The 72089-nt window shown below is 40.8% G+C and overlaps 1 protein-coding gene across 1 annotated transcript; it reads left to right on the forward strand.

Moving 5' to 3' along the window:
- Positions 1-26112: 26112 nt before the first annotated feature.
- On the forward strand, positions 26113-44391 carry WNT1 (Wnt family member 1; the record flags this gene model as incomplete). The annotated part of the gene is made up of 4 exons (XM_083356891.1): positions 26113-26213; positions 32558-32811; positions 40131-40396; positions 43903-44391. The coding sequence occupies 4 exons, from the start codon at positions 26113-26115 to the stop codon at positions 44389-44391; spliced, it is 1110 nt and encodes a 369-aa protein (XP_083213017.1).
- Positions 44392-72089: the final 27698 nt, after the last annotated feature.

Raw genomic sequence — 72089 nt, forward strand, 5'->3', positions numbered from 1 at the left:
CAGTCACCAGAAGTCAGGACTGACTTACTTCCCCCACCCTCCCCGTTTCCTGAGTGAATGAAATGGGTTACGAGAATTTCATAAAAGCTCTGGTACAATGAAAAGCAGAATTGGGCTAAATACCTGCCTATCCTATTAGCCTATCTTTCAGGGAATGCAATAGAAATCTGGGAAAGGTTTAACCAAATTTAGCCTGTCAACAAAGGAATGTATGTATGTGTGTATGTATGTGTGTATGTATGTGTATATGTATATGTATATGTATATGTATGTGTGTATTTCCTTTTCAAGAAAAGAGAAAATTCTTTGAGTATAAAAATGGCAGTAGCCACAGAAGAAATATTTGTCCAGCTACAGAAGTGGAAGAACCTCTTTCCAGCTCCAGACTCAAATAAGGTTGAGATTTACAGTGCTGGATTTTAGATTTTTCTCCTGAACATATGGGCAGTTTCCATCCATTGGTTAGTTTCCATCCATTGCTACTTGCCTTCAGGTGCTTTGGAGAATAGCTTGACTCCCTCTTTTTTGTGGCAGCCCCTGAGATATTGGAACACTGTTATCCTGTCACCCCTCGTCCTTCTCTCCATTAAACTAAACATGCCCAGTTCCAGCAACCATTCTTTATATGTTTTAGCCTCCAGTCCCCTAATCATCTTTGTTGCCTTTCCCTGTAGTTTTTCTATTTTTTTATATAAATTTTTATTGCTTTTATATAAACATATATTTAAACAAAAAATATATATACATATAAAAAAAACAAGACATAACATAAACAATACAATCAACAAAAATACAACAAAAATACTTAGCTTCCGTTATTCCTAATCTTTCTAATCATTTTCGGGTGACTTCCTCGAGTCCCCCCTATCTGCGTTTCTTCATTAATCATCATTAGCAATTTCTATTTCATAATTTTAAATCGTATTTGATATCTATCTATATTTAATTTCTTATCATTTAACAATCATCATTTCATATTGTCCTTAATATTAAACATTAAACTCTAAAACTACAACTAATAAACACTTCCAAGTCCATTTCAAACTAGTTGATATAACGATATTTCTTCAAATAGTCCTTGAATTTCTTCCAGTCTTCTTCTGGTCACGGATTCTCCCTGTCAGTTCAGCGAGTTCCATATAGTCCATCATTTTCATCTGCCAGTCTACCACCGTTGGTATTTCTTGTGTCTTCCAATTCTTAGCTATCAAAATTCTCGCCGCTGTTGTGGCATACAGAAAGAAAGTAACATCTTTTTGGGGAATTTCTTTTCCGACTATACCCAATAAGAAGGCTTCGGGTTTCTTAATAAATGTATTTTTCAAAACTTTCTTTAATTCATTATAAATCTTTTCCCAGAAGTCTTTTACTGTGGGGCAAGTCCACCACATGTGGTAAAAGGTTCCTTCTACAGCTTTACATTTCCAGCATTTGTTATCATACGTATGATAATTTTTTGCAAGCTTAACCGGTGTTAAATACCACCTATACATCATCTTCATCATATTTTCTTTCAAAACATTGCATGCTGTAAACTTAATACCCTTTTTCCACATCCTCTCCCAGTCCTCAATCATAATGTTATGCCCCACATCATTAGCCCAATCGATCATCACTGATTTCACTTGTTCATCTTCCGTGTGCTACTCCAGCAATAAATTATACATCTTGGAAAGGTTCTTTAATTTTGTATCTAACAGTAACATTTCCAATTTGGATTTCTCTATTTGAAAACCTCTTTTTTTATCCATTTTATACACTTCATTCATTTGGTAATATTGAAACCAATCATCAACCTTATCTTTCAGCTGCTCGTATGTTTTTATCTTAAATTGGTCTCCTTCTTGTATCAATATATCCTTATATTTCAGCCACTTGGTTTCCATATTTGACCTTTTCTGGGTCTTAGCCTCTAGTGGCGAAATCCACCTGGGTGTTTTACTTTCTAACAGGTCTTTATATCTCATCCACACATTAATCAATGACTTTCTAATTATATGATTTTTAAAGCCTTTGTGGACCTTTGTCTTATCATACCATAAATATGCATGCCATCCAAATACATTGTCAAAACCTTCCAAGTCTAATACATCTGTATTCTCTAACACAAACCAATCTCTCAACCAGCAAAAAGCAGCAGCTTCAAAATAAAGTTTCAAATCTGGCAGGGAGAAGCCCCCTCTATCTTTTGAATCTGTTAATAGCTTGAACTTAATTCTAGGTTTATTCCCCTGCCAGATGAATTTCGATAATACCTTTTGCCATTCTTTAAAACAATTCAACTTTTCAATAATTGGAAGTACTTGAAATAGAAACAACATTTTTGGCAATACATTCATCTTAACAACTGAGATTCGGCCCATCAAAGACAATTTCAAATTTGTCCAAATATCAAAATCTCTCTTAATTTCATTCCACATTTTATCATAATTATCTTTATACAAATTCAAATTTTTTGCTGTCATATTTACACCCAGATACTTCACCTTTTTTACAAACATCAAACCAGTGGCTTCCTGTAACTTACTTTTTTCCTCTAATGACAGATTTTTCCCTAAAACTTTGGTTTTATTCTTATTCAATTTAAAACCTGCAACATGTCCGAACTCTTGTATTATTTCCAGTGCTTTAATTGCACTGGTCTCTGGGTCTTGTAATGCAAGATTACAAGGTCTCTGTAGTTTTTCTAGTCTCAACATCTTTTTTACATTGTGGTGAGCAGGGCTTTTTTTCTAAAAAAAAAAAAAAGAAGGTGCCAGAACTCTCATCTTGGCGAGCGCAGGAGGCGGGGTGGTGGTGGGGTGGCGCTGCTGCAGTCACGGGTGCGAGGGGTGTTGGTGGCGGGCTTTCCCCCGGGGCTGGAGCCGGCACGGCTGGTGCTGTGGGAGCAGCATGGCCTGCTCTATATGGTGGGGCTGCTCGGGGCGTGCGGCAGAGGCGGTGCGGGCCAGAAAATGCAGGGCGGCCACTTAGGCGTGCAGGGCGAGGCGATGGTGGTGCAGATCCAGCACCGGGTAGGCCACCAGCCTGGCTGTCACAGGTGAGCACAAGGAAGGAGTGCACATGGACTCCACAGAATCCACCTCCCACTCCTTGTCCTCTCTTACTTACCTAGTTGAGATGGTGTAGTTGGGCAGCAGGGAGGGATGCAAAGTTCCTTCCAACTCACCTTCGCTGCAGACAACTTGCCGGTGCAACGTTTGCCAGCCAGGTCTTTTGGCATGCTCAGCAGCAATTCCTATTGGTTTTCGAAAGCCAATAGGCTTTCGAAAGCCAATAGAGGGAGTAGCATAACTTGTGCAAAAGCTTTTTTGTGTGTGTGCAAAAAAAGGGTGCCAGAACGCCATTCTGAGCGTTCTATGAAAAAAAAGCCCTGCTTTTATGTTTTAATCTTCTGATTTTAAAAATATATTTTGTTCTATTGTAAGTTGGCCCAAACCTCGCATGTGGATTGCATACAAATATTATATAATCGGTAAATAAAGGTAGAACATATGTTAAATATACATCAAATGCTAATATGCTTCCCTACAAAGTCAATTCTTGCTCAATGACAGACCAAGGAGTTAACTCGGAAAGGCAAGAGGAAAATCTAGAAGAGATCTGTGCAACTTGTAGAAGGGAAAGGCCCACACTGATAAATTAAAAATCTTTGTGGTCTACAAAAGAATGCTGGTGGGCTAATCAATGATTTGGTGACTAGAGGAGCATCTACAGTGTTGGAGCTCGTGGTCATGGTAAGCTATGGAGGCACTAGGCAACATGACTTTCAGGGCAGTGGTGGTGATTTTATTATTATTATTTTTTTAAAAAGTCTGTGCTCTGTCCAAGGGTGCTTGGTAGGCTGCATGTACAGGCCTGGTCTAGAATTTATTTTGGAGCATTCAGCTATCTAGAGCAGGCATGTCAAACTCATTTTGTTTGAGGCAATTTCTTATAAAAGAATTGCCATCAATTTGTTTTAATAAAACAATTTAAGTCAATTTTTCACTTGATTTCAAATTAAATGAATTATATTGGTTGACAATGAGATATTTTTAGTACAATTGCCAAATGCAATAAACTGGTTTTAGGTATATGTTATTGGAAGGAAAAAGCAATCCCTGCTGCGTCACTGATCCCAGAGAAGCATTTACATGTATGCAGGTATCCTTAGGGTGCCATAGTTATGGATAAGAAATATTGGTTGCAAAGTTGGCATTTCTGGATGTAATACAGGTATTTTGGACTTATTTTTGTTTCTTTTCATGTTTGATATTTTTAAAAAGGACCCAGATTGTTGGGGGCAATTAAGCTGACTTTGTAATAATACCGCTTGGGGTGTGTGTGAAAGCCCTAATAAGCAGGCATATACATAGAATGAAGGCTACTGCTAAGCTTGTAAGCCGCCCTGAGTCTTCGGAGAAGGGCGGGATATAAATGGAATTAAAATTAAAAAAAAATAAAAAAAATATGCTACTGACCATGCATATGCACATATGTAACATTTTTTGCTAGGATACATGACTACTGCTTGCCCAGAATGTGAAAAGTGAAAGATTGTGAATAAACAAAATTTTAATGTACAGATAATACCACCAGAACTTATTTTAGCCTTTTTAATAAATGTTGTTATTGATGTTAAGCTCACCATGGAAAACATCATATATTGTTATGTATATACTAGGTTAATTATTTAGACTGAAGTGCAACATAACTAGATTCTAAATAATCTATTTTTCAAAACACACAACAGTCCAAACAGTAGCATCAGCTAAATTAGACATATTACATTGAGAAAAATGTTTCTCATTTCTTTCCTAATTGATTTATTGATTTCATTGAAGAGATGTTAACATAGGAAATAGATTATTTTGTTATCTAATTTTACCTTCCAAAAGACAGAAGCAGATGAAAAATGTGAGGTTCTTTTCTGTTGGCTTTTTTGAATTACCTGTATTAGATTCTAAAAGTTTAGTTCCTAAAGAAGTAACCTTGTAAATAATTTTAATGTCGTCTAGTGCAGGGTAGGCAAACCTGGCTCTTTTATGACTCAAGGACTTCAACTCCCAGAATTCCTGAGCCAGCATGGCTCAGCTTGGAAACCTCTCTCTTTCCCCTCAGCGTGGCTGGCTCAGGATTTCTGGGAGTTGAAGTCCATGAGTCATAAAATAGAGCCAAGACTGCAATAGGCTTTCCAAAGCCAATAGAGGCAGCTTGGTTTAAAAAAAAACAACAAAAGTACCGGAACGCTGTTCTGAGCGTTCTATGAGCAAAAAAGCCCTGGTGGTGACCAAAAGTGGAGGCAGTATTCCAAGTGTGGCCTTATCAAGGCATTGTAAAGTGGCATTAACACTTCACATGATCTTATCCCTCTGTTAATGCAGCCTAGCATTGTGTTGGCTTTTTTGGCAGCTGCACCACACTGCTGGCTTGTATTTAAGTGATTCTCCACTAGGACTCTGAGATCCCTCTCACAGTTACTACTATTGAGCAAGGTACCACCTCCTCTACTGTACTTGTGCATTTGGTTTTTCTTGCCTAAATGTATAACCTTACTTCTTTTCACCATTGAATTTCATTTTGTTAGATAGAGCCCAGTGTTCAAGTCTGTCCAGATCCTCCTGTATCTTAAGCCTGCCTTCTGGAGTATTGGCTATTCCTGCCAGCTTGGTGTCGTCTGCAAATTTGATGAGTTCCACATCTATGCCCTCATCCAAATAATTGATGAAGATGTTGAAGAGCACTGGGCCCAGAACAGAGCCCTGGGGCACCCCACTATACACTTCCCTCCGTGTAGATGCGGTTCCGTTGAGGACCACATGCTGAGTACGGCCGGTCAGCCAGCTACGAATCCATCTGGTGGTGAGGCTGTGTAAACCACATTTTTCTATCTTATCAAGTAGTAGGTTGTGGTTTAATTTATCAAATGCCTTACTAAAGTCCAAGTAAATTATATCCACAGCATTCCTCTGGTCCACTAATTTTGTCACCTGGTCAAAGAATGCAATAAGATTTGTCTGGCATGATTTGTTTTTGACAAACCCATGTTGGCTTTTAGTAATGATTTTGTTTGCCTCTAGGTGTTCGCTGATTCGTTGCTTGATTATCTTTTCCAGAATCTTCCCAGGTATTGAGGTCAGGCTGATAGGTCCATAGTTTCCTGGATCCATTTTCCCCCCTTTTTTAAAGAAACATGTTTTGTTTACATGCTCTTTTCTGTACCTTTTATGTAACTTCTTTAAATTGTGCCTAATGGTGATTAATCAGATAAAAAGTTCACTGTCTTGAGAGAAAGCAGAAGATGTAAGGCATTTTCTTGTCTTTTCCATCCTGCTATAAGGTTCAGGGAATTTTTGTTAGAATAATAATCAGAACCTTGGGGTAGCTTGTATATCAAAGCCTCTTTTGCACTTCAGTCAGTAATGTTTTCTTGCCACGAGGGACATTCCTGTCTTGCATTATCATTTTCTTTCTGTACTTCTGAACCACACCTTCTCTCCTCTGTTGGTTAACCATGACTTATTGAAACAAATGGGCTAAAAAAAAAGATGGCCCGGGTCTGTCTAATGTAGATATGTGTGTGTCTATCTATGTATCCCCCCTGTCTCACATACACACACACACACATACACACACACACACACAAATGGAAATGAATTGAAATTATTGTTTGCTTGGGCTGCAAAATAAGAAAGGAAGGAAGGGAGGAAATATTAGGCAAGGCAATAGAAGAGGTTGTGAATCTAGCTTCAAAGGCTGATGCAGGCCATTCATTGATCATGCATGCATAATCAATGCATTCATTAAATAAGAACAATAGGGGTGAATGTGGGACCCCCCCCCAAGTCAGTAAACAATAGCAGGTGTAACTAAAGTGATATTTAGGATGCACAATACAATAAGCTAGGAGCCATTATAAAAACAGATGAATTGCACATAACAATTGTCCAAGAATTAGAAACAAGCTACTTGTTCAAAGTCCCAGAGAAAGAAGCACGTTAGAATTAACTAAGCCGGATCAAAGACAAGGCTATTTTTACCTTAAATTGATATGGTTTATGACTCATACAGTAAGTAGGAAGATGACGTATTTAACCAGTTTGATAAAAGTGTTTGTTTGCAAATCAATTTTGTCTTTCCTTTGAGAGAGCACCCTGTGGCTGCAGAAAATAAAAACTTCAAAGCACTTTTCAGCTATTGGTAGTGTTACCTTGAGATCAAGAGAGAAAGCTTTCCCTACTGCATCTTACATTCAAAGTTTATTTGTTTCAGGAATAATATGAATAATATGAAAAATAAGGGAATTGTGCACCAAGATACACATACAGTGTGTATAGTTGCTTTTTCTCTTAAAAGCTGCTTTAGAGTTTAATGTTTTCGAGAAATGTCATCCCGGTTTTCCACAGGAATCATTTTTTTTTTCTCTGTGATAATGTGAGAGTCCTTTTTTTGTGGTGTCACCCAAGCCAATGAATTCCAGTCAGGGTAATGTCCTTCTACCATCAATCAAACATGGTTTTACTTAGGCAAATATGATCACCACCTAACTTAGCTGACCTTGAAAAACCAAACTGAATTGAACAGTGCTGATACTTGGATGAAAAACCAAGAAACCCCAGGGTTGTCTGCTATTAGTGTGTGTGTGTGTGTATGTGTGTGTGTCTGTGTGTGTGTGTGTCTGTGTGTGTGTGGCAGAAGGCAGTGCCAAATTATTGACAAGAAAATGATACAGATGTGTCCATAAATTCACAAGGAATCAAGTTCAACTCTAACTTACTCTGCACGTGTACATTTTTGCAGCAAGTGGGATGTGGGGTAGTGGTTGGTTGTGCTTATGTTTATAAAGTCTTTCTGTTTAAAAATGACCTGTTTCATTGTATTTGTAATTATATTTTTTGGAATGGATGGGCAGAGGTACAATAAATCAAGAGAAGGAAGAGAAAGGGTAGTATTTGCGGAACATGCTGTGGCTCCAAAAGTTTCATCTTCATCTCAAGGGTTGCTAAAGTTCTGGGATAAGCAGAGGAAAAAACATTTGCCTCTTTTCACTCGTAGCTACTGCTAATTCCTCTCTAAGAACTATGGAGTGGTGTTTGGGAGAGAATCCTTTGGAAGAGAACAATGGACTCAAGAAATGGAATGACATTTGGGGAAAATGTTGAGTCTGGAGGGCAGAACTGGAGATACTGCCTCTCTCAATGGTCTTCATCCCCCAAAGATCCTTTCATGCAAAGGGACAACTGACTGTTCAGAGGAACAATTCCAAAATGCAGCATGAGGTTTTGTCAAACGTGTGTGTGTGTGTGTGTGTGTGTGTGTGTCCATGGCGTTGGATGACGATGGTGATGAGATAGAAGAGAATGACAATAATAATTATTATTTTCAGACTTCCTGTTTGGCAGCCATCGGGACAACTGGGAAAAGCCGGTGCTCGGCTTTTCAGCTTAGTTTTTCTTTGTCTTGCTGTTGTTGTTAGCTGCAAAGTCATGTCCGACCCATCATGACCCTATGGACAACGTTCCTCCAGGCCTTCCTGTCCTCTACCATCTTCTGGAGTCCATTTAAGCTCACACCTGCTGCTTCAGTGACTCCATCCAGCCACCTCATTCTCTGTCGTCCCCTTCTTCTCTTGCCCTCAATCTTTCCCAGCATTAGGCTCTTCTCCAGTGAGTCCTTCCTTCTCATTAGGTGGCCAAAGTATTTGAGTTTTAGCTTCAGAATCTGGCCTTCTAAAGAGCAGTCAGGGTTGATCTCCTCTAGGACTGACCGGTTTGATCGCCTAGCAGTCCAAGGGACTCACAGGAGTCTTCTCCAGCACCAGAGTTCAAAGGCCTCAATTCTTTGGCGCTCAGCCTTTTTTATGGTCCAGCTTTCACAGCCATACATTGCAACTGGGAAGACCATAGCCCTGACTATACGGACTTTTGTTGACAGGGTGATATCTCTGCTTTTTAGTGTGCTGTCTAGATTTGCCATGGCTTTCCTCCCGAGGAGCGAGCGTCTTTTAATTTCTTGGCTACAGTCCCCATCTGCAGTGATCTTGGAGCCCAGGAAAAGAAAATCTGTCACTACCTCCATTTCTTCCCCATCTATTTGCCAGGAATTGAGAGGGCCAGATGCCATGATCTTGGTTTTCTTAATGTTAAGTTTCAACCCAAGTTTTGCACTTTCCTTCTTCACCCGCAACAAGAGGCTCTTTAGTTCCTCTTCACTTTCTGCCATTAGAGTGGTATCATCTGCATATCTTAGGTTGTTGATATTTCTTCCGGCAATCTTAATTCCAACTTTTGATTCATCAAGCCCTGCCTTTCTCATGATGTGCTCTGCATATAAGTTAAATAGGCAGGGTGACAGTATACAGCCTTGCCAGACTCCTTTCCCAATTTTGAACCAATCAGTGATTCTGTGTCCAGTTCTCACTGTTGCTTCTTGTCCCACATATAGGTTTCTCAAGAGACAAATAAGATGGTCTAGTATGCCCATCTCTTTAAGAACTTGCCACAGTTTGTTATGATCCACACAATCAAAGGCTTTAGCGTAGTCAATGAAGCAGAAGTAGATGTTTTTCTGGAACTCCCTAGCTTTCTCCATGATCCAGCGTATGTTGGTAATTTGATCTCTAGTTCCTCTGCCTCTTCAAAATCCTGCCTGTACTTCTGGTAGTTCTCGATCCACATACTGCTGGAGTCTAGCTTGTAGGATTTTAAGCATAACTTTACTAGCATGAAAAATGAGTGCAATGGTGCGATAGTTTGAACATTCTTTGGCACTGCCTTTCTTTGGAATTGGAATGTAAACTGATCTTTTCCAATCCTGTGGCCACTGTTGAGTTTTCCAAATTTGCTGGCAAATTGAGTGTAGCACTTTTACTGCATCGTCTTTTAAGATTTTGAATAGCTCAGGTGGAATACTGCCACCTCCACTAGCTTTGTTGCTCAGCTTTTCTAAGGCCCACTTCACTTCACATTCTAGGATGTCTGGCTCGAGGTCAGTGACCACCTCATTGTGATTATCAGGGATGTTAAGCTCATTCTTGTATAGTTCTTCTGTGTAATTTTGCCACCTCTTCTTAATCTCTTCTGCCTCTGTTAGGTCCCTGCCATTTTGGTCCTTTATCATGCCCATTTTTGCATTAAACATTCCCTTCATCTCTCCAATTTTCTTGAAAAGATCTCTGGTCCTCCCTATTCTATTGTTTTCTTCTATTTCTTTGCACTGTTCATTTAAGAAGGCATTCTTATCTCTTCTAGCTATTCTCTGGAATTCTGCATTCAATTGGGCATATCTTTCTTTTTCTCCCTTGCCTTTCGCTTCCCTCCTTTCCTCAGCTATTTGCAAAGCTTCCTCAGACAGCCATTTTGCTTTCTTGCATTTCTTTTTCTTTGGGATGGTTTTGGATGCTACCTGTTCTACAGTGTTGCAAACCTCTGTCCATAGTTCTTCAGCACTCTGTCTATCAGATCTAATTCCTTAAATCTATTTGTCACCTCTACTGTATATTCAACAGGGATATGATTTAATTCATACCTGAGTGGCCTAGTGCTTTTCCCTACTTTCTTCAGTTTAAGCCTAAACTTTGCAATGAGAAGCTCATGGTCTGAGCCACAGTCAGCTCCTGGTCTTGTTTTTACTGACTGTATAGAGCTTCTCCATCTTTGGCTGCAGAGCATATAGTCAATCTGATTTCTGTGTTGACCGTCTGGTGATGTCCATGTGTAGAGCCGTCTCTTGGGTTGTTGGAAAAGAGTGTTTGCTATGACCATCGTATTCTCGTGACAAAATTCTATCAGCCTGTGCCCTGCTTCATTTTGTACTCCAAGGCCAAACTTGCCTGTTATTCTGGTTATCTTTTGGCTTCCTACTTTAGCATTCCAATCCCCCATGATGATAAGGACATCATTTTTTGGTGTTAGTTCTATAAGTTGCTGTAGGGCTTCATAGAACTGGTCAATTTCATCCTCTTCAGCACTGGTGGTTGAGGCATAGACTTGGACTACTGTGATATTGAATGGTTTGCCTTGTATTCGAACTGAGATCATTCTGTCATTTTGAGGATTGTATCCCAGTATTGCTTTTTCTATTCTTTTATTGACTATGAAGGCTACTCCATTTCTTCTGAGGGATTCTTGCCCGCAGTAGTATACCTGATGGTCATCTGAATTAAATTCACCCATTCCTGTCCATTTTAGTTTGCTGATACCTAAGATGTTGATGTTCAGTCTTGTCATCTCTTGTTTGACCACATCCAGCTTTCCTTGATTCATGGATCTTACATTCCAGGTTCCTATGGAGAAAAAATCTTTATAGCATCGGACTTTCCTTTCACCACCAGACACATCCACAGCTGAGTGTCCTTTCAGCTTTGGCCCAGTCGCTTCATTCTTTCTGGTGCTACTAGTACTAGCTCTTTGCTCTTCCCCAGTAGCATATTGGATGCCTTCCAACCTGAAGGGCTCATCTTCCAGTGTCATATCATTTTGCCTTTTGGTACTGTCCATAGGGTTTTCATGGCAAAGATACTGGAGTGGGTTGCCATTTCCTTCTCCAGTGGATCATGTTTTGTCAGAACTCTCTGCTATGACCTTTCCGTCTTGGGGGGCCCTGCATGGCATAGCTCATAGCTTCATTGAATTACACAAGCCCCTTCACCACGACAAGGCAGTAATCCATGAAGGGGTTTCTTCATCTAACAACCCTTAAAGGGTCGGAAAGTTGCCCTGGAGGGGCAATGAAGGAGGAGGAATACTTCAGGAGCTCAGATCAGGGGGCACCCGATTGTAGCGGACTGTAGGACCCTCTGAAAAAACGAAGAAAAAGGCTGCCGGGACAGCCACAGCAGCCCTAGTTGTCTCCAGCAGGAAGAGAAGGAATATAAATCAACATAAATTCTCAACTGCGTGCTGAAGCTGGGTGAGCCAGAATTTTTCTTTCCTTCTCCTTGAGGATTATAAATGTTATGCCCCTGATGGGAAAGGGATGAAAAGTAAAGACCCCCAGAAGGATTAAAGTTAAAAGTGGCGAGCAATTACAAGAAGGGGAAATACTCTTTGTTAAGAATATTGGACATTGATAAATAAGCCAAGGAGGACATCTAGTGGCGAAAGAACAAAATTTCTGATATATTGTGAGAATTGAAAAAAATGTTGTTGTTGATTGAAGTGACCTTGACAGAGGACAGCTGCAAAGGATAAGAGTGCCTTGTTGTGAGATTGTGAGGGAAAAGACTCTTCAAAGTTACTTTTATTGAATTTGGCTAAATCTAAACAGATGTTGTTTTGGCTTTAGACTGTAAGCTGTAAAATGACTTCATTGAATATTACCAGACTTATGAAGAAAACCTCTTCTGCACCCTCAGTAGGACAGTCTAGTCCAACAACACAGGGATCTATTGAAGCAATGTTGCAAGGTGCAAAGATAAACACTGCTCAAAGTGAAACACAGACTTCATTAAAACTGCTTCAAGAACTGATGTTACATAATCAAGAGGCATTGGAAAGAAACCACCTGGAAATACAGGAAAATCATAAAGAAATACAAAGTAAACTTGAGAAAGTAAGTGAAGAAATCTTGGATATAAAGGGAAAATTTGAAGCTCAGAATCAAACAATAATTAAAAACCAACAGAAAATACACAAAATTGAAGAAAAAACAGAAGAGAACAATAAAAAGATAGAAATGTTATTACAAGAAAATGAAAAACTAGAGAATGCAATTAAGACTTTAGACAAGGAAAAAGCAGAACATTATTTAAGATTTCAAAATATCCCTGAGGATAGAGAAGAAAACATAGCAGAGGTGATTATTGACATCCTGGAGGAGGCTTTAAAGGCAGACCGAGGAGAAATCCAGCTAGAGGTCGATGAAATATTTCGCATCAATTCAAGCTACGCAAGAAAAAATAAACTGCCAAGAGAAGTACATGTACAGTTTACAAAAAAGACAACAAGAGATGAAGTACTATGGAAAGTTAGAGATGAGCCAATACAATACAAAAATAAAGAAATTGTGGTTTTAAAGCAGATACCTAAGAGAGTTAGAGATACATGAAGACATTATCACTTTCTGACTACGAAGCTGATTGCCAATGGTATAAACTTCAGATGGCTGATGCCGGAAGGCATCTTAATAAACTGGAACAATACAAGATATAGATTGGACTCAATCTGGAAGGCGGAATAGCGCAATTTTAGATGAAGGAGTGAAACAAAGACATGGTGAGAGTAAGGAGCAGAAGCAAACAGAAGAGAGGACCCAAGGAGCAACCGCACAAACAGAAGAACAGATGACCAAAAGGGTGAAGATGAAGGACCTGCCAGAGAACAAAGGACTACTAGATCTACTAGACCTAAAAATAAATAAATGGAAATGGAGAAAGAAAATGGAATCTTCTGAGTAAACATAAATGGACTAAATTCCCCAATTAAAAGAAATAAGATTTTTAGGAAGTTACAGAAATTGAATTTAGATATAGTCTGTTTGCAAGAAACACATATAAAAGAACAACATCATAAATTATTGGAATATCCAAAAATTGGGAAACTTTATTATGCATCAGCGTAACAGAAAAAAAGAGGAGTTGCTATATATATTAAACAGACAGTAGATTCTAAAATGGTATATTCAGATAAAGAAGGAAGAATTTTAATGGTAGAAATTTATCTGCATCAAAAGCAAATATTATTAGTGGTAATTTATGCACCAAACAATAATCAAGAAAATTTTTACAAAAACCTACATAGAAAAATAATAGAAATGGAGTACCAAAACATTTGCTTACTAGGAGATTTCAATGCAATAATAAATGGAAAAATTGATTATAAAAGTAAAAAAACAGGAAAAAGTGGAAGAGGAAGATTACCTAAGACATTTTTTGATATGGCAGAGGAAATTGGAATTCAAGATGTCTGGAGGGAAGTTAATCCACAAAAATTGCAATATACTTTCTATTCAAATAGCTAAAAATCCTGGTCAAGGATTGATATGATTTGGATGACTGCTGACGTGAGAATGAATGTACAGGACATTGAAATAGAAACAGGCATATGGGCAGATCATAATCCTTTGAAAATGACCTGGAAAGGAATACAAAAAAGGCCAAGATGGACTTTAAGTCGTTCCATATTAAAAGAAAAAGATTTTATAGAGTTAGCGAAAAAAGAAATGGAATTCTTCTTCAAAGAAAATAAAAAAGAAGACACAACAGTACAAAATGTATGGGATACAGCTAAAGCGTACTTTAGAGGCATAGCTATAATTTATATGGCAAGGAAAAATAAACAGAGAAAACAGCAATATGTATTATTAAAAGAAGAATTTGGAAAGTTAGAATTAGAACTGCAAAAAAATCCACAAAAAAGACTTTGAAAAGAGAAATGGACATAATAAAACATAAATTAAATCTGTTAGACTCAGAAAAAGTGGCAGAACAGATAAAAAGAGCGAAACAGAATTTTTTCGAAAATGCCAATAAGCCGGGAAGATGGTTAGCTTATTAACTTAAAAAACAGAAAGAAAGAAAGATGATACATAACTTACTCGATGGGAAAGGTTATTTACAATATAAAAATGAAGAAATAAAAAAGATAGTCAAAGAATACTATAAGGAATTGTATGACAAGGAGGAGACTTCAAGAGAGGAAACCTGTAAAATATCTGGAAGAAAGTAATCTTCCAAAGATTTCAGAGACATTTAAAATTATGTTAGATGGAGGGGTTACAATGATGGAAATATCAGAGGCCATAAAAAGACAAAAAAATGGGAAAACACCAGGTCCAGATGGGCTTCCAGCGGAGTTATATAAGAATTTACAAGAGATACTAAGCAAACCGCTGAAAGACGTTTGTAATGGACTTTTATTAGAAGCTAGACTTCCAACGACGTGGATTGAAGCAAATATCACTTTAATACCAAAAGAAGATTCGGATTTGACCCAGATTAAGAACTATAGACCGATCTCATTGCTCAATGTGGACTATAAAATTTTTACTTCAATAATGCCAGAGAGATTGAAAAAAATATTTAGTTGAATTTATATACTCAGAACAAAATGGCTTTTTACCAAAGAGACAACTTAAAAATAATCTAAGAGTGATAATAGATGTATTAGAATACTATGAGCTACATCCAGGGAAACAAATGGCACTAATATTCTTAGACGCTCAAAAGGCATTTGATAATCTTTCATGGCAATTTATGATTCATCAATTACAAATAATGGACTTTGGACAGCATTTTATAAATGGGTAAAAACAATATATAATAAACAAACAGCCAAAGTGATTGTGAACGGAGATTGTACTGAGAGCTTTGAAATAAGAAAAGGCACAAGGCAAGGATGCCCATTGTCCCCTCTGTTATTCATTTTCACTTTGAAAGTTTTAAATCAAAGTATCAGACAAGATACAGAAATTAAAGGGTTGGGGATAAAGGGTGAAACTTATAAATTACAAGCATTTGCTGATGATTTAGTATTTATTTTGGAAGAACCCCTGGAGATGATCCCTAAATTGTGGGGAAAGATAGAACAGTATGGAGAAATAGTGGGATTAAAAATAAATAAAGAAAAAACTAAGATAATAGTTAAGAATATTACGGATAAGCAAAAAAGCCGATTGTCAGAATTAATAGAGGTACAGATAGTGAAAAAGGTTAAATATTTGGGTATACATTTATCAGCCAAATGCTCAACAATAAAAGAAGACAATTATATAAGGCTATTGAAACAAATAAAGCTAGATTTGGAAAAGTGGAAGAACTTACAATTGTCACTACTAGGAAGAATTGCTACAGTTAAAATGAATATATTGCCTAAGATTTTATTTTTATTTCAAACAATTCTGATAAAACTTGAGAAAAAATTCTTCCAAGAGCTGAATTCATTAATTTTGAAGTTTGTATGGCAAGGAAAGAAAGCTAGAATAAAGATGAAAATGTTGCAAGATGCTAAGGAAAATGGAGGCTTTGGTCTACCCGAGTGGGCTTTGTATTATCAAGCATCTGTATTAACATGGGTGAAAGAATGGATAACTCTTAGGAATAAAAGGTTGTTATATTTGGAGGGACATGACTTACAATTGGGGTGGCATGCTTTTTTGTGGTACCGCAAAAACAAAATTCATAAGTATTTCCAAAATCACTGTATTAGAAATGCTTTGATAACAGTATGGGGAAAAAATCAAAACTAAAATATATGTAAAAATTCCAGGGTGGTTATCAATGACGGAAGCTTTCTCACACCCAAAATTGGTAGATTTTGAAAAAAAATGGGCATATAGAGATATTTTAAACACTGATGGGACATTAAAATTGAAACAAGAGCTGGAAAATTAGGGCATCAACATGGGCACTGTTACAAATACAAAATAGATATGAAAAAGATGTGAAACTATGGATTTTACAAAGAACAAACTGTATTTGATAAGATATTGTTGACCTCTGATGAGAAATCAATTAAGAAAATGTATAATTTTTTGTTAATTTTGGAGATGGAAAGTGAACAAACTAAAGAGACAATGACAAGGTGGGCGAAAAACTTTGGTTATAATATAGAATTAGAAAAATGGCAAAAATTATGGGAGAGAAATTATAAACTGACAATGTCAACTGCGTATAAAGAAAATTTATATAAAATGTTTTATAGATGGCACCTGCCACCAGCAAGATTAGCAAAAGCGTTTAAAAATATGTCAGATAGATGTTGGAAATGTAAACATAATTCAGGCACGTACTATCATATCTGGTAGACATGTGATAAAGCAAAGGCCTATTGGGGAAAAATACATGCTTGGTTAGAAAAAATACTGGGACAACATGTAGTATTTAATCCTGAACTTTTTCTATTAGGTATAATACCAGGAAAGATTAATAAACAAAATTCATATTTGGTTCTACATATTACAACGGCAGCAAGAATAATCTTCCCGCAATACTGGAAAAATGAAGGAATACCATCAGAGGAAGAAGTAATTAAAAAAATACTGGAATGCGCTGAGATGAACAGACTAACTATGAGGCTCAAAGATAAAGAAGAAACAGAATACTACCAAAGCTGGAAATTATTCTACAAATGGCTAGAGGAGAGAACCAAAGAGTAGGACTTGATTATGTATCAGTGTTTTTGAACCCAGACCACACACTGGTTGAAAAATTAACATATGTATGTAAAGAAAAAATAATAAATAGCTTAAGCTTAAAATTATTATTATTGTTCTTGTTGTTGTTGTTGTTTTCAATTAATCTGGAGCACCATTTGAACACCATTGGCATTGACAAAATCACCTGCAGTCAATTGCGAAAGGCAGCTGTACTTGGAACAGCTTATTATCCTGTGTCAATATCTTTATCACCATGAAACATTTGTCTATCCCAGGTCCTTGGGAAGGGCTTGATAGGTGAACAAAAGCGTCAAACACAGTGTAAAGCTCTGGCTGACTATGAGACCCATAATAATAATTATTACAGCCAATCCTGTAACAGCCCCTGCTGGCCAAATCTAGCATTGAGCTCAAGGTTCCACATGACTGACAGGGAGAAAGTACAATGCCATGCAAAAAAAACTTCAAGAAGTTGAGTGCTCAGTGCTGTTTTTCATTTGGAGGATGCAAGCTGGCTTACCATTTTGAAACAACAAGACTCAACACACACACAATATTTTGAAATTGAATTGATACAATCTTCATTTCAGGATGACTACTGCTAAGGTAGATGACACAGTCAACATCAGCCTCCACAATACTTTGCATTTGTGTGAGGAAAAGATGAGGAGAACAAGCTGCCCTCAAGGACTTTACAGTCTAAAATTAAGCCTAGAGAACAGAAGGTCCAAGGAGTAGAAGACACGAGTAGCAAAAGATTAATGTGATCAGAGTTGCATATGTTGACACACTCAAGACTTGGTGAGGATCTTCAAGGATTTATTACAGCTAGCTAGGCTAACTCTTATACCAGGGACCCCCTCCTTAAAGTTCTTATCCAAGGAGATTGTGTACAATAAGATGCGAAGAGAGCAGCCACTCAGTCATTCTGGTTTGTAAGGTGAAGATTTTCTCTAGCAATTCTTCTAAGAATGTGGAATGAGGCGGAACAAATTAAGATCCCATTGGCCCTCACAAAGGAGCTGTCATAAACTATGCCCAGCAACAAGATGGGGAGAAGAGAGCTATTAAAGTTAGAACAAAAGTTGGAACAAAAGACAAAATGGCATTTGGCTGAAATGGGTCAAGGAGTGACATAGTAGGAAGGCTGAGGGAAAGGCCTTCCTGTTGGAGCCAGATAACACTCAGCCTTTCAGCCACTATTAGAAATCAACGGGATGCAGGTTACATTAATCCCTGTTTATTTCAAACAGCTACTTGAAGCATGAGAAATCTATCCAAACTGCTTCGCAGGAGTCTGTATGGAGCAAATCTGAATTTCATTATTCTTTGTGTTTTAAAGCAAGAATGGGTAATCTGTAGTTTTTTAGATATTGAAATTCACAGGAAATGGCCAACCATTAAAAATTATTTTAGTCCAGCAGTGTTTAGAGAGCCATAGGATATCCATTCTTTTTAAAGTTTGCTACCCTACTGATCGCTACTTACTAATCCATTAATTATCAGCCCATTTGTTCTTGGAGTTTAGGGAAGCATTCAGATACTTCACAAGATCCCTCATCCGGTCTGCTTTTTTCTGCAAACCAGACTAAATGTCTTTAAGATTGAGCTATATTCTCACTCACTTCCTATGCTGCCAAAGGTAGCATTCTGAATAAGCCACATTCATGTGAAATCTAATGTAAATATCTGGGACAGATTGTCTGAGCCTTGACATCTATTCTGGAAATGGCTGGCAATAATTCAAATATAGTAACTGAGCAGCCAGTAAATAAAACAGTTCAACCTAGGTAAATTTACTCTGCATTTTATGAATGGGAAAAGTGCTTAAGGACAATTTTCTGGTACTGTAACACCCCCCCCTCCAATCAACAATCAAAAAGAGGGTCATTCTGGATTTCTCACTGCTTTTTTTTTCCCCCGAGCCTTCGGGTTAGTCTTGACTCCTGGTAACTGTCTGGGCAAGTCCCTGAAGTTTTCTTGGCAAGATTTTGAAAATAATTTGCCATTGCCTACCCCTTAGGGCAGAGAGAGAGAGAGAGAGAGAGAGAGAGACTGATCCAAGGTCACAGCTGGCTTTGTGCTTAAGGTAGGACTAGAACTCATGATAGCAAAAGCACTTAGACTTCTATACCACTTCACAGTGCTTTTTTTTTACAACCCTCTCTAAGCAGTTTACAGAGTCAGCCTATTGCCTCCAACAATCTGGGTCCCCACTTTACCCCACTCGAAAAGTTGGAAAGCTGAGTGAGCCGGTGAGAACTGAATTGCCGAAATGCAGTCAGCCGGCACTCAGCAGAAGTAGCCTGCAGTACCTGATGTCTTAACCTCTATACCTAATTTATTCTCTTCTCACTGCTTTTCTCCATCTTTAAATCCCATTCTACCAGATAGTTGAGTGCCTCTCTAGTAGCACTGAAATTTATTCTTTTATGTCTATTCCATCTGAACCAGGCTATGAGATTGTAGTGATATATACAGTTAGCCCGACTCTTTGAATTAATTTCAGTGGTCTCCACAGGACTGTCTGTGGAACACTTGCATCATTCTGGCCGTAAATAAACTAAAGCCATCCCTACTAAAATAAGATAAGTGATTGAATGTGATTCAAACCCGTGCTCAAATAAGCAGTCCTTGGGTATTTAAATGTGGATGCTGTATAAAAATGCATTTAAATGTGCATACTGTAAAAAATGCTGTTTTTTCATACTATGTCTGCATACCTAACGGTTCAGAGCTTATTTGAGTACTTTATCTTACATCAGATGTAATTGGGGCTTTAGTTTAGTCCATCAGATGGAAATATTATGAGTTTCTGAGCTTCCAAGTGGAAATCGATGCATCTTTGAAGAGCAGGAATGATACTGAGGTGGAGAATTGTGACTGTGCAGTGATCCCAAACTGGTGAAATTTCTCTGGATAAGGAGAAGCCAAAGAGGTCAGCCATGTGTGCTTTGGAAGATAGCTCCTCACAAGACCCTGCAGGCATCTTGGGAGAAAGCACCAGAAGCCAAGGAAGAAATAGAGACATTTGCAACCTCAGTGAAGCCTGTAATGGACATTGTGTCTGACCTAATTTCACTTTATAAAATACACCTGCCTTATTTAAAGGCTACAGAGATCTTTGAAGCAGCAGCAAAATGAGGCCTCCTGTCGAGTGTTCCTACGGTATGATCCTGGGCATGAATAAGAGGACATGTAAAAAAATAAGTACAAGGATTTAAAAATAATCTACAGTGAAAGGTTTTCTAAGCATTTGGACTATGAAAATTAGAAATGGATAAAAGATTTGGCTGAAGTCAAATCCCTAACTTATTGTAAAGTACTTTCAAATTAAATAAAAAAAATGCAGACCTTTGTTGGAAAGGGGACTGTTTGGATTCTTCAAAATGAACTGATTGGTCATTTTTTCTAAACAAAAGGGGGATTGCCATTAAAGTGCATGCACGATAGAACTTGTTGAACGGCACTAATGAGTTAAGATCATAGAGCAAAGGGGGTAAAGGAAGAAGGGCTCCATTTTGGCTGTGGCTTTTCCTTGTTGGACAAATTTTTAAAAAGAGAAAGATGGCTTTATCGTAGAAGCAATGAAAAAAGGGAGAAGAGAATCACTTAACTCAATAAACACCAGGAAAAAAACATTACACCAGGGATGTTACAAATGGTGTGTGAGGAATAGGGGAAGAATATTATAAAGCCAGTGACAATTTTACTGGCTGAAAGATATGCAGTTGGAGTTTTTCCTGAAAACGGTTAAAAATGATACGGTATGGGCAGGGCTTTTTTTCTCATAGAACGCTCAGAACGGAGTTCCGGCACCTTTTTTGGATGGAACCTTGTAGGGTAGGCAAGGCGGGTTGTATGACATGTGTGAGTTCCGGCACCTTTTTCTTTTACAAAAAAAGCACTGGGTATGGGTAATGAGTGATTTTTGTTTTTATTAATTAAAATTGTTAAATATGAGGAGTGGGGGAATATGTATGAAATTTTATAGGGGGTGGGAGAAAATATACTTGTTTCTAACTGCTATGAGGAAGATCAGAAGCTTTTTTCTAGTGCCTTTTTCTTTTTTTCCATTCTTATATCTTTTCATCTTTTTTCTTAACTTTCTACCATACATTTTTCATGTTATTTCTTTTCATTAATTTTTTTCAAGCACACACACAAACACACACATGGAAATATTATGTGTTTCTAAATCATAGTCCTTCTGGAATGGCTAAATACTTGTACAGGTAGTTTTCAACTTATAACCACAATTGAACCCCAAATTTCTGTTGCTAAGTGAGACATTTAAGTGAGTTTTGCTCCATTTTGTGACTTTTCTTGCCCTCTTTGTTAAATGAATCACTGCAGTTGTTAAATTAGTACCACGGTTGTTAAGTGAATCGGGCTTCCCCATTGACTTTGCTTGTCAGAAGGTCACAAAAGGTGATCATGTGACACTGGGACACTGCAACCGTCATAAATATGAATCAGTTGCCAAGCATCTGAATTTTGATCATGTGATCACGGGGATGCTGCATTGGGCATAAGTGTGAAAAATGGTCATAAATCACTTTTTTCAGTGCTATTGCAACTTTGAATGGTCACTAAAAACTGTTGTAAGTCGAGGACTACCTGTATATTCTTTAGGTACTTGAAAAGCATTTATGAATATCTTCTAAACAGGCAACAGATTTTTGACTGAATATGCCTGTGGAACACTTCTCACCCTGCCAATAGTTCACAAATTTACATTTGTGTAAATTGATTTTGAACGTACGATCAATTTGATTTGGAACGTTCCATTTTAATCAGACAAAATTGAATTCATGAATATTCCAAGATCTTCCTTGCCAGTGATATTAACATTAAATTCCTTATAATTTGAGTTTGAACACCAGTGACTACATTAACATATCCATGTTAATTTGGGAGCATAAATACAGAGGTGGTTTGATGTGGCTAACCTGAGATTTTGTTGTTTTCTATTTATAAAATTTTCTGATTTCGATTTTGTTGTTTTTTATTTATACAATTTTCTGATTTCTTGAAAGTCTCCCCTCCAAGCACTGACCAAATCTTCCTGCTTAGCTTTCCAAAACTAGATGTTAGCTTAGTGCTGCCACCTAGCAGGCCACTGGTGATATTGGTAACAATCATAACACTATATCTCTTCCATAGATAAAGGCCTACAGAATCCGCTGGAAAGAACAATAGGCAGGCAATTGGAACATTCCTGATGAGGGTGTGTGAGGAAACTGCTGGAGAGAACCGAAGAGGAAAGTTGGTGGGATGTGAAAGGACGTGATCAAAACTAACAGCAGGAAACAAAGAGTAATCTGCCGATACAGGTAGTCCTCAACTTACAACAATACATTTAGTGACTGTTCAAAGACACTTAAAAAAGTGACTCATCACCCTTTTTCCACACTTACAACTGTTGCAGAATCCCCCTGGTCAAATGATCAAAATTCAGATGCTTGGAACTGACTCATATTTATGACGGTTGCAGTGTCCCGGGATCACGTGATCACCTTTTGCAACCTGACAAGCAAAGTCAATGGGGAAGGCAGATTCACTTAACAATTGTGTTACCAACTTAACAACTGCAATGATTCACTTAACAATCGTGGCATGGAAGGTCGTAAAATTGGGCAAAATTCACTTCACAAATTTCTCACTTGGCAACATAAATTTTGGGCTCAACTGTGGTCTTCAATTGAGACTACCTGTAGCTGATCAGCTGATTGAATGTGGATAGAGTCTAGTATGCAGTTCACAAGCTCCAGGTTGCTCATCAATCATGCAATCCTCCTGCTTCATTATTTCTTCGGAGGGATATTCTGCAGCTGATTCCTATATTTAATTCTCACACGGATTGTGAAGCAGGCCTCTTGTTCTCCAATTCACAGAAGGAAAAAAAAAGATCAAGAAATCCAAGCTCCCATGTCTCACAAACACATCCACTTGGTAGCTACATATATGATCCATTGAAGTATTCTGTTAAAAAATAATAATTAAGGAATTTAATGTTAATATCACTGGCAAGAAAGATCTTGGAATATGCATTAAGCCATTGTTCAATTTTGTCTGATTAAAATGGGTCTTGCTGCAACAGCTTTCTAATTGATAGATAATAACTACCTTTTTTTAAAAAAAAGTCATTAGGCCAATGCAAGACTTCATTATACACTGTTGCATTGGCCTAATAGCTTTTTTTTAAAGGTAAAGTTATCATGTATCAATTAGAAAGCGGTTGCAGCAAGACCCATTATTTTTTTTTAACAGAATTCTTCAATGGATCATATATGTAGCTACCAGGATTTTATTTCTTCATTAAACAGTCTCCTGAATTGCTTTTGGAATGGAAGTGGATGTGTTTGTGAGACATGGAAGCCTGAATTTCTTGATCTTTCTTTTCCTTCTGTGAATTGGAGCACAAGAGGCCTGCTTCAAAATCTGTGTGAGAATTAAATATAGGAATTAGCTGCAGAATATCCCTCGGAAGAAATAATGAAGCAGTGAAATGCTGGGATTCCATTCATTTTTCATCTAATTGAAATTACTATTAGTACTACTATTACATATAATTAAAGGTGAGCTGGGAACTGGCAATGAAAAAGGAGGCTAATTTTCCCAGCCAAAAATTATTCCCGAAAAATAGGACCCACTTAGATCAAGCCAGGTATTTCAGGTGAGGCTAGCTAAACGTGCAGAACTGTGAACCAAGTTAGTTTGAAACCACCCAAAATTGTGGGCTACAAAAGAGCTCTGGCAGTGTGAGAGGATTAGCTGCCTAGAGTTATGCATTGGTTAGAAGCGTGTGAAGATTTTATGTGTGTGCGTCTGGGAAGAGAATTCTGTATCCTGCTTTTGTTTATATGTAACTGTTCATCTCTTAATAGCTGCCATGTCAAGGCATGGTGAGTGTCTGAAGAGGCCATCAGAGAAATAATGATGACCATTATGAAGCAGGTTGGCCATTACGCAGAAAAGGGTACCCAGCCATTTTTCCTACAAGGGCTACATGCATGCCATATTCAGGGAGCACATTGCAGAAGATCGGCATAGTCCAGACAAAAAAAGTCACTGAACTAAATGTAAAATTACAATTTAAAATTTACCCTAAGTCGATTCAGTGATGCTTTGGAGGGCTAATACATGCCAGCATTACCAGTGGCAAGCCACATGAGAAACCATAAGCCAAAGCTTCTGAAGGGTGTTAAGACTGTCTTCAGCTTCTCATCCAACTAACCTACATTGGTCTTTAGGGAGCGGTGTTCAGGAGACTTAAAGCCCCCTTTCCCTTAAAGGAATTTAGGGGTCCAAGAATTAAGAGCTTGGGTGGCGCAATAGTTAGAATGCAGTATTGCAGGCTACTTCTGCATTCCACTGCCAGCAGTTTGATCCTGACTGGCTCAAGATTGACTCAGCCTTCCATCCTTCCGAGGTCGGGAAAATGAGGACCCGGATTCTTGGGGAGCAATATAAACTGTAAACCCCTCAGGGAGGGCTGTAAAGCACTGTGAAGCGGTACGTAAGTCTAAGTGCTATTGTTATTGCTATTAGCCCACATACATAGAAAGATGCCCCAGAAGTTTATGGATTAATAGGCAGAGGACGATCGCATCTCACCTACCGGAATTCTATTGACATCTAATAATAAAAAAAATAAGATAGAGAGGGAGAAGGAGAAGGAGCCCTTTTAAATGACGCAAAGCATTAACCCAACTCAGGACGCGGGACGCCTCACATTAAAGGTAGTTCCGGAGGACCCTTCCAGCCCGGGTGTCTTTGCAGCTTCTCGGCGGCTGCTATTTCTCGGGCTGGAAGTGCGCCGTCGGGGCTGAGCGCGCAAGTGGCAGCGTCGTCAACAGCTTTAATTTGCTCCATCTGCTGCTGACCCCCCCTCTCTCTCTTTCTCTTTCTCTCTCTCTCTCTCTCTTTCTTTCTCCGCCACCGCGGGATGAAAGGAGGCGCTGAAGACTTTGCAAGCCAAGCCCAAGCGGGGATGACGTCTGGCTAGCGGCAGCCAAAAGACTCCGGAGAGGAGGAACGAAACCACCGCAAAGCCTGGCCGGCCAAGTGCGGCGAGCTGTGGGAGTCCCCCGGAGAGAAGCGATCCCGGCGGGATGGAACTGCAGGAGCAGAGGCGGCCGTGGAAGATCTCGCTCAGGGGCGATGCCGTGACGGGCTCCGCGTTCCGGCTTTTCCGTGCCTGCGCCCGGGACGGCTGCCTTCCAGTGCCTCTGCGCTGTCTGAATTCTCCTTCACGTGGGTCATGAAGGACAGAGCAAAGCGACTGGCGGCAAATTCTTCGGAGCGAATGACTGGTCGTGGTCCCGTTTTGGGCTGGGCTGGGGTGAGGCACTAGGGTGGGGTGAGTGACGAGCATGAGGTAGCCTCCCCTCCTCCCGAATGAGCGGATTTCGGCCTCTCGGGACTCCAGGAACTTAATCTGAAGCGGAGGGGAGCGGCCCGTCAAAAGCCGCCTTGCTTTTCTCTTTTTTTTACAGCCCCCCCCCTCCCCGTCCGCCTGCCAAGCTGTGATGCGTCCCTTTTGCGCAAGGGCGCATTATTCGCGGGCGCGCACCGCGCCGGGTCTTCCTGACTGGATGGCTCACTCCATGGCGACCCTCCTCGCAGCCTCTATAAGAAGCCGGCCCAGGCGAGGGGATCGCAGACATGCTGCAAGGAGCTCTCAGCTAGCAGGACGCACGGCGCTTCTCCCCCTCTAGCGTCTTAATTTCTCTTCTGGGAGTCATCAGCAGGCGGGATTGCCAGAAAGTGAGGCCCGAGGGGACTTTTCTCCTGCAGCTTCTCCCTTTTTTCCCCTCTCTCTTCCTATTCCTTTCCTCCCTCCAAAAACTACAACTTGGGCCACATCTTCTTGACGAGCGACGGCCGCTTCCCGGGCGCACGGTGCGCGCCTCGCCAGCGCAGGGCTTTGGAGACCGCATCGCCATCCCACCTCTCCACCCACCCATCTATCATTCGCCGCTTCCAACCCCCCTCCTGCGGTTCCGCCGAGCAGGCAGGGCAGGCGAAGCGATGAGCCCCGTGGCATTAATGCTAGGCTTGAAGACCTTGTGGGTTTTGGCTTTTTCCTCTCTTTCCAACACTCTAGCGGTGAATAACAGCGGCCGATGGTGGTAAGTGCGCTTTACGCGCGGCTGCGCCTTTGGCGAAGTCGGGTCGCCTTAGTAAATGATGGGACGGGGTGGGAAATCGAACCTGCTGCTGCTTCGCGGCTCCCCAATTGGCAACTTGGTGCTGACCGAAACTCGGCTTGCGAAGCAGTGATGAATGGCCAAGTGGAGAAGCGGAGTAGATTTAGGCGCTGGTTCTCGCCCGGCGACCTGGATCCCTGCTTCTGTTTCATGCTTTGGGGAACCTTAGAAAACCTGAGAAATCCGGCTTTCGTTCGCAAGAGACGAGGCTAGGGTCCAAAGCCCCCGAAGGGGTCTTTGGCTCTGTCTGCACCGGATGATCAAATTTGTAGCTGGAATTGGATTGTGTACGTTTTCTACCAAAGAATTACTAATAATTATTACTACTTCTACTTTTGCCTCTACAAGGCTATTTGTTAATACAGAAGTGTTCCCCCTATAACTAAAGTATGTTGCATTCTTGCTATAATTATTTTTTTTAATGATGTGCTATTTACTGTTGCACTATTTCCATCACTACTAATGTTGTTACTCATGTGTTTCATATCTGTATTTTTTTTCCCCCATTTTCTTTGCATGCCTGTTCTCGGACAAGTCAAGTAAAAATAGTTCTGCAGTTATTTCTTCCAATCATAGCTCAGAGAAGAGAGATACGACTCTCTTTTTCATTTTTGATTCCTGAAGGTCCCGCTGAAGTCCCTTCGTGACACCATGAGAAAGCAAGGGAACCCCATTTCAAAATTTCAGCCCCTCTCCTGAAATATATGTACGATTTTTGGTCAACTGGAAGAATCAGTAGAGGAAAAGCAATGAGCATTTCAGTAAGCTTCCCAGCCAAATGGAGGTTTCACATCTAATTCAATGGCTGTGGGTGTGAATACCCTCCAGTATAATTTTTATTGCCAGTCATCAGAGATTTGGATCTGGCCACTCATCCAGCTGCATATAACTCATCCAGTCTCTTGCCCGGGCACTAGCATTCTGCATGTGGAACTGAAGCAGCAACATGGGATCTGGGAAGGGTAGCTGTGAGATCCCATGAAGTGGTGTTGGAATCAGGGCAGGTGCATGGATTCTGAAATTGCCAGATGCACCTGCTCAGTACAAAAAAAGAAAAAAAAGGGGGGGATGGGGTGAGTTATAGGTTGATCAATGAAAAAGGAATCACAGTTAAAATGGAAGTGTCCCTTTCTCCAAATGTGTGGAGGCATGTATGGAGAATTCCCACATTTATTTAAGTTTTTTTTAATCCTTTCTTTATGAATTAATAAATAAGTCAGCAAACATACCTAATATTCCTTCCTTCCTCCTTTTTTCTCCACAAAGACCCTGTGAGGTGAGTTGGGCAGAGAGAGAGCGACTGACCCAAAGTTACCTAGCTGGCTTTCATGCCTATGGCAGAACTGGAATTCACAGCCATCTGGTTCCTAGCCTGATGCCTTAACCAGTAGATCAGACTAGCAGCGTTGCATGGTCTTTTCTGAAAGGAAGTGAAGATTACGTTCTAGGTTTGGACTGAAAGAAGAAAAGAATGCCTATTTCTCAGATACCACTAGAGATCGTTATGGTTTGAGATGCATAACTATTAAATATCTGCTTTCAAGGGTAGCATGGTGATACAGTGATGACGAAGTGCATTTGTGTCCCATGTGTGAAGAAGATACGTTTCTTGTTTCCCGTTTCAAAGAAGAGTATTCTAGATCCTCTAGCAATAGTTTCAAGTAACTGGCATATCTTGGACTATATGCATAAGCCAACCTTAATTTTCTGCGAGGACATGAAATACTCAATAGCCTCAAATCTTAGAGGACCCAGAGCCAGCCCTCTATGAATAAAACTAATTCTTTCATTTGTGTTTGAGCTGGGCAAAAAAAAAAAAGAAACACAATGCTTTTAAAACTTATAATGTAATCCATATATTTGCAGAGGTTCCCAAACTTTGTGGCACAGGAACTTCCCACAGTGGTTTTCTGCCGGGAAAGTGAGGAACAAAGTCTTAAGAACATATTTGCTTCCACTTGTCCAGAACAAACTGAAAATGATCACACTCGTGCACACACATGCGTGCACCAAGTTGGTTGTGATTCCTTGGAGGGAGAGTCCTGACCTGTAGTTTGGGACAGCCTGCTCTAACTCTTTGGAGGCAATACAATCCCTCCATCCCATATTTTGAGGAGGAATTCTACAATTTTCCAAGCTGTTTTAGCTATTAAAATGTCTCAGATGACATATGTATGGTACCAAATTTCAGGGCTGCAGTGCTTTGGAAAATTAACCTAACCATTTCAGTACTCCAAGTGAAGTGAGTCAGTGAGTGAGTCAGTGAGGCCCAAAGGTCCTTGGTAGTACTGGTTAAAAAAGAGAGAGAGAGAAGGATTTCCATGCTTCTTAGTGTGAGAGACTTTTTGTTCCAGCTCCCTGCCACCAAATTTGGCAATGGACTGGAAATCCTGAAGCTCACTGTTCTCCCCGAGATGTGGTGAGAGTCCCCTTGGCTTTGACAGACTGGCCTCTGCTGTAAAATCTTGTGAATGAAAGGGTTGTGGGAATAAGGAATTACGAGAGACGCAAATTCAGCTGTTCTGTCTATGGAGATTCTCAGTCATCCAAGTCATGGTTGTCCCAAGGGTGTTTTTTTCAAAAGGTAACTGGACTTTCTTGGTTTTTCCTTGAAGATGTTTCACTTCAGTTCAGAACTGAAGACGTTTCTTGGATGAGAAGCGAAACATCTTCACGGAAGAACAAGGCTAGCTGCCTTTTGGAAAAAAAGCATCTTTGGGTTCAGCTGTTCTGGTTGCTTAGAAAATACCTGTACTGGATGCCTTAGAGGTGTTTGTTTTGACCCTCTTTCACATTTAGAGTTCAGTTTTTGGGGAGCACTTGGACCATGGTATGCAGTATTACAAATCCCTTTACCATGTTTTGAGGAGGAGATGCACAAAAAGCTTACTGGGAATATGTTCTTCCATTACAAAGACTCCTAAAACATACACGCAACGCGTTTTAATCCCATAACTCAACAGGAAGTACTTTCACTCTGTTAGTATGCCTGTATCATCTATCCATCTGTCAGTCATCCATTTTTAAATTTGTTCTGTTTATCGAAGATAATTTATGAGTGGTATAACTCTTCCTTATTTGAGGTCTCAGATAAAGGCCTTCTCCCTGTCACAATTCCTTCTGAAACGTCAACCAGATAGCAGAAAATAAACTGAATGAATAATAGAGTACAGTGATCATTTATAAAATCAAGTGTCCAGCATGTAAGATTATTAAACAGTTTATTTTCGCCCAGGCACTGGGCAAAGTGTTTTTGGTTATGGGAAAATAAATGTTTTTTTTTTTAAAAATTACTTGACTTTTATCCTGCCTTTCAGGATCAAAGGTGGCTCCCATCAAAAGGCAGCTGACAATAATAATCAGCTGATTCTTATTAATAATTATCAGATTATTGTTGCTTTTCATGTTGAAACATCCACTTTTAAAAAAAAAAAAAAAGCTTAGAACCATCACTATTGTAAAGCAAAGGAAGCCACAATTTGCAGCAGCCACAAATTGAACCGTCATTTTCTGAACAAGGCAGTTCATGCAGTCTTCCCAAAACTCTTGCCCTTTAGATGAACTCTAATCCTTCCCCCATAATTTTCCTTACCTAAAAATTATGGCAGTTGGATTGTGAATGGACGGAGAAGAGTGCCGGGCTGGCTTATGGTACCCTACAGGTTTCCCTCTCCTTCAATATGAGCTCCAGTGATGAAGTCTGCTACTGCCAATTGATGAATGTTCTTTCCTGAAATGGCATGACATTAGAGCTCCTGGCTCTCCATCCTAGAGGTAATAGGGGATCAGGGTAAAGAGCTATCCGAGCTGCTGCCTAGAGCATCCGGGATTCTCCACCTGTGCAGAACAGGGGTGGTGGAGGGCCGGACAAAGAGCAACTGCTTGGATGAAGGAAATGAACAATGTTATTTGCAATCTCTTCCACTGGGTGGGACCCGGTGTGTAGTTTGACCCTTTCAAATACTAGGTACAGAACAGTTGTTTTCTTATTTTGCTGCCATTGTTTCTCCCTCTCTTCCCAGAGATAGTTATGGACATTGTTTCGGGTGGGGTGAGCGGGGGGGGGGGGGGAAGTGTCTCAGAGAACCAGTAACCTTTTAAGGGAACCTAGCTCCCTTGTTGTGGGTGATATGTGGCTGCTCTTATTCTCTCTTCCCGTTGTGATTTGTAAATTCCAATTCTTTAAAAAAACTTTTTCCCTGGTGCTTTTGTATGTGTTTTATAATGATTTTTCTTATATTTTGGAACCCGATTGTTGTACCTGGCACCCCTTCGACACAGAATAAGTTCAAAATCTTCTTTGTGGGCCTTGTCAAATAAATATTTTAATATCTTGAATAGCCTGAAATTGCAGTTGTGTTGTGTAATGGTGGTTGAATTTCTTTTAAGCCTCACAATCAAATTGGGCTTTACATTTGTGCTTTACATGTCTTTTTGAGTGTGTGTGTTCATGGTGTGTGTTTGTGTGTGTGCATGTGTGTAGACAACCCCCCCCCCCAAAACCGACTATTGTTTTTTTATTCTGAAATGCTTTCTGGAATAAAAGTGAAGTGTAAGGATTTGATAAATAAATACATGTTTCAAACTTTTGATCCAATCTAATAACAATAAGAAGAAGAAAAAATAGCTGTAGGATAATAACAGCTATATTTTGTATATTGATAATAAACCATTTATTTTTATTTAAAACTTTTATGTAGCTCAGCTAGTTAACAAAATAAATGTAACCAGGTTTAGATTTATTTCAGTAAACTGTTACTGTCCTGTCCTGTTACTGTAACTGTTATATTACCTGGCATTAATGGATTTCTATGGCAAATGACTGGAGTTTACAACAGTGTTTAATGCTATGGAGCTAGAGAAAGAAAACTGGGAATTCTGGGTGTTGCAGTTCTAACACATCTTGAGCATATCAAATTAAGGAAAGCTTGAGCACTAGAAATTTTGCATTTTACCCTCTGCTCTCTTTATGGATCCTGCAAGGCCTTTCTCTGCCAAGTAGAAGTCATGTACAGCAAGTTCTTTTTAGACAGCTTCATTAAGTAAACTTGTATTCCTCCTAGATGACTTTAACTTGGGGACAAGAAATCCCCAGACAATATTTTCTTAATTTAAGGATGTCAGATGCCCTAGATTTGGAATATATATGGAATTCCCCTTTAGCTGTTTCCACATGTTTGGGGTGGCTTTGGCAAGAGATGGGAACACTCTGCTCCCCTCTTATTAATTACAGTAAGTAGATTGATTATCTACAGTAAGTAGATAATCTCCTGCCAAAATCTGTCCAAAAACCACTATGATTTCTCCATTGTCATGTATAGTATGATCACCCCAGCTGCTATGATACAAGTGACTTGCAGAAATTTTTAATTGTTTCTAATTATCTTAGTGGGGTGCCCCACTTCTTAAAATATAATGTGTTGTGCACTTGGTTCAGAGTAAGAGAAGGACTTCTTTGCATCTGGACCTAGCTTTTGGCAGTTCCTGTCTAGAGAGGCTTTTCTGATTCACTCTTTAATTATCTTCCACCAACGAAAGGAAAAAGATGCAACTCATGGTTATTAGTTGATTTATCTGGCATGTTTTGATGGATCCTGTGATCTTTCTGGGAATGAAGCTATACTATGGGAAGATTTGATTTTTGTTCTTTGAATTAATTGGTAAGGAATTGATGTTAAGAGCTGTAGTGGCACAGTGGTTAGAAAGTAGTACTGCAGGCTAACTCTGCATTCCATTGCCAGCAGTTCGATCCTGACCGGCTCAAGGTTGACTCAGCCTTCCATCCTTTCGAGCTCAGTAAAATGAAGACCCAGATGGCTGGAGGCAATATGCTGACTCTGTAAACTGCTTAGAGAGGGCTGTAAAACACTGTGAAGCAGTAGATAAGTCTTAAGTGCTTTTGCTTTCGATATGTCCATTTATGAATTTTAATTTTTCTCTTTTTCTCTTGTTATTTAATATGGATTTTATTGATTTTCTTTTTTGCCAGTTTGGACCATTCTTTTATATATCACCAGGCAGAGAGAGTTCAAATATATATGTTTGTGTGTGTGTGTGTGTGTGTGTGTGTGTGTGTGTACGTGTACACACACACACACACACACACACACACACACACACACACATATATGATTTCCGGTGAAAACATTTGTATCCTGGCATTTTCCTGGTGCAGTTGGAAGTCTTCAGTCCATTCTGGAGCCCTTAGGAGTCATAAACCACCTGTCCCAACCACAATTTAATCCCCTTGAAACCTCTTCTTGCAGGGGAATCATCAACGTGGCCTCATCTACCAATCTACTGACCGACTCCAAGAATGTGCAGCTGGTGCTAGACCCTTCCTTGCAGCTCCTGAGCCGCAAGCAACGCAAGCTTATCCGCCAAAACCCAGGCATCCTGCACAGCATCAGCAGCGGCCTGCAGAGCGCCATCAAGGAATGCAAGTGGCAATTCCGCAACCGCCGCTGGAACTGTCCTACTACCCCAGGCCCCAATGTTTTTGGCAAGATTGTCAACAGAGGTAAGGAGACGGTAGGAAAAAGGGGTTTGAATGGTGCTGGTGGTGGTGATGACGGTGATGGAAGTCTGTTCAGTTCTCTAGGTGAACTTCATGGATCTGAGAAGTTTCTTGGTCATATAATCTGGCTGACTTAGCAAGGGGAGGTATGAAACTAATTGTGTTGCACTGCTATGGGTTATCTGGCTCTCTAGTTTTTAATGGGGAGTGCTGCAAAAATGAGTACATCAGTCAAGAAGAGCACACTTTTGCATATAGCACACTAGTCTCAAAGTCCCCATATTCTGTTCTTCCTTCCTAATAGCAACCAGGGACAGCTCTCCTGTTTAGCTAAGGGAAGCAGACACTTCGCTGGGCAGAGCTGGGCAAACAGAACCCACCCATCCACTTTATTGACCTACCACTTGGACCAGCCTTTTCACTGGGTCTAAATTTGGATGGCTGGTCCCACGGCCACTTCCACCCCTTGTAAGAGCTGCTCAAAGCAGTGCACTATCTGGCGCCTGTCGCTGCCACCTCTGAGAAGCACCACATACATTTCATGGGGTTGCTCTGTTCCTGCTGAAAACAGGAGCATGGAAAGAAGGAGCAAAGTCTCAGCCTTCCCCAAGCTTCAGGCCTTTCAGGGCTCTTTCCCCTCCAACGAGAACCTTTTACTGTACTTCATTTTCCCTCTCTAATTTTGCTCCTTTGCCAGGTTTTAACTGGTGGATGTCCACCATAGCAGGTGTGCCCATCCATCACAGCCTCCCACTTTCAGAATGTCAGCCCTGTAGAATGGTCAAAGGACCCCTGACTTATGATGGTCAACTTTTTATGATGGTCAACTTTTTAAGAAGAGACTGGCCAGCCATTTGTCTGAAATGGTATAGGGTTTCCTGCCTGAGCAGGGGGTTGGACTAGATGACCTCCAAGGTCCCTTCCAACTTATTATTATTATTATTATTATTATTATTATTATTATTATTATTATTATTATTATTATTGTTATTGTTATTATTATTATTATTATCATTATCACTATCACTATCACTATCATTATCATTATCATTATCATTATTATCTTGGGAATAGCCATGAGCACTAGGGAAACTGAGCAAGGGAGCCCAGTCAGGTAGTAAAACATCAGCCTACTGTTCCTCATTTTGCTTTACTTTTTCCCAGAAACAAAATGTCGCAGAATTTTTTGTGGTGCTCACGCCGGCCCCTTCTTTTAAAGCAAATTGGCATTCACTGGGATGTGGCTTAAGTACATTTGTATAACTTCAGCATTTATTAAGAATAATATCAGACTTGCTGTTTTGGAATAGAAGCATCATGCCTTTGCAGTCTAGCTCACCTGGGCTGGTTAAGTCAGATGGCTTTCAGTGGGATTTCAACAGCTTAAGCAGACACAGGCTGATTAAAGTTTAAAAGATGATTTGGAGCATGCGTGGATACTGTGTACACCCTATAGTATGTTCTGTCAAATACATATTTTCTAGGAATGCATATAGTAGCCGCCACGAGAAGATGCAACTTCTTTAAGGAGTTGCTAATAGATGGAACGTGAGCATCCATGCACACTCTGAATCATCTTTCTTTCCTTCTTTCAAATTTGGATTATTGCACAGCCGTGATGATGATACTAATGATGACATCCCATTTTGGGGTTAGCAACTGAGCTCTGCTAACAGCATAGATCATCAGACTAATAGAATAATGTAACAGCAACAGAATAAAGGAGAAAGAACTGGAGAAAATCAGAAAATATAAGACCTGCACATAGAAGTGGAACAATGGTGGCAAAAGAAATCAAAGATAGTTCTAATAATAATAGGTGTCTTGGGTGCACCTCCTTGGTCTAGTGGTTAAAACACCAGGCCTGGTTTGTTGTTGTGGGGAAAATAGGAGGAGGAAGGTATATTGAATGTGTTCTCTGCCTAGAGTTATTTGTAAAAATAAATAAAATAAAATAAATAAAACATCTGGAGCGCCACATGAATACCATTGGCATTGACAAAATCACCATCAGTCAATTACAAAAGGCAGCTTTGCTTGGAGCAGCTTACATCCTGCAACAATATCTCCAACACCATCAAATAAGAGCATCTGACTATCCCAGGCCCTTGGGAAGGACTTGATAAGTGGATAAAAATGCTAAATCCCATCTAAACATCCAACCACAATGATAATAATATCCTATTAATACATTGACACTGTAATACATATGATGCAGTCCCACATTAAAAAAGAAAAAACAGCAACAGTAACCAGCACACATACAAAGTAAAAAAACAACAATGAATCGAAGTGTGTTGCGATGACAGTCAGTATTAAAGCAATGAGTACAGTATGTAATTACAAAGCATGCTTGAGCTCTGTGGGTGCCATTCTACTATAGAGCCAGAGAAGTGTGATGTTTAAGGTGTTCAATTAGGATTGGAGAGATGCCGGTTCTAGTTGTCCCTGAGTCATGGAAGCGGTAACTTTGAATCAGTCATTCTCTCAGCTCAGGTGACCTCAGCAGGTTGTTGTAATGGGGAAAAACAGGAGGAGGAAGCTCCTGAACAAGAAGATGGGATATGCATCTAAGAAATAAATAAATGAATAGAATTGCAGGGGTGGGGAACTATGGCTCTTTTATGACTTGTGAACTTCAACTCCCAGAATTCCTGAGCGAGCCTTGCTGGAAGTTGAAGTCCACAAGTCGTAAAGGGGCCATAGTTCCCCACCTCTGCCTTACCGGAAGCTGCCACTGATGGAATGGGGATGGAAATGATTTTCAGTCCCTTCCTTTTTCCTGGGAGCCTTCCATCTCCCTTCCAATGTATCCCATAAGATCGGGGGAATCCCTTGGAGCAGAATGGGAGGGGGGAACAGCCAGAAGAATGGGTGAGAATCCCCTCCCCTTCCTGTTCTGCTGTTAGAATCTTGAACCAATCAACAAGCATTCCTCCAGTGGAGTGACAACAACTGTACGCCATTGGCTATTATTAAAATCCTGCTATATTACAGTCTTCTCACATTGTCTATAGGTTGCCATGGAAATAATATCTAGTGGGAAATCCTTTGGTTAATTTGACTGTTTGCTAAAGAGTATGCCTGATCATTGTGATAAAGTGAGTTCTGATGGCTGCATGAGCATGTCTGCATGAACATCAATTAAGGCTGGTTATGTGTTTATAAACTAAGGAAATACTTTACTTGGGTTAGGAGGCTGAAGAAATTGCCATTTAGACCAGCCAGATTAAAGACTGCAGCTGAGAAAGGCACAGAGGACCTCTAAGAATGGATACTCCAGTGTGGTGCCTCAGGTTCTTGGTGCCTTGTCCTCCCCAACCTTTTAAATTTATTTTTAAAAGTTTAACTTACAAATAAAGTGCCTGTGAACATAATGATTTGCCTTTAGTACAGGCAGTCCTCAACTTACAACCATAATTGAGCCCAAAATTTTTGTTGCTAAGTGGGACATTGGTTAAGTACGTTTTGCCCCATTTTATGACTTTTCTTTCCAGAGCTGTTAAGTGAATCACTGCAGTTGTTAAGTTAATAACCCGGTTGTTAAGTGAATCTGGCTTTCCCATTGACGTTGCTGGTCAGAAGGTCGCAAAAGGTGTTTGCAAGATCTGGGGACATGGCAACCGTCATAAACATGAACCAGTTGTCAAGTATCTGAATCTCGGTCACGTGACCACGAGGATGCTTGCAATGGTCATAAGTCACTTTTTTCAGTGATGTTGTAACTTTGAATGGTCACTGAACGAACTGTTGTAAGTCGAGCACTGTCTGTGTTATATTTTGCTTAGTGGAGCTATGTCTGTGTTATATTTTGCTTAGTGGAGCAGGTAGGCTATTTGGCATTTAATGCTCTGCTGTGTAATCAGTCTCTTGGCCAAGTAGCCTGATTCTGAGTCTTTGCTTTGGGTGTTAGAATAGAAAACTGTGAATTCAAATAAATGATTCCATGTTCTGGAATCGAGGCACGATCGGAAAATATTTGTTTTCTGACTGGCCATGTCCATTGCGTGGACTTATTTAGAAGAGTCCCATTTCCCAATTTTAAATATCAGATAAAATTTGGGCTCTCTATCCTCAATTGACTGATGGAGGCCTTGATCCTTCTGTAGCTGTGCCTTTTCATGTTCTGAGCAATAAATAACTGACACACCTCCCTTCATCCAAAAGTGGGACTTGTAGTCACTGACTCAGAATTTCCTTATAGGGTGAAAACCTATGGTAAAGTGTGCAATTTCTTTCTGGCTAGAGGCCAACATTATGATGCCTGGCAACTGTCTAAAATAATCCCTGCCATTTTCTTGGCACGGCTTTTTGGAAGTGGTTTGCCATTATCTTCTTCCTATAGCTCCCAAGATCACCCAGTTTTGTGCCTCAGGCAGGACTAGAACTCCTGATCTCCTGGTTTCCACGGGCCTTAGTCATCACATCAGATTGGCTCTGAATTAGGACCTTGCTATATACACCTATTTCTCAGGCATAACTCACAGCCGTCCCTCAGGATTAATTATACGATAATCTCAAACTATACACATGTAACATGTTACCTCTAACTTTTGCTACCAAATGTTTATCTATTGGTTTAGTTTTGGTTAAAAGATTTTAGCTGACTCACTTCTCTTTGAGTTCCCTTCCATCTGCTTCCTGGCTGGTTGAGTTTGAAGTTGAATTTCTCTAGTCTTCATTTGACATAGCAGTCCTTATCTGACATTGGTTCTCTTCCTTATCCCTGTCCAGCAACAAAACTGTAACTTGTGTATTGACCTTGTCCCCAGCCCAGCAACCATTCCAAACATTCAGAGCTGGCATTGTCCATTAGTTTTCATAGATTTTGTTAGATTTTATAGTAAGCAATTATTATTCTCCCTTTTCCTTCCCATCCCACTCCACAGAGAGCTGCAGCATTCCTTTCCCGCAAACTAAAACTCTATTAAAGGTAAAGGTTCCCCCGCACATGCGTGCTAGTCGTTTCCGACTCTAGGGGCCAGTGCTCATCTCCGTTTCAAAGCTGAAGAGCCAGCGCTTGTCCGAGGACGTCTCCGTGGTCATGTGGCCGGCACGACTAGACGCCAAAGGCGCATGGAAGGCTGTTACCTTCCCACCGTAGTGGTCCCTATTTTTCTACTTGCATTTTTTTATGTGCTTTCGAACTGCTAGGTTGGCAGAAGCTGGGGTGAGTAACAGGCGCTCACTCTGTTACGCGGCACTTGGGATCTGACCCGCCAAACTGCCGACCTTCTGATCGACAAGCTCAGCGTCCTAACCCACTGAGCCACCGCGTCCCCTTATATGCAAAAGGAGCTGAGTGTAACTACAGGCAGAGTAATCCTTCTGTGTTTACTGTTGATGAGGAGAGAAAGAGCCACCACTTCCTAAGCCCTGCTGGGTTCAATCTGGCAAAGGAGGAATATTATTGTTGTTGTAATGATCCCTATGAGAATGTATCTTTTATGTAAGAAAATTCAAACCCCCACATACATACATACATACATACATACATACATACATACATACACTGTTGCATGCTCCAAGCGATTGGTTTGGAACCAACCTAAGATGCATTGCCCAAAGCATGTGTCTGCATGTCTGCTTTCCTAGTGGGGTTCCTTTTCCTGAAGGAAAGTGCTGTCCTTGTAGGATGTTCGTGATCCTATAAAACAGAGCTTAGCCCTGCTGCTGTTTATTGTACTTATGGCCTTATGTCAGTAATTCAATAGCAATAGCACTCAGACTTAGATACCACTTCATAGCACTTTGCAGCATGCTCTGAGCAGTTTACAGAGTCAGTCCATTGCCTCCCATCAATCTAGGTCCGTGGTGGTGAACCTATGGCACACGTGCCACAGGTGGCACGCAGAGCCCGCTCTGTGGGCACGCACGCCATCGCCCCAGTCCTAGGCCTTCAGCTGGGTTTTATAAAACCTTTTTGCTTTAGGCCTCCGCCACTGTGTGCAAAAAAAAAAAGGTTCAATCTATTTCAACTTCTCGCGGGGAAAAAAAAAGATCTCGCAAAGTTGGAATTGATTGATTGAACTTTTTAGTCCCACCCAGTCTGCCGTTACCACCACAGCCACGCCCACCCAATGGGCCATGCCCATCCAATTGGCCATGCCCACCCAGCACCCAACAATACATACGTGGGTTTTGGGTTGCAGTTTGGGCACTCGGTCTCTAAAAGGTTCGCCATCACTGATCTAGGTCCTCATTTTACCAACCTCAAAAGGATGGAAGTCTGAGTCAACCTGGAGCCGGTTAGGATCGAACTCCTGGCAAGGAGCAGTGAGTTAGCCAGCAATACTGCATTCTAACCACTGTGCTACCCTGGCTCCTTCAACCTAACTTTGCTGCTGTAATTGATAGGAGTTGAGAAAAAGAAGGTTCAAGCCCATTTGTTTTATGAAACCGAAAGATGGAAGAGTCATTCTCATACTGATGGTTGGGGAAGTTAAACATCTACCTCCATTAAATACTTCCCATGTTGGTCTCCTTACATCTCTGCACAGCATCTCACCCTTAAATGCCCCTAACGTATTCATTCACTTCTCTAACAAATGCAGAGGATACATAAATTGAGATTTCTTCTGGTATGATGTGCCTCCTACTCAACTCTGATGTTTGTTCAAAGCAATGTACAGCAACTTGAAGTGGCCTAATGAGTAACATCACCTTACTACTCTTATCACTGTTACCACTTTTTTTTTTGCTACAGTTGCTACCACCATGATTATTCCTTGAAAGTAGTAATACCACTTTTTTGTATGAGGAAGAAAGCTTTAAGGAATGCTGCTGCTCCTGCATTGTCTCAGGAATGATGTTGTTGGCTCCAGGCACATGAGGCAGCCCTTATTATGGATTCACTGAGAATTACGGGTAGTCCTCAGTTTATGACCACAATTGAGCCCAAAATTTCTGTTGCTAAGTGAGACATTTGTTAAGTGAGCTTTGCCTCATTTTACGACCCTTCTTGCCACAGTTGTTAAGTAAATCACTGCGGTTGTTAATAACATGTTGTTAAGTGAATTTGACTTCCCCATTGACTTGGCTGGTCCAAAGGCTGCAAAAAGGAAATCACACGACCCTAGGACACTGCAACCGTCATAAATGTGAGTCAGTTGCCAAGTGTCTGAATTTTGATCACGTGACCATCGGGATGCTGCAACCATCGTTAAGTGTGAAAAACAGTCATAATAAGTCGCTTCCTCCAGAGACGTTGTAACTTCGAACATTCACTAAATGAACTGTTGTAAGTCTAGGACTGCCGATATACTAAGCTGTGTTCAGTGCTGTTCCCCGATATGTTGTAATGGTCTCTCTTCTGCCTCCAGGTTGCAGAGAGACCGCCTTCATTTTTGCCATTACCAGTGCTGGGGTCACCCACTCAGTGGCCCGCTCTTGCTCGGAAGGCTCCATAGAATCTTGCACTTGCGACTACAGACGGCGGGGCCCCGGGGGTCCCGACTGGCACTGGGGTGGCTGCAGTGACAATGTGGACTTCGGACGGGTCTTTGGCCGAGAGTTTGTGGACTCCAACGAGAAGGGGAGAGACCTGCGCTTCCTGATGAATTTACACAACAACGAGGCAGGACGTCTGGTAGGGAGAAGGGGGACCACTACGGGGTACGGGGCTTTATGTAGAATGGCATGCCTTGAGACCCGAGAACGTCTCAGGCTGGCTGAGGAATTCTGGGAATTGAAGTCCACAAATCATAAAAGGGCCAAGTTTGAAGACCCCTGGTTTAGGTGGATTATAGTTTCTGTGTTCTGGCATCTTGGTTTCCATTATTAGAATATGAGTACCTATTGAGGACATACAAATCCTACCATTTCTGTTTAAACATCTGCAGTCAAATTGTTGTCCATCTCTTTCAGGAGAATTTCCAACATAGCAAGATCTCAAAGAAGCTGTCGTCTTAAACTGGGTTTATTTATTTATTTTATTTTTGGGACTTATATGCCGCCCTATCTCCCAAAGGACTCAGGGTGGCTAACAACAATAAAAACAGCAATACAAAAGTTAAAATAAATTAAATAAACAGCCCCAAAATAAGTTAAACTAAACAATTAAAAATTAAAAACATTTTAAAAACCCTTGTCGTCAGAGCTGATGTCATTTTTCCCCTAGAAGTTGCTATAAAAATTGCCCTACTCGGGCACAAAGAATTAGGACCACCAGTTAGGTTTCAGCATAGAAGATTTATTCAACCTTATACAGGCTGTCCTCGACTTACAACTGTTCATTTAGTGACCATTTGAACTTACAACGGCACTGGAAAAAGTGACTTATGACCGTTTTTCGCACTTACGACTGTTGCAGCATTCCTACGGTCACATGATCAAAACTCGGATGCTTGGCAACTGACTCATATTTATGAGGCTCGCGGTGCCCCGGGATCATCTGACACCCCCCCTTTTGCAATCTCCTGACAAGCAAGGTCAATGGGGATTCATTTAACAACTGTGTTGCTAACTTAACAAGCACAGGGATTCACTTAACAACTATGATGAGAAAAATCATAAAATGGTGCAAAACTCACTTAACAAATGTTTCACTTAGCAACAGAAATTCAAGTGTGGTCATAAGTCGAGGACTACCTGTAGGCAATAATCTGGTTAACTAAAAATTCAACACCACATTGGCACCAGATAAGGGTCAATGGAATTCAGGAGGGATTGGATTTGGAGCCCTTGTGGTAATGCAGTGACTCTAAGCTGATGATGCATTTAACTCTACTCCCCCAATGCAGTTTCCTTTTCTCCTACATCCTTGCAGCCTTCTGTGTGATATGCAAACCATAGTTGGCCAGTAATATAAGAAAAAACCCAAACTACTTCTTTACTACTAATTCAGATGACACAATGCAGTGAACATTTATGCCTTGGCACAAGGCTGGAACTGAATAGCATGCCACTGGAGCGCCCTCAGGTCCAGATTTTTGGCACAGTTGTTTGGGAAAACATTCCAATTAATTGATCAAGTTCTGCCTATCTGCTGCGCTTACTGATGTCCAGATTTGCTGCCTGACTTCATGGTTGAAAAAAAAAAGATTCTGGGCATGAGAATATACCTGGTTATTTATTTATTTATTTATTTATTTAATTTGTATACCGCCCTTTTCCCGAAGGACTCAGGGCGGTGAACAGGGCCATAAATACCAAAATAACCAAAATACAAAATTAAAAACAAATTAAACCCTAGTGCCCAAATGTAAAAATAAATTATATTAAAACAATAATTAAAACCTAAACCCATCAGACCAGGCCGGATTGTTCAAACAAATAGGTTTTTAGATCATGTCGGAAGGAGCGAAGGTCGGGTTATGTATGCTGCTTGGTATATTTCTTCCCTCTGTCATGCACACACGTGAACTTGGGCAGGGAAGTGTATGCTTGTTTGTTTTTACAGGGCCTAGATTGTGAGGATAGTGGTAGCAACATGAGAGGGGTGGGCTGCGGTAATGGCTTGTCCCCTCCAAAAATGGGGCAAGCCTCCCTTAATCAGGCCAGCCTTATGCTTGCTAGCCAAGCCCAGAACCACAAGCTAGGCTGACGTGTGGGCTCCTAAACATCTGGAAGGAAATGGTTCCAGTTCTTTTAATTGTAATAAAAACCCCTTTGGAAAGAAAAACTGTGGGCTTGGAGAAAGACGTGCACATTTTTGGAAGCGGGAGGGGATCTGTGGTGTGCGAAAGGCGGGGGGGGGGGTTTGGTCCCATTTGCAGTGAAAAGGGAAAGAAATAGACCTTGGAAAAGAGATTTGATAGCAGAACAACAAAGGGAGAGATGGTGCACAGGGAAAAACAGAGATGTCATAGCACCCAGCCATTCCTGATCACCCCAGAAAGCAGAAAAAATAGGACATAGCTTCTCAATGACCACCAATACTACAGTACCATATTGTTATTGTCACTGTCATCAGTGATGATTGGGGGACTGGAGGCTAAAACATATAGGGAACGGTTGGTGGAATTGGGTATGTGTAGTTTAACAAAGAGAAGGGTGAGGGGTGACATGATAGCAGTGTTCCAATCTCTCAGGGGCTGCCACAAAGAAGAGGGAGTCAAGCTATTCTCCAAAGCACCTGAAAGCAGGACAAGAAGCAATGGATGGAAACTAGTCAAGGAGAGAAGCAACCTAGAACTAAGGAGAAACTTCCTGACAGTTAGAACAATTAACCAGTGGAACAACCTGCCTCCAGGAACTGTGAATGCTCCAACACTGGAGGTTTTTAAGAAGAGACTGGACAGCCATTTGTCTGAAATGGTATATAGGGTTTCCTGCCTTAGCAGGGGGTTGGACTAGATGACCTCCAAGGTCCCTTCCAACTTATTATTATTATTATTATCATCACATTTTGACTTCCCTTCCAATTCCCAGAATTTCTAGACAACATAACTAAGACTAGGAATTCTGGAAATTGTAGTCTTCACAGCTTTGGAAGATGTCAGATTGAGAAAGTCTTCCTTAGCTTGTTCAAAGCCTGGAGAACTTTTCTGGCTATACAGATATTGAGGAACTAGAGTTCCCAGCAGCCTTAGCCAACCTGGACAAAGATGAACTTTCTGGGAGTTGCAGTTCAGCCAATTCGGGAAGATCTTAATTGTCTAGACCTGATTCCAGTCATCTTCACAGCTTTTATAATAGATCAGCTCTCTTTGCTCAGTGGAAAAACTGAGGCAAGGAAGGTTGAGGCAAGGAGCCGTGGTGGCGCAGTGGTTAGAATGCAGCATTGCAAGCTAATTCTGCCGACTACCAGCAGGTCGATCCTGACCAGCTCAAGGTTGACTCAGCCTTCCATCCTTCTGCAAGCAGTAAAATGAGGACCCAGATGGCTGGGGGCAATATGCTGACTTTGTAAACTGCTTAGAGAGGGCTATAAAGCACTATGAAGCGGTATATAAGTCTAAGTGCTATTTCTATTGGCTTGCCTGAAGCTACCTAGTGAGTTTGTGACAAGGGCATTGTTGGAGCCTGGGACCTCCTGTTTTCACCATAGATATGACAGGTGTCTCAATGTAGCGTTAGGCTTTGGGGGCAGGACAGCCCAGAGTGCTGAAAAGGGTATGGCTCTTAATACGTTTTTTGATCTTCTTTTTTCAGACCGTTTTCACAGAAATGCGCCAGGAATGCAAGTGCCACGGGATGTCAGGCTCTTGCACTGTGAAGACCTGCTGGATGCGTCTGCCCACCTTTCGGACTGTGGGGGACTTCCTCAAGGATCGCTTTGACGGTGCTTCCCGGGTCATCTATGGCAACAAAGGCAGCAACCGAGCTTCCCGCATGGAGCTGCACCATCTGGAGCCAGAGAACCCAGCTCACAAGCCTCCTTCCCCTCACGACCTGGTCTATTTTGAGAAGTCTCCCAACTTCTGCACTTACAGCGGCAAGACAGGTACAGCAGGCACAGCTGGGCGCTTCTGCAACAGCACCTCCCCAGCCCTGGACGGCTGTGAGTTGCTGTGCTGTGGGAGGGGTTACCGCACCCGGACACAGCGAGTCACAGAGAGATGCAACTGCACCTTCCACTGGTGCTGTCATGTCAGCTGCTTGAACTGCACCAACATGCAAGTGCTACATGAGTGCTTGTGAGCAAGGGAGAGGAAAGCAAAGGATGTGCTAGGCCAAGTCAATGAGAAACACCCGGAGAAGATGACCTCACAAAAAGGCTCAGGCTGCAAGGCACCCACCTCACATATATGCACACACACGTGACCACATGCTCATCTCCCTATTTCCCCACAGGAGCACAGTATCCTTTCTTGGTCCAGAAGGCAGACATCTTTGTTGTTACAAATATCTCACTTCCCTATCTTGGGTGAATCAACCCAGGCTAAAATGGCTTCAGACGTTCATGAGAATCAACATGGTTATGCATATATTTGCCAGGCCCAAGTCTGCAAGGAGCTCCTTTTGTGTTTTTTCATGCTAGCTGAGATTGTCATGTAAAGCTTAATTTAAACTAGATCTGAAAAATTCAATCCTGGGGTTTGTAACTTCCAGGTTATTAGATATATTTTGATTGGTTGAAATCCTTAGTTCCTTTCTTTGTTTCTGGACCTCCTGGATGACTGGAATGGGGAGTGGGGTGGAACACCTTGGACTTCAGGCAGAATGGCTTTCCCTCATCTGACACACACGCTCAGGTCACAAGAAGTGTCTTCCCTATGTGTTTGACACTTTTCATTTTACAGACCTCACACAAGCTTCTCTGAACTGACTTTCAGGTGTGTAAGTCCTGTATATGAGAATTAGAAGCTAGAGCAGGGGTCTTCAAACTTGGCCTTTTTATGACTTGTGGACTTCAACTCCCAGAATACCTCAGCCAGGCATGCTGGCTGAGGAATTCTGGGAGTTGAAGTCCACAAGTCATAAAAGGACCAAATCTGAAGACTCCTGAGCTAGAGGGACCACATTTTCCCCCAACTACTTTTAATGTAGCACCAAGAAAAATGCAACTCAAAGCGCATCGTTAGAGCATTGGTGGTCTCTGAATAAATGAGGAAGCACAATTGAGCTGAAGGTTCTCCAGTGATTGATCCCATAATAATGGATGTCTGCTGATGTACGCGTGTCCATCTTTCATTTGTGTAATGGGATGTGTATAGCAAATTATCGGCTAATTATTTTCCATGGTATTAGTACAGGTAGTCCTCAATGTACAATAGTTCATTTAGTGACTGTGTTCAAAATTACAACAGCACTGAAAAAAGTGACACAATCATTTTTCACACTTAGAATCGTTGCAACATCCCCATGGTCGCGTGATCAAAATGTGGATGCTTGGCCCCTGCCTCATATTTATGATGCTTGTGTGATATCCCAGAATCATGGGATTCCCTTTTGTGACCTTGCAAGCAAAGTCAATGTGGAAGCCCGATTCACTTAACAACAGTGTTACTAACAACTGCAGTGATGCAGTTAACAATTGTGGCAAGAATGGTCATAAAATGGGGCAAGATTCACTTAACCAATGTTCCACTTAGCAGTAAAAATTTTGGGCTCAATTGTGGTCGTAACTCAAGGACCACTTGTACTGGCTCATTTCCCAACCTAGGTGCCCTCTAGACATGTGGACCACTGCCAGCAAAAGCATTGCAGCTCATTCTGCTATTTGGTCCACACGTCAGAAGAACAGCCAAGCTGGGGAAGGTTGTCCTAGAATCTGGCCTTATCAGGGGTAGGCAACCTTGGCTTTTTTATGACTCGTGGACTTCAACTCCCAGAATCCCTGAGTCAGCGTGGCTCAGCTTGGAAACCTCTCCCTTTTCCCTCAGCGTGGCTGGCTCAGGAATTCTGGGAGTTGAAGTCCACGAGTCATAAAAGAGCCAAGGTTGCCTACTCCTGCTTTAGGTGCTGCATCTGTTATCTATCCAAGTGGCAGGAGGGAGATTTGAAATCTCAAAGACAAGCACTGTTCCAAGATCTAAGGAAGATGGGCAACTCCCCTTTAATTACAGGTTGCTCCCTATGCTTACAACTATTCTCAAACACAATTTTTGTGCCTCTGTGTGGGGGTGGGGGACATGCATGCAAGGATGTGTATGCCTTCTGACTTATGAACTTTTTGTTAAGAAAATATGCTTCTAGAAAATACTGGGTTTTTTTTTCTGATACTTCTACAAAAATATCCCTCCTTTCATTTTGCTCTCATCCACTCACTCAGAGAAACCCCCCTGGAAATAATATGCACTGAAGAAGTAACCGGGACTGCTAATAATTTTGCTGATGTGTGTAAATAAAATATTTATTGTTGCTTGTTTCATATTCCTTTAGGCCTGAAACAAGGTTCTTGCTCCTAGACTTATGGTTTCTGAATCTTTTTGCAACATTTTAGAGAAGAATAAAGCATATATTTTTTATCAATTTAACTGAGCTTAATGTATTTGCTGCACTATACAAAGGAGCCAACATTCAAATGCCTGATTCTGGATTGCCTTGCATTACCTTGTTCCTAACTGTGCATTGATTGTGCACAGATGTGGTTGGCACCCTTGTTGAGGTTGGTGCAATTTATAAACATTTGATGCCTAATTTGAACTCTGAACACAGATCACGAAGTTCTGTGTGGCAGCTTTTGCTCTAAGCGCAATTATTTGCAGCTGAATGAGAACATATATTTGGAGAACTCGGCCAGCCATCAGTTAAAATCTCCAAGTGTTAGATAATTTACCACATCCCTTGCTGATCTGTTCCAATATTACTGCATTATTAAAAAGCTGCATTTCAGTTCCAGCTTGAATTTATGTACAAGACTCCAAAGGTTTGACCTTGTTATGATTGGGTCTACTAGGTTAAGAAGCCCATCTCTTCAAGGAATAATGACGGGGTCAGAACATGTAAACAAAACCAGGTTATCATGGCTCATTCCCCACTTATAGCAAGAAGATTTTATTGAACTTTGAATAAGTAAACACATAGCTCAAGCAAAGATAAATTCAGATTTGCCTTGTTAGAGAGACAAATAGTTACGTGATCAGGGATTGTACTTGGCTTGTTATTAAAACAGATTAAAATATTGTCCCAGGAATGCCAATACATATTTTGATTTTTAAAAGAAGATTCTATTGAGAAATAAATCTTGAAAAATCTGACAACTGTCATTTTAGGCATTTACTGGAACATATTCCAAAGGGGGGGACCAGTTATACCTTTATGCACCTGAGCAGGTGAAAGGCCCATGCAGGGACCTGTCCATTCATCGATGGTGCTGAAAATGAGGTTTTGGGCCTAAGGTTTGTATGTTGAGCAGCTGAGGCAGGTTATTGGCACTTTCAACTACTCTGAGGATCTCTGCAGTATCCATACCTTTTGTTTCTCACTTTCAACTGCAGAGGGAAACATAACTTGGCTCCAGAGGAGATAATTGGAGGAAACAAAACATTGGAGGACAGAAGCCTAGAGGCTGCATAGAAAGAACAAGATGTTCTTTATAGTGCTTCACAAGAAAGGCAACTTGACAGAGTTGAAGATGGATGGCAAAGATGAGGAGCAGAGGCCCAGGTTAAAGGCCATCTTTGAGACTGGATGAAAAAATAATGCTATATCTAACCTACAGCTTTCAATCTTCAGCGATGCCAAAAATTGTTTCAAGAAGGCTAACACATATAGTATAAAGCAGGTCACATGCTTTCAAATGGCATATAAGGCATTTTCCTGTTTAAACAACTATGAAAGATCATTATGATACACCTGCCCTAGAGCTCAGAAGGAGATGTAAAGGGAGTCTGCCAAATTCAGGGCTATGGAGTAATTAGATTTGGCTATAGAGGCTAAAATAGACAAGAGTCTGAGCCATATGCTTCCCCCTGAGTATAAGAGCATGAGAGATCAAATGCCTCCTGTTCCAGGTCACCAAATAGGTTATGGAGGCTAAAAAAACATCCATGGGTGGTAGAAGTCTTGCCTTTGAAGAATCATTTGTTTTTAGTTTGGTATTTGAATCTAAGGAAAGTTATTTGACCTGTAAGATCTCCATCCATCTCACTGCTTGATCCAGGACTTCATTTGAAGCTTTTCAAGGTTCTGCCACCATTGAGCAGTCTTGCCTTGCTGGTATCACAGCATTCACAACATCTGGAGGCAGGTTGTTCCACTGGATAATTGTTCTAACTGTCAGGAAGTTTCTCCTTAGTTAGTGCCACAGGGCTCTGTTCTGGGCCCACTGCTCTTCAATATCTTCATTAATGATTTGGATGAGGGGATAGATGGGGAACTCATCAAATTTGCAGATGACACCAAGCTGGCAGGAACAGCCAATACTCCAGAAGATAGGCTTAAAATACAGGACAATCTGGACAGACTTGAACACTGGACGCTATCTAACAAAATGAAATTCAATGGTGAAAAAAGTAAGGTTCTACATTTAGGCAAGAAAAACCACATGTACTGGTATAGTATAAGGGGGTACCTTGCTCAATAGTAGTAACTGTGAGAGGGATCTTGGAGTCCTAGTGGACAATCACTTAAATATGAGCCAGCAGTGTGCTACAGCTGCCAAAAAAGCCAACACAGTGCTAGGCTGCATTAACAGAGGAATAGAATCAAGATCACGTGAAGTATTAATACCACTTTACAATGCCTTGGTAAGGCCACCCTTGGAATACTGCATCCAGTTTTGGTCACCACAATGTAAAAAAGATGTTGAGACTCTAGAAAGAGTACAGAGAAGAGTAACAAAGATGATTAGGGGACTGGAGACTAAAACATATAAGGAACGGCTGCTGGAATTGGCTATGTGTAGTTTAATGAAGAGAAGGACGAGGGGGGACATGATAGCAGTGTTCCAATATTTCAGGGGCTGCCACAAAGAGGAGGGAGTCAAGCTATTCTCCAAATGGCCCAAGGGCAGGACAAGAAGCAATGGATGGAAACTAATCAAGGAGAGAAGCAACCAAGAACTAAGGAGAAACTACCTGACAGTTAAAACAATTAATCAGTGGAACAACCTGCCTCCAGAAGCTGTGAATGCTCCAACACTGGAAGTTTCTAAGAAGAGACTGGACAGCCATTTGTCCAAAATGGTATAGGGTGTCCTGCCTGAGCAGGGAGTTGGACTAGATGACCTCCAAGGTCCCTTCCAACTTTTATGATGATGATGATGATGATGATGATGATGATGATGTTGCTTCTCTCCTTGGTTAGTTTCCATCTGTTGCTTCTTGTCCTGCTTTCAGGTGCTTTGGAGAGTAGCTTGACTCCCTCTTCTTTGTGGCAGCCCCTGAGATATTGGAACACTGCTATCATGTCACCCCTCACCCTTCTCTTCATTAAACTAGACATACCCAATTCCAGTAGCCGTTCCTTATATGTTTTAGCCTCCAGACCTCTAATAATCTTATCTGTTGTGCTTGGTTCAGTCTGACTGTCAACAGCAGCTGAAGAATTTTTGAGATATGGCTCAGAATATATAGCATGGTTCATATTTGCTGGATTAATCTCAGCAGCAAACCTGTTAAATCTAGGGATGATGCTCAGGCCATTTCATGCCTGAGGGAAGCCAAAAAGAGTGGCTGTAGGGCTGATTCCTCCTTCAAACAAGAAATGTGCGGATAGCCTTGGGCCAGTTGTACTTTCACAACCTAACCAACCTCACAGGGTTGCTACTGCGAGGACACAAAGGAAGAGAGAACACTTTGTACTACCAGCTTGAGCTTCCACAGAAGGCTCAGCCTGAACAGGAAGTTTTAAGAAAAAAAAATATTGGGGGGAGAACCTCCATAAGAGTTAGCTATGGCTATTACACATTTCTTATTTGATAGCCAAACTATTTCCTTGTTGCCTGAAGGTTAGTATATAGCCATGTCCAAGCACCATGCCATTCCTGACAGTTTGGAAGGCTGTTGTTTTGGTAGCCAATGTGTACAATCAGCTAGAGGCTGCCTTTCCTCCATAGAAATAGGATGTGTTAGAATTAATTTCTACTTAATGGCAATTGCATTGCATTTATCAATGATGCTAGTTGAAATAATAAAAGAATAACCAGGTTGGTCCAAAAGCCCAGTAGAATCATTTTTTCTGCTTTCAACATTGGGCATTCCAAATACCTCAAGAAATAAAAATAGCACTGATGTTGCTCCCTAGTTTGGGCAATGAAACATCTGCAAGAAGTCAACCAAGCTCGTTTCCCTCATTTCAACCCTGAGTTACAAATATTCTCCTTTATTGGTTAAAAAAATAATTATCGAACAAGATATGAACATGGTAGAGATGTGCACATGTCCAAACCTGTCCTCAACAGTGACAAGATTCCCTATATTAAAAAATGAGTGGTAAAAAAATTCTCACCTTTCTGTTAATAGTAAAGGTGCCTAATAATTGCTGGCTGGGTGTAGGATGCTGGAGACAGTTTAGGTCAGGGGTCTTCAGACTTGGCCCTTTTATGACTTGTGGACTTCAACTCCCAGAATTCCTCAGCCAGGCAAGCTGGCTGAGGAATTCTGGGAATTGAAGTCCACAAGTCATAAAAGGGCCAAGTTTGAAGACCCCTGGTTTAGATGGATCCCAAAAGTTCACTCCCAAAGCATCTCTTTTCATCCCTAGGGGTGTTGTTCCTCTATTTTTTGTCCCTGAAATCTGACATGTGGATAAAACACTGCTCACAACCCTAACAGGAGAGGCCTTGATGTCCATGTCGGGCCTCCTAAGCACTGACCTCTGCTGGTGATTCTGCCAACCCACAAGGAGATCTGTTTCGAGGATCAGTCTCTCTTCTTCCAGCTTCTCTACAGCTGGGGTGTAGGGGCCAGGGAAACTTTCAACAACCCAGCTGCATTTAAGCAATCTGATGGATGAAAATCAATGGTATGCTTATCAGCCACTGAAGCTGGGAAACTTCCCTTCCCCTTAAAATAAGCTTCATACAAAGCAACAGCAGTCTAATCCCCCAGAACCATAATTCTCCAACTTCACATATGTCAGAGTTGGGTTGCCCACTTTGCAATAACTTTCTACCTACTGTGACTCCCCATCTGTTAAAAAAACTAAAAACTACATTATATACCCCGTGTCCTCAACTAAAACCATGCCTTCTCTAAAAAGAAAGGAACAGACTTCAGGATCTCAGGTCTATTTTTATTTTTTTTGCTAGAGTCCACAAAGTGGGCAACTAGGACAGATGCAAACTAACAGTTTCAATCAAGAGATCAACCCTTTTGAATTAAAGAACAAAAGTTCCTGTGAGATGGTCAGCTGCACAAATTCTGTGGATTCATGCTTTCAGATTGGATGGTTAGGAATGATTGACTATTGTGTGTGGATTCCTCCTCAGGATAATGCATATATTTATGTCTAAAAATGCTCATTTGTATATACACAGTACATATGCCTATCCATTTGTGTGTGCACGCGCTCGTACACGCACATGCACACATGCATGCCATCTCAAGCTCCAGATTGAAGAAATGGATATAAATGTAATCAATCAACCAACCATTTTTTCTTGATTTTATTTTGTAACACAGTTTTAAGAGAAGCATGGCTGTTCAGATGGCAATCCATATGTTCCTAACCATTTTATGCCACTGTTTTAAAGTTGCATTGTACAGCAAGACCCATGTATAAGATTACTTGTGGCAGGTAGGGCAGAATTCTAATTGGAAACCATGATGCAAAATAGGTCAGGTTGTGCCACACAAATGGGCAGAACTGGGATTTAGGATATGGGACTTCCTAATTATTTGTCTTTATCAATATTGTATTAAACCTATTCAATGTTTATATCCCCCCAGCCTTTACCTGATGAGGAACCATGAGTGTAGTTACTGATTAGATAGATAGATAGATAGATAGATAGATAGATAGATAGATAGATAGATAGATAGATAGATAGATAGATAGCAGGTAGCTAAGTAGATAGGTGGAGGCTGTGGCTAAGAGATCCTTTGTATAACCAGGGCTTTTTTTCTCATAGAACGCTCAGAACGGAGTTCCGGCACCTTTTTTGGATGGAACCTTGTAGGGTAGGCAAGGTGGGTTGTATGACATGTGTGAGTTCCGGCACCTTTTTCTTTTACAAAAAAAGCACTGTGTATAGCTTTGGGTAATGTACCATGTACCAGTTTTGGCTATTCCTGAAGGAGAAGACCTCTGAAGAATATTCAGAACTGCAATTGGTACAAAACACAGCACCCAAGTAACATCTGCATTGCAGGAGTTTCATTGTCTACCAATAGGCTTCTATGTACAATTGAAAATGATGGGATGTCCGCTATCATGCCAAGCTATTTTTTGTGTTCTTGGTGAAACAAAGAATAATGTATTAGACTGCAGTCACCCTCCATTTTTATCCATTTTTATCTTTGTTTTCTAAGAATTCCTGATAAACTCAAACACATGCAGGAAGTGTCAGGTTTCCTTTTTTTGTAATTAAAATATTTTAAAAAAGGAAGTCTGGTAGATTGGGCAAATTAATAGCCAGAGACTAGGTTGGGTTTAATGCTTTAGAGCAGTCAAAGTACTTCACATATATTACTTCATAACAGGCCTGTAAAATAGAAAAATGCTATTATAAAATAGATAAGCATCATCGTTATCTCTATATTGCAAATGTGAATCTGAGATAGAAAAATCTGGTTTAGTGAGTTCAGAGCAGAGTGATGTAAACCAAGGATTTTGTTCTGTGATGTACAGTGTTTTTTAGTGACTATGTGCCTTCCTAGGCAAAGCAAAGAAGAAAGAGAGGAGATATACAGCCTAGATCCTGAAAAAAGTACTGTACTTGGGAAAAGGTTTAAATCTTCCCTTCACAACTGCAATCCCAACCCAGTTGATCTTCTCCTTCACAAAAAACCAACTTTTGAAATAAATTAAGAATACGTATAAGAGATCATAATTTTTCAACAATTAGGTTGAAGAACTTTGCTTGGTTGGTCCCCCTCAAGTAGCTTCAACTATTGTCTGATCAACTATGCTACTGTCTGATCAAAACTTCAAACACAGGAAACTGTGACTCAGGCATGTTTCCAGACAGGTGGGGGAAGTTCATAATTAGTATGTTGCGTTGCTGGAGTTTTCTGAACTTGGTTTTTGGGCTGTAGACTTTTCATGACCCTACACCAGGGGTGTCAAACTGCTAGCCCACAGGCCGGTTTCATCATACCGAAGCCGCGCCCACCCCATTGCCGGCAACACAAAAAAGAGTTGCGATATGTCGCAACACTCCATGTGACGTGGTGAGTTTGATACCCATGCCCTACATCAATTTCTAGACCAGGGGTCTTCAAACCTGGCGCTTTTATGACTTGTGGACTTCAACTTCCAGAATTCCCAGCATGCCTGCCTGAGGAATTCTAGGAGTTGAAGTCCACAAGTCATAAAAGGGCCAAGTTTGAAGACCCCTGGTCTAGATAGAGCCAATACCTAGATAAACTCAAACTATTTCTTTATGAACCTCCTAATCAAAACCCAATTGCAATTCAACAATTACAACATCTTCCCAGTAAATTATCCTGTCACACAGCTACTGTATCAATATCATACACATAGATAAACAGAGCAAGCACCTTGGCTGCTAAATAAACAACCAGAACCGAGACATCAATCACTTGCAAGAGGACACCCACCCATAGGACAATCCCATCCAATCAACTGCAAAGCAATCAAGACAAAAGGATGTACAACCTTTCCCAGCCAATAAATTTTCCCTTTTCAAAACTCCTGGACTGTGGATGCTATTTACTAGAGTTGGAGAACTGTATCAATTAAACAAAAGCACATTTCAAATTTTACCAACCTTGATCTAGCACCAATAGTCTGATATCCCACATGTAAATTGAGGAGAAAATTTCAAAGTGGAAGATAATAATAATAATAATAATAAGTTGGAAGGGACCTTGGAGGTCATCTAGTCCAACCCCCTGCTCAGGCAGGAAACCCTATATACCATTTCAGACAAATGGCTGGCCAGTCTCTTCCTAAAAACTTCCAGTGTTGGAGCATTCACCACTTCTGGAGGCAGGTTGTTCCACTGGTTAATTGTTCTAACTGTCAGGAAGTTTCTCCTTAGTTCTAGGTTGCTTCTCTCCTTGACTAGTTTCCATCTGTTGCTTCTTGTCCTGCTTTCAGGTGCTTTGGAGAATAGCTTGACTCCCTCTTCTCTGTGGCAGCCCCTGAGATATTGGAACACTGCTATCATGTCACCCCTCACCCTTCTCTTCGTTAAGCTACACATACCCAATTCCAGCAACCGTTCCCTATATGTTTTAGCCTCCAGTCCCCCAATCATCTTTGTTGCTCTTCTCTCTACTCTTTCTAGAGTCTCAACATCTTTTTTACATCGTGGTGACCAAAACTGGATGCGGTATTCCAGGTGTGGCCTTACCAAGGCATTGTAAAGTGGTATTAGTATCAAATAATGCTCGTGAAGGTATATTATATGTACAAATTAACTCTGACTCTTGCTGTAGTTTCTATTATATTTTCCAATTGGATTTATTCTACTGTGGATTGGGTTCCTCAAATTTTACATCATGGTGCAGTGGAAACAGTCTCCTCACCAAAATTGCATTTGAGTAGAAACCAACAAAAGAGAAACAGAAAAATACTACTTAGTCTGAAAATCAAATCCTTTGTTCTCTTATGTTGACAATTCTAAGGATATGACAGGTAACCTGTTCTATGTTGTTTTCTTCAAACACACTATACAAAGTCCTAGTTCTCTGAGAAGGCTCTAATGATGGGTACAATATTAGAAGATGTGAAAGACCAGGTTAGAGAGAGACCATTATGGAGAAAAACTATCTATGTGGTCAGTAGGAGTAGACAACAACTTGATGGCTCATAAGCAATTTGGTAATAAAATTGTTCTGAATTGATTGTTCTGGTTTTATTCTCACAAAAGGGAGTTGCGTTTGCAACCTGTTCAAAGTCCATAGAGAATGTACGTACTTTTGCTGCTATTCATAACTATTTTTTTTCTTTTATTACAAGCTTCTATCTCACAGCTTCGGCCTCAAATTGCTTCAAATTCAGCATTAGGGTATTTTTTTTCCCCTAATTATTTGAGCCTCTTAGAAAGTATAATTACTCTTTTACTTTCTCTTGTTTCTGCATAAATAAATAAAAAGATATCATTAAAGAAGAGGAAACCCTTGGTTCATATATAGAAAAAAAACCCTAGATAATAAAGAATCAATGCACCACCTATGCTGAGGAAGCAAATAAAAACAGTATTCACAGAAAAGAAGCTTTTAACTAAAAGTATAGAACTGGGTAATTGGCATAGTTAGATAATATTTCCCTTGATACAGCTGATTACTAAATCAATACCTCAATAGTTCTAAATGCCTCTATTATGGAAGTCACCTCAAGATCAGCAATAGATGGAAAAGAAAGTCGCTCAACAGGCAGACTAATAACGGAAGAGACAGGTATTAGGTAGGAGCCTTTAGTACAGGGGTGTCAAACTCAATTTCATTGAGAGCCGCATCAGCATTGCGGTTGCCCTCAGGGGGGGTGGGTGGGCGTGGCCTACTGGGTGGGTGTGGCCTATTGGATGGGCGTGGCCAGCTCTACATCGTTCGCATCAAGGGTGCCTATGGGGGCCTGGGCAGGAGTGGGACAGATCTGAGGGTCTCTGGCAGAAGGAGGGTCTCTGGGCCAGGGCCAAGGCAGTGGGGGCCGTTCCCTCACTGTTTCCAGGATGGCTTCGTGGGCCACATGAAAACACTTCGTGGGCCGCGGGCCCCGGGCCTTGTGTTTGACATGTCTGCTTTAGTATAAGAGTATTACAGACAAGAATATTCTTATTTCAGCAAGTTGCAAGTTGAGGACTACCTGTATTTGAAGCTGGCTTATTCCATGGATATCAAGATCTTTTGGAATTATTGCATCAGACATATGGTTATATCTAGATATATAGTTCAAACCAACTTTGAACTAAGGAGAAATTTCCTGACAGAACAAGCAGCAGAACGACTTGACTCCAGAAGTTGTGGGCGCTCCATCACTGGAGGCTTTTAAGAAGAGATTGGACAACCATTTGTCTGAAATGGTATAGGCCAGGGTCTCCTGCTTGAGCTGGGGGTTGGACTAGAAGACCTCCGAGGTCCCTTCCAACTCTATTCTTCTGTTCTTCTTTAAACAGGGAACATGCAAAAGTATGCAACATTTGAATAAGAGCATTTCAGGCTTGCATTTATGTTGTTTTTCTCATTTCCCATAATATTCCAGTTTAAAGGCTTAGGTTAGCCTTCAGACATTAACTGATATTAGAACCTTAGACATTTTTCCAGCTGATTTCTACACCTGGAAGCAGGTGTAGGAAACAAATCAGCTTGGGGTGTTATTTTTCTAGTTGGTGGGTCATTCTATTTGCCATCTAGTTTTCAATCTTCTAGGTATGTTTGGAGAAGCGGTGAGGTCACTGAACCTTTCCAGATTCTCTAGTATTTTTATCACCATCCACAGCCCCTCTCTGAGGGAGACGGGCAGTTAAGCGTGTGAAATATAAATACATAAAATAAATATTTTTTTTTATAGCTAAGGCATATAGTAAAACTTTGAAGATTTTATACTGAAGAGAAACTAGGTGACTGGAATTCATATAATAGTAGTGGTGGCAGACTCTAGTATGCAGAAAATGCAAAACAATTCTGCCTTCCCTGTGACTCAGAGGTTGAACAACTCAGAATGCCAAACAGACTTATCTAGAGTTGGGTATTTGAGTATCAAACCCTTGTTTTATGCTTCCAGAAATATTACCATGGAAAAAGTGAATCTCCCTGGCCCCTCCATGCCAAGGGGCAAACGAGTCACCCAGGCGGCAAAATAGAACTGGAGCAGCCAAAGAAAAATAGAATCTAGAAATAGAGAAGCATCACTATGTCTTGAAAATAAGCAGTGTATCACCTTTGTCTGCCAGGAGCTATCACGAAATCCCGGACAAGAAAATAAATAACTCTTTTTTTTTCCTGTGGTGGAGAGTTAAGAATATAGATAATGACTTTCTCCTAAGTCCCTCTGCAACGCAGCTTTTCCAGTGGGGTGGCTGACATATCTTAGATCTTTTGCAAATGGATTGTTCCTCCTTCTTTTCAGTTGTCCTGCTGCGAGACTCAGACACATTGGGTACAAATTATAAATAAGCCAAGAGGGCTTTTAAAAATAGTCCTACTCATCCCCCACCTCCCTTTGCCTCATTCTAAGATGCATGCTTGGCCCCGTCTGGAATGGAAAGACCATCACATCTGGGAAGCTGAGCAACATCTGGATTCGTTAGCCACAAATGGCACTTTTCTGGTTGAGGAGGAGATTGGTTAAGGAGGAGGGAAAGATGATTCCGGAAGGAGGGGGGGGAGTTCCAATTTTCAGTCTGTTAAATTATGTTCATGAATTTAACTCTTGACTGCCATTTCAGCTAAATAGGAACTGGAAGCCAGAAATCAGATTTGAGGTTCTTCACAACAAGTAACATTCCAGGGTACATTCTGTAAAATCCACATGGTTCATTATTATTCAGAGTGTAATACTGGGGAATAGTTTGTTTGAATTTAAACATCAATGTGATCTCCTCTGGTCTTACTAATCTGAACTTACTAGTAAGCTTGTCTAGATCTAGTGTCCGTCAGTTGATTTCACAGATCAATCTCTCTTGCCTATGGGCATTACAAACCAAAGGATGTTCTCCTTCATGATCTTTCAAAAACACCCACCATATGGCGTTGGCTGGACAAGACAAAGGGGAGGGCAATTTATGGCCACATATGCCCCCGAGTCTTCAAAGCCTACCAAGATCTGATGCCAAAACTCATTGGCAAAAGATCTATTTTTGGCAACATATTTTCTTTGTTTTTGTTCCAAATAACAATGCGAGTAGGAATGTTAATCCACTAGTAGCTTAATGCACCTGTTTGATACTGAACCCCCACAAAATGTCTGCATTCTGAAAATTTCAATGACATAATGGCATTACCAGCCACCTCCACCTTTGCACTCTCTAAAGCAGGGGTGTCAAACTCAATTACATTGAGGGCCGCATCAGCATTGCAGTTGCCCTCAGGGGGCCGAGTGGGTGTGGCCTGGGTGGGCGTGGCCTACTGGGTGGGCGTGGCTAGAGTGTGTATGGCCTACTGGGTGGGCGTGGCCAGCTCTACATGGTTCGCATCAAGGGTGCCTATGGGGGCCTGGGCAGGAGTGGGACAGATCTGGGGGTCTCTGGCAGAAGGAGAGTCTCTGGGCCAGGGCCAAGGCAGTGGGGGCCGTTCTCTCACTGTTTCCAGGATGGCTTCGCGGGCCGCATGAAACCACTTCGCGGGCCGGATCTGGCCCCCGGGCCTTGTGTTTGACATGTCTGCTCTAAAGCCTTTAAAGTAAAGTACAGTGTCTGGTCACAAAGAAGTTGCCATCTATTGTAGCAAGGAGCCACAAGACTGATGGTGATGATGATGATGATGATGATATACCAAAAATCTTGGATAACAGAAAATCTGCACATTGACAGAGTTTCTATCTGTCAGTTATACTAGGCCACACTACTTGAATCCCTACACATACTATGCTGATATCCTAGATACTTTGGAAAAACTCAATGAGCATGAAGGCCAATACCAGCCAAGGATCTGGTAGCTGTAATTTCACATTTGTATATAATAATAACTTTACTTGGAACAGCTTATATCCTGCATATACCTTCGAACAACAACATCTGTCTATCCTTGGTCCTTGAGAAGGACTTGATAGTTAGACAAAAATGCCAAATTCAGTCTAATCATCTGGCTGAATATGTGATCAGCCATAATAACAATAACTTATTAAACTTGTATGCTGCCCAACTCTCAATGTCCCTGGGTGGCTCACAACAAATCAAACAAATTACAATAAAATTTTAAAAAACATAATAATAAAACATGGCAGGGGGAATAAAGTTAGGAGTCTCACTCTCCTTCGCTGAAGACTAGATTCCTAGGAAATTGTTTCTTTTCAGGGGTATACATATTTGATGATTTGTGCTTCACATTTTCTGATCATCATTACATGAGCTGGGTCCTCTTTTAAGGTTGGAGGCAATATTAGCCCATGAGAAGATAAATATTTTTATCCAATAGCTAAAACATACCTAATTTAACTATGGGTGAAAATACTTAATCCCCCAAAAGTAGCTGAATAAATTAGCACCAATGGCTTTTGAAAGCCAGTGGCCAGTAGCTATGTTTTCTCAGTAAATGTGATAAAATAGGTACGTAAAATGATCGCAAATTAGTAATTCATATCATACAAAATTGCAATTCAAATTATTTCATTAATTTCCACCAAAAGCATTTTTAAGTCCAAGGAAACATAAAATCTTGGTTTCTCTTGTAGGAATGGCATGAAAATGTACAATCAATTCTTTATCATTCACTTGGTAGCAACTGAAAATATTTCATGTTTAGGACAGGATAGGGAGAAAATATTTTAATCAGGGAGGAAGGGAAACAAAAACACAAATTCTCCTAAAGGAAACCTTGTGAGAAGAAGCAAAAAAAGCTGCTCAGGCTGATGAAAATGGTTGCGGTTTCTACTCATACTTGGCTGCCATAGTGTCTCTGTTGCACTGTGCTCAAGGACAAAGCTGGGCATTGTCCATCATCCACAGCCTGGCACTAGCCATATAAAGCACTAAAACTGGTTGCTTGCTAATTAGCTTTTTCATGCTCATTAATTAATATTAACAAATGAATAATTGCTACCCTAGTGCTCTCTCATAGACTAAACTGACTTCTTAAAATACATCACCTTGCTTGGGTACCACATGGGACACCTCATTTCAGTTTATAATGTAACAGAAAATTGCAGTGAAATGTGTGGCTGGTTATTTCAATCAGTGTATGAACTTGACTCCTCTTCTTCGTCACTTCTTCCGGCCATCATCATTCCCAGAATCAGAAAGGGTCATTTAGGCCATGGAGTGTAACTTCTTGCTCAATGCAGAAATCCAAATTCAAACATCCCACATCATGGTGGTCTAGTCCCTGCTGGAATAGGGTTAGTGAAGGAGAGCACAGTCCCTCACTAGATTTTATTACTATATGGTGAAAATACAGTTTAATAGACCAGTTAGGGGAGGAGTAACCTGCTATTCCTGGCTGTCCATTAAATTGGATAGTTATTTGGCATTGCACAAAGTGGAATTTGTGTTGTTGGCATAATAGCACAATCCAGTGTTATAAGACAACCAAAAGGCAGCAAGAATCATATTGATTGTTTGCAAAGTCTGTTACACTGACGTCTGCTAAATCAATTGTACTGTATTACCGTTTGTGATTTTCAGTGTGGATATACCTTCTCAGACTCTTTGGTTTGTTTCAGTCACTGCCTCATTTAGCAGTTATAACAGTGATGAAATGTAACTTTACCACTAATCCTCACATGTATAGTATGACCTTTGCAGGTCTGTACAACAAGGGAAGGCTGAAGTAAGACTGAAAAATCTCAATATTTCGCCCTGAAACCACTTTGCTTAATGACTGATTTGCCAGCCCAGTTGTGGTTGCTAAGCAAGGATTACCTGTCCTTCTTTTACTGAGCAGATAATGTTTTTGGTTCCTGTTTATAACCACACTCCTTTCCTTCCTTTCCTTATATCCCAATTCTCCCCTGTTATTTCCTTTGCTCTCATTTTCCCTGATCAAATTCCCTACATTTTTCCCCCCCGTGACAATATGAACCGACAGCAAGCAAAGCTTGAGGGGATGACTTCTGAACAAGGAGAGAGGCCCTCCTGACTGCCCAACTTTTCTCTTGAAGACAAGCCAAGGTCATCACTTCTGATGGCTTTACATTTCTCCAGGGCTGGAGAAATGGAACATATAGAATACAGAATAACAGAGTTGGAAGGGACCGTGGAAGTCTTCTAGTCCAACCCCTTGCTTGGGCAGAAGTTCCTATACATTCCGGACAAATGTCTGTCTAATCTCTTCTTTAAAACCTCCAGTGTTGGTGCACCCACAACTTTTGGAGGCAAGCCGTTTCGCTGATTGCTTTCACTGTCAGGAAATTTCTCCTTAATTCTACATTGGATCTCTACATGATACGTTTCCATCTGTTACTTCTTGTTCTGCCCTCAGATGCTATGGAAAATAGGTTGACCCCCCTCTTCTCTGTGACAAGCCCTCAAATATTGGAAGGCTACTATCATGTCATCTCTAGTTCTTCTCTTCATTAAAATAGGTATACCTGGTTCCCACAGCCATTCATCATCCACTTGATCCTTCAGCCCTTAATCATCTTTGTTGCTCTTCTATGCACTCTTTCTAGAGTCTCAACATCTTTCTTGTATTGTAGTGTTGCTCAGCTCCTATCTCCCAACATACCTTACCCTGGGACTTACAGGAACTGATATAATTGCCTTAAACTTCCTTAAAGAATTATGGAGAGACCATTACTGCTTTGGTGGATTTCAGTATAAATTTTTAGGTATGCTTATTATTTGGCAGATTGATTTATAATTTCTGTGGTTCTCTCGATTGGGTACTTTTCCTTTTAACTTTTCCTAATTGGGTTTAATCCCCAAAGACACTATGTAAGGATGCTTGAGGACTTCATTTTTTTTGCAATTTTATCCATGAAACTGTCTGGCTAAAGAGAGTACCCCAGAGCAATTAAATTAATTTTGCAAGGATGTAACTAAGAAACGGATTCCTCCCCTATCCCATTTTTGTTACAAAAACTAAAGCCATAAAATTGATCACATAAAAAGGATATATGCCAGCCTGGCCTCACTACAATAGTGTTAAACTATTGTGAAGAACCTAACCCAGGATTAGCTCAAGCATCATGTGGATTTACATTTTTTAGGTATCAGATAAAAATTAAAGTATGCCATGATACCTGCTGGCTACAGAGATACATCCATGTTGTTTTCGTTGCAACAATTTTAAAGTGGCTTGCCACTGTTTTCTTCTGAGATTTTTTTTTTTACCTTTCAGACATGGGACTTCCAAGTAATCTCCCATCTATGATTTAAAAAAAAAACAAGAAACAAGATCAGCTAGGTGCACTCATCTTGTAATGAAACAAGTTGTCCAGTCTTGAAAAAGAGGTGCTGATACTGTGCTATTGCCTGTAATTTAGACCAGGATACAGTTAGTCCTTGATTTACAACAGTTCATTTAGTCACCATTCAAAGTTACAACCACACTGAAAAAAAGTGACTTATGACCGTTTTTCACTCTTACAACAGGGGCACCATCCCCATGGTCATGTGATCAAAATTCAGATGCTTGGCAACTGGTTCATATTTAGGACGGTTGCAATATGCCATGGTCATGTGATCACCTTTTGTGACCTTCTGACAAGCAAATTCAATGGGGAAGCAGATTCACCTAACAACTTTGTTACTAATTTATCAACTTCAGTTATTCACTTAACAACTGTGATAAGAAAGGTCGTAAAATGGGGCAAAGGTCACTTAACAAACGTCTCACTTAACCGCAGAAACTTTGGGCTCAATTGAGGTTGTAAGTTGAGGACTACCTGCAATTTATCCTTTCACAACTATGATCTCAAAAAGATCAAGAACTTTATACTACGTGCTGACCTAATATTGAAGTGTTAAAAAAAAATCCTGGTTAATCAAATGCGAGTTCTGACTTTTATGAATGGACTCTAATTCTAGTATCTGAGAATCTTCTTTCCAAATTTTCTTTGTAGTGATTTCCTTTGTTGCTTTAACAATATTTGTTTTAGATTTAGATCTAAGTTTTTTTAAAATGGGGAATTATGATCTGAAGCAGCCTGAAGTATATGACTGCTTAGATAAGAGGAAAGAAATCAATAGTACTAATGTAATATCTGTCAAGAGTTCCATGGATAGCAGGTAGAAATAGCTGTGAAAAAAACTAAAAAAAAGGCATGTATCAGGACAATTACTTAAGGATAATTATGTTATTGCAGTAAAAAAACAACCCGTTTGTTACTTGTTTCTACTGTTAAACTCTCTTGCACAACTGGTGAACATATACATAGATCTTCTAATTAAACAATGCTTGATGATTGGCTGTTGAATGCCAGAACAGATTCCAGCAAGCTCAGTGGCATCCTATTAGTAAGGAAAGTGCCATCAAATACAATGGAATTATGTACAACAATGTACATACACACACACACACACACACACACACTGAGAAAGAGAGAGAGAGAGAGGAGGCCCACCAGAATGGGGAGATGGTTATAAATATGGATATATTTATAAGAGATGGAGGATTAAGTGGATTAAGAAAGACTGAATAAAGTTTATTATATATTTGTTGCTCATTGCTGAACTTGATTACTTTTAGGTCTAATAGCATTTTATTAATTTCCTGTGTCATTCAGAACTAGCTAAAGTATTGAATTTACCAGCACTTGGCTTACCAGCACTCTAAGATTAAGCATGTTAGAAATACAATAGAGGGTCATGGATTAGAATCAAAATGGCAAGCCGGCTTTTCATTTTCCAAGCCATTAATGAAATGTCACTTCTTTTGGAAAAACCCACACCCAGTATGCCTGAACAATGAATCATTGGCCCTCAGTCAGACTTAAATTCCCAGTATACTTTAATCAAAGTGTTGTCACTGGCAGATTTAATTTTTTGCATATTGTGTGCTTGATAAGTACATTCAGAAATTGCATTCCGCAATATCCGTGTAGGTTTTTTAAAAATAAAGTCACGTTCTAAAATATGCTATTGTCAAGATTATTTCTGAGTAAGGATCTGCTGAAGAAACACATCATAATTTATGTTATGTCTACTGCTGAGTTGAGAAAAAATGGAATTCAGGAATTCAGGGTATTTCTCTTATGGTTTGCCCAAATCATTGACCTTTCTTATAACTTGCTAGCAAGCTCAAGATGAGGCATATCCTCACTTGAAAGCCATGGAGATAAGACAGATTGAGATTCACTGAATGTAACCGTGTGTAATGTATTAGATGCCCAACTATGTTAAGAGTTCAATAGATAGCAGGTGTCATGTTGGTGCCACTGAGCAGGAGACGCCAAACAAGCGAAATGATCTTTTGATTATGCTGGCTTGTTTAATTAAGGAGTAGACAAATGTTTAAAATTCACAGAACTGTTCCTAAGGGACTATGCATGCTAAATCACTGTCAGTTTGTAATCAAGTCCCAAAGGACAGGGCTATCAATATCGACACCAGCTCTTCATGCTTGTTTATCTCAAGCAGAATGGTGTTTAGCCCATGTATTTAGGATCAGGCTCAACTGTCTAAGCTGGGGAGGTGCATGTGTGGGAAAGAGCTGGACTCTCTTCCTAGATTATTCACCCTCAGCTTTAGCTGAGCCTGTCCTGTATTAATCCTCGGAAGTGATTTCGCCGTCGCCGCCTGCGGCCCCTTGCCTGGCTTCTAATTAACTCCTTGCGCCTCTGGTTTTGTGTTTGGCAAGTACCCCACCTTGTTGGAACGCCCCTCTGCTTCCCCCCACCCTCCTCAGGGGCATTCCTCTCTCCACTGACCAGCTCACCAAGGCAACGTGGCAAGCATCCCCCCTAATCCCCAGGCTCTTCAGCCCGTCACCTACTGGCTGTTAGGTGGCCTATGCCTGGGACAGACAATTAGGGACAAAGCGCTGAGCCCCAGGGGTCTAACACAAACCTTCATGGGTAGGTTGTGTGGCATTTGAGGAGTTTAATGAATTGTCTATCATGTCTTTCAGTGCTGCTCGGCCAGGCTGGATTAATCTGAGAAGACCCAGTGGGGTAGAAGACACTAAGCCTGTATTTATTACTCTTCCATTGTAACTAATTGAGGTAATTATCTGTGACTCCAGCCCGGCGTGACAATGCGGCATTCACTCAGCCAAAGCTGCCACGCCGGGAGATCTCATGCTTCCTCAACCAGGCACATGGAGACAGACCCCGTGGAATTCTGGGAGAGTGGGCATCTTCCCACAAGTCTATGTAACTCTCTTGGAACTAAGTCTACATTCTATGAAGTTTATCTCTGGATAGGTAGATAATGCATTAATGTTCTACTACTTGATACAGACATTTCCCACTGTGGTGGTTGAATGTATGACTCTTGAGGTGTATCTTGTCCACTCCTTGGAAGAATGCCACTAATGTCTTACGCTCTTTGGAGTTTTCGTCAATATTTCTGTACATTCATGGTCTCTAGTGTAAGGGTGCTTTCAGAGGCAAAAAATCAGGAAACTATTGAAAACAAGAAAGCTGAAGACTGACAAAGAGCATAACTTTTGTAATTAGTAGCAGGCCTTCTTAATAGGATGAGCCACCTAAATATTTAGAGTAAGTGTCAGATGATGTATTGACTTTCTGGAATGCTGTATCATTCTATGTATCAAGTTCTCTATCAAACATCTACAAAAGACAGTGCAAATCACAGTGATGGTTGCCCCTTATAAATGCCCCTTATTTATTATATGCTGCTCCTAATGATTGGCTATCAGTGTCTTGTAGCCTTTCATAGATAAAAATACTTTTGTCTCAGGTTCCCCTGCACATGTGTGCTAGTCATTTCCAACTCTAGGGGCCGGTGCTCATCTCCGTTTCAAAGCCGAAGAGCGGCATAATTAGACGCCAAAGGCGCATATACATATATACATATACATATACATTCTATATGTGTGTATATGTATATATATATATATATATATATATATATATATATATATATATATATATATATATATATATATATATATATTCCTTTAATATGACTTACACCTCTAAGACTGAGGTGAGCCAAAGCAAAATTCTAGTAATGTGCCTTACATCCCTTGCAAAAAAACGACTAATTGGTAACTAATTCAACTCTTTATAAATAAAGTGTCTGGGATGTGTTACAGGGTATCTGCTTTTGCTTTAGCTTGAATTTTGCCTTACATCAAACCCTTTATTGCCACCATTATGAGATAAACAGAGTTGGCTTTCTTCCGCACTCTAGATTTTGCTTCCGCCTGATGGAATTATATATAGCTGCTTTCTTGGGGGTGGGATGGGGTGGGGTAGGCAAGGCTTAGTTTCAACAGCTATGTGGCAAGCAACATTTCAACCAGCGCAGCTCTCAGGATTATTTCAACTCTATGAGAGCAAAGGCACAGCTGCTGAGCTTTGATGGTAGGCAGCAGTTTGAAGACCAGAGGCCTAGCCCCAAGTCACACCCACATCTCCAGCATTTAGGGCCACTGTATGCTAAGAATGCAACTTTTCCCAGAAAGCCCGGCTGTTGAGAAGAGAGCAGCCTGTCTTGACAGGTGGCCGGGCTCACAGTTGCTATGGTGATCAGAGGGCTGGGTGGAAAGACTTCCTGTTCTCCCAGTGACCTGCCCACAGAAAGGAGTGCTGCCAGGCCAAGGAGCAGAGAGGTGGAGGAGGCCTTGGCTAGACCCTCTTATCCCAAGTGGATAGATGCCCCCCCCTGCCTCCATTAGATTTCCTCCCAAGCTGTAACACACCAAGCAGGGAGGTTGGAGCTGAGCCCAGTGCCAAAGCCACGGACGATGACAGCAGAGCTTCCGAGGTGGGGAAGAGCTGCAGGCAACCTGCCCACCCTCTTCCAGTTACTGGGTGGTCTGTGCTGTGCCAGGAGCTGTGGCATTTGCGGCGCGTGGGCAAAGAGTGTAAAGGAAGGCCATCGTGTTCAGTCCGAGAGGAGTAACGTGTCCTACTCCTGGGTGAACATGTATGCATTCAGGGTTATGCCTTGTCCTCGTGCTTTATCTTCATATACAACATGGAACCTTTCCTCTTTCCTTCCCCCATCCATAAGACTATCAGATCTGGGCTGCAAGCTCTGGACAGACACTAGAGGGCACCAAAGAGAGATAGAAAACTGCAAAGCTATAAATCTTGGTCCTCTTAGTGGCTCTCTTCATTTTGAGAGCTCAGATCTGCTAATCTTTCTTATCAATGCATTTTTTTGCATGCACCCTTACCCCCTACTGACCAGCACGAATCTGCACAAATATAAGCATACACACATGGACTTATTTTCAAACTTCTGAAATACCATTCCCTTCAGGATTACACCATCTCTAATGGATTTAGGAAACCCATTGACCTGGTGGTTCCAAACAACCTGAATGTCGATAGATATGTCTCCCCCAAATAATTATTTACACTATTGAGAATGTGTTCCTTGGCATCACCAGTCAAATGATGTTATTTATATTTATTTGTAGTGTTGTAACTTTGGGGTCATTGCTCCTTTCTTCCCACCACCAATGATAAAATCTGCTGCCCCCAAAGTTTTTGCTGATACATTTGTACAAGGAAGTTCTGCAAACTTTTATTAATTAACAGCTTCACTGGCAGGCAAACAAGGAACAAGATTCCCCCCCTTCTTTTTAAACTGAGATGGAGTGTACCCATGCTGCTTAGAGTTAATTGTGTTGGAAGGAAGGAAACATGAATGTGATAGGAATAGGATACTTGGGAAGTATGAAGGAATTGAGTCAAGAATCAGTGGATACTATTTTCAAAAACAAATTAGTAGGACAAGAAGTCCGTGGAGATAGTTGGCTTTGCTGAGAGAATGAATGATAACTGAATAGAACTGACATATGAAGGAAGAGTGAATGGAGAAGAGAAAGAGTTGAACAAGCTGTTGTGATCCTCCAAAAGAGAGGTGAGAAGTTTAAACGTATGAATGTATGAAACAAGGATGGTTACAAGCATAGAAAGGCATGAGTGAGCAGCATTCTTATGAACTAGATTTAGCTGCATTCGCTTTTCTTTTCTTTTTTTAATCTCATATCTTTAATGTCTGCTTTACTTTTTCTTACTCCTTTTCTGGGCTTTAGTAAAAGGTTTGCTAATCCTGAAAGGGAATATAGCATGATGGCCTGAATTGTAAAATGTCTTTGATCATCACGTTTGTTTCCTATTTATATCTAGATGCCTATTTATAAATATATATAACACATCTTCTATCTATCTTTAGCTATCTCTTCAAATACATGCAGACACATTTATATCCTGTTATTGCATCACAGAAACACATAGGTCATACATGGGCATCAGACCCCCACACATTTGTTCAATCCTCCTAATTCTTGCTGTATTTCAAGACCTAATTATAGTTCCAGGATACCCTTTTCTCCATATCACGAATGAAAGATTCAGGAATGAAGGGGTCACTTCCTGCTGAGTCTATACCTATGTTGGGTTGGAGCATATTTTTTCCCCCTGTCTTTGACATCTGTCTTCCAGATCTTTTAAACAGAGATAATTGTAATGGTGCTCTTGCACCATATTCAAGCTTATGCATGAGTTACCTCAGATCCCAAGAAGAATAGTTAAATCCCAACTCAATGCATGATTAGTGGAAGTGCATTGCATGAATTCAATGGGACTTTCTTTACAGAAATTGTGTGGGATAAGTGGAGGAAATGGTCTTTAGTCTACCATTTTAGCATTTTGTTCTGCAGGGCTATTGATAGGTAAAGGTAAAGGTTCCCCCGCACATACGTGCTAGTCATTTCCAACTCTAGGGGCTGGTGCTCATCTCCATTTCAAAGCCGAAGAGCCAGCTTGTCCAAGGACGTCTCTGTGGTCATGTGGCCAGCATGACTAGACGCCAAAGGCTCACGGAACACTGTTACCTTCCCACCGTAGTGGTCCCTATTTTTCTACTTGCATTTTTACGTGCTTTCAAACTGCTAGATTGGCAGAAGCTGGGACGAGTAACAGGCGCTCACTCTGTTACGCGGCACTCGGGATTTGACCCGCCAAACTGCCGACCTTCTGATCAACAAGCTCAACGTCCTAACCCATTGAGCCACCGCATTCCTTATATTGATGGTTTCAGGATAATTGGGGAAGATTGAGAATTAAATTTTAGAAAGGCAGAAGGATCCTATCTTCTACCGATGCTTCTGATAATAAGTTAGCATTTTTATTCTTTTAGCCCAGCATATGAATTCTGCAAAGAAGACTTGAACCAGCTATCTATTTGTTTTAACAGGCCACGTAGATGGTATTTCTTCAGGCACAAAGCTAATCCTGTTCAGATATGGAAAAGAATGCCATGTCACAACCAGCTGAATTAGGTGTTCTGGTGATTCATAATAAACAGAATGCAAAAACTTGCACGTTGAAGGCAATTTAATTATTGCTTTGAGGCATGATACCATATGAAATAAGGCCAGGATGGTGATGATCTGTGACCTACATTCTAGCCCAGTGTGTTTTGCTCTAGCAGTTTAAATTGCTTTGTGGTTTACACTTTAGAAATAAGGGAAGAAGCAAAGCATATCAGTGAAAAGGAGGACAGGTCTGGTTTTCCACATTCACCCCAGCCACCAGCTACGCTCCATACAAGCACTCTTGTTCTATATTACCTGAAGCTTTCCAGGGCAAGGAGGCATTATTTCTGCCTGTTCTCTCCCCACTCTATCCTTTGCTTCCTGCACTCCACTCTCATGAATCAAACCATCCACTGTTCGGGGAAAAAAGAATGATTGATTGGAAACCAGAAGCCAGCTGGCCACCATCACAAATTGGAAGCAGACTGTTGGGTTTGTGTCATGGCAAGAGAAAGACAAAGTTAGTGAGGACTTGCCCTGACTAAGCTGCTCACATGGACACTTGTCCCCAAGATGCAGCCAATAGCGGTTTCACATCTGGATGCTCCCAACTGTCTCACCACAGAAATGACACCTCATCCTAAGGTTCCCTTGGAGGGGACCCAAATCTGCACTGTTTGTTTTCTGTAGCGAAGAGACAGCCAAGCTTAAACATGACAGTCTGTGTGAGGCAGGAACAAGCCTGAAAACAAACACCGCACACCTTCTTCAGCATTCCAGGGGACACAACAGGGAGCAGAAAAGAATGTTTTGTCTGAAAGAAAGTTCACAAGTCCCAGAAATGGGGAGCCTCTCTCTGAGGAGTGGGGTACAGGGTTTCTGCAACAATAACCCTGTTTTCCCCTCACGGCTGAAGGAAGCTGCTGAGGCCCCTGGGTGACGTATCTGCTGTGGGCTCCCCAGATGAGAGGCTCCTGTGGTAATTTTGGGTTGTGGTTGAGCTAGGATCTGTTCTAATTGCAGGTTGGAACAGCAAGCAGGAGGCTCTGGTGTCACCAAGCGTCCAAGGTCTGGGCAGAAAGCCAGGCCCACCTGTGGTCACACTCCCAACCCCCAGAAAATATCACTGAATGCTGGACAAGCAGGGGAAAAAGGAAGGAGTATAAAGCAGGAGCTTCTCTGAACACACGAACACACACACACACACACACACACACACACACAGAGTCACCCTTTGTGAATATCCACATACAAATATATAACATCCTCTCCAGCCTTCCCCCCGCCCCCCACCCCCAAAAGAAAGAAACTTATAGAACTCAGATAGGACAAACAAATAACCCTTATTATTTGAGGAACAGAGTATTTAATTCCACTTTTACAGGAGACTGTGGAAAACAACATCACTTTGGAATCCACAAATTAGCAATAATCTGATCCCAAATTTGGACAGATAGAAATAAAGTCACAGTTGTTAAATGTTTCATATCCTAAAAAGTGCTTTTGAAATTGTTATTTGTTGACACGCTAAGGTACTGGACTATGGTTCCACAGGTAACGTGTGATGATTGAGTTAGATTTAAACAGACAATCCGATCCTATACATGCCTATGAAGAAATAAGTTATTTTATGTAGTGAGTTGCTTCGACAGGCAAGGAGCAACACAGCATCATAGTATAGCTTTATTGCAACAGGAACAGAACTGCCAGAAGGACAGGTAATGGCCAGTACTTATACACTTAAGCCCTCAGGTGTTCACCCAATTACCTGCCTGGAATCTCCCGCCCAAATACGAATATTCCTGCCAAAATGGTTGGGACTAACCTCAGGGTCCCCTGAGGGCTAGCCTCAGCTTGGCAGGAAATACCCACTTAGCTTCTCCACAATAGGTGGGGGTCCAGTGGCTTAGCATATTTACAATACAGTACATAACAAGTTACATTTCATTATGTGTAATTTATTTCTATGTAAATGGATATCAGCTAAAAGCAGGCAACCTGCCTTCCATGCCCCTTTTAATAATCTTACAATAATCTTGTGCTTCATAGAACCAACTCCTCACTTGGTGTCAAAATGTAATGCCTTGAGAGCATTAAGTTCACTAGGTTCAATGTTGCTAAAATGAATTTTAAAAGCCATTAAAATGAAATTTTTTTAAAAAAAAAACCCTTTTCTGTCCTCGCCCCTACTCTTGGCTAATAAAATAAATACCAAGTGTAATCTTCAACAGATTTTTTTTCCCCTCGCCATGTATTTAGAGTTGCAACTTAAATTGTTCAGTCACACTAAATTCCTTTTTAAATACACGGGAACTATTAGTCATGAATTAACCAAAATCCATACATTTGAATCAGAATAAAATGCAACTAGAAATTCATTTGAACCCAACTCATTTGATAAATCTATAAGCCATTGGTTCTCAAGCTTTTCTTCATTACAGACCCCCTTTAAATACCTTTTGTGGCCACGGACCCTCAAGACTTAATTCAAGATTTTAAAAATAACATTTCTTCAAGCCTTTGTGGACCCCCTGTGAAGACATCACACACACCCAGGGTATGCGGACCACAGGTGGGAAAACACTGGTATAAGCCATAACTTTTCTAAAAATTCTCATATAAATATAACTAGATCTTGAAGTTGAAACTTAACATTAAGATTGAAACTTAACATTAAGTTGAAACTTAAAATTAAGAAAACCAAGATCATGGCATCTGGCCCTCTCAATTCCTGGCAAATAGATGGGGAAGAAATGGAGGTAGTGATAGATTTTATTTTCCTGGGCTCCAAGATCACCGCAGATGGGGACTGTAGCCAAGAAA

Source organism: Vipera ursinii, assembly GCF_947247035.1.
Source record: "Vipera ursinii genome assembly, chromosome: 2".
NCBI classification, from domain to species: domain Eukaryota; kingdom Metazoa; phylum Chordata; class Lepidosauria; order Squamata; family Viperidae; genus Vipera; species Vipera ursinii.